This window comes from Perissodus microlepis, chromosome 3 (genome assembly GCF_051167445.1).
Source record: "Perissodus microlepis isolate ML-2025 ecotype Zambia chromosome 3, ASM5116744v1, whole genome shotgun sequence".
Classification (NCBI taxonomy): Eukaryota; Metazoa; Chordata; class Actinopteri; order Cichliformes; family Cichlidae; genus Perissodus; species Perissodus microlepis.
The window spans coordinates 19751706-19811011 of record NC_140463.1 but is presented as its reverse complement, the minus strand read 5'-3'; the positions used below and the strand labels follow the sequence as shown (position 1 = coordinate 19811011).

At 38.8% G+C, this 59306-nt stretch overlaps 9 protein-coding genes across 11 annotated transcripts in view; 4 read left to right on the top strand and 5 right to left on the bottom strand.

The window, feature by feature from the left end:
* Positions 1–5359: 5359 nt before the first annotated feature.
* Positions 5360–9667, top strand: LOC146390420 (H-2 class II histocompatibility antigen, I-E beta chain-like). 2 transcript variants are annotated; one of them, XM_084923469.1, is made up of 6 exons: positions 5360–5462; positions 5664–5936; positions 7783–7996; positions 8077–8144; positions 8239–8361; positions 8944–9667. In XM_084923469.1, the coding sequence occupies exons 1-6, from the start codon at positions 5408–5410 to the stop codon at positions 8964–8966; spliced, it is 756 nt and encodes a 251-aa protein (XP_084779595.1). In that variant the 5' UTR covers positions 5360–5407; the 3' UTR covers positions 8967–9667. The 2 variants fall into 2 exon arrangements, with proteins under 2 accessions (XP_084779595.1, XP_084779596.1); XM_084923470.1 differs by having other exon boundaries at positions 8239–8394.
* A 6389-nt stretch (positions 9668–16056) lies between these two features.
* Positions 16057–17040, top strand: LOC146390419 (histone H2B). Its single transcript, XM_084923503.1, has one exon. The coding sequence runs from the start codon at positions 16100–16102 to the stop codon at positions 16472–16474; it is 375 nt and encodes a 124-aa protein (XP_084779629.1). The 5' UTR covers positions 16057–16099; the 3' UTR covers positions 16475–17040.
* A 1921-nt stretch (positions 17041–18961) lies between these two features.
* LOC146390418 (uncharacterized) lies at positions 18962–21249 on the top strand. The gene has a single exon (XM_084923471.1). It carries the CDS (start codon positions 19029–19031, stop codon positions 19773–19775), a length of 747 nt encoding a protein of 248 aa, XP_084779597.1. The 5' UTR covers positions 18962–19028; the 3' UTR covers positions 19776–21249.
* Positions 21250–21730: 481 nt separating this feature from the next.
* LOC146390417 (histone H2A-like) lies at positions 21731–22223 on the bottom strand. Its single transcript, XM_084923500.1, has one exon. The coding sequence runs from the start codon at positions 22170–22172 to the stop codon at positions 21786–21788; it is 387 nt and encodes a 128-aa protein (XP_084779626.1). The 5' UTR covers positions 22173–22223; the 3' UTR covers positions 21731–21785.
* Positions 22224–22454: 231 nt separating this feature from the next.
* Positions 22455–22953, top strand: LOC146390416 (histone H3). Its single transcript, XM_084923493.1, has one exon. The coding sequence runs from the start codon at positions 22498–22500 to the stop codon at positions 22906–22908; it is 411 nt and encodes a 136-aa protein (XP_084779619.1). The 5' UTR covers positions 22455–22497; the 3' UTR covers positions 22909–22953.
* Positions 22954–26299: 3346 nt separating this feature from the next.
* LOC146390415 (histone H4-like) lies at positions 26300–28264 on the bottom strand. The gene is made up of 2 exons (XM_084921405.1): positions 28229–28264; positions 26300–26630 (listed from the first exon to the last, which is right to left on the bottom strand). Exons 1-2 carry the CDS (start codon positions 28262–28264, stop codon positions 26310–26312), a joined length of 357 nt encoding a protein of 118 aa, XP_084777531.1. The 3' UTR covers positions 26300–26309.
* A 13491-nt stretch (positions 28265–41755) lies between these two features.
* LOC146390414 (uncharacterized) lies at positions 41756–44358 on the bottom strand. The gene is made up of 2 exons (XM_084923497.1): positions 43905–44358; positions 41756–42323 (listed from the first exon to the last, which is right to left on the bottom strand). Exons 1-2 carry the CDS (start codon positions 44039–44041, stop codon positions 42056–42058), a joined length of 405 nt encoding a protein of 134 aa, XP_084779623.1. The 5' UTR covers positions 44042–44358; the 3' UTR covers positions 41756–42055.
* Positions 44359–51462: 7104 nt separating this feature from the next.
* LOC146390413 (polymeric immunoglobulin receptor-like) lies at positions 51463–55031 on the bottom strand. Its single transcript, XM_084923458.1, has 5 exons — positions 54805–55031; positions 54340–54675; positions 53547–53864; positions 52331–52596; positions 51463–51946 (listed from the first exon to the last, which is right to left on the bottom strand). Exons 1-5 carry the CDS (start codon positions 54842–54844, stop codon positions 51887–51889), a joined length of 1020 nt encoding a protein of 339 aa, XP_084779584.1. The 5' UTR covers positions 54845–55031; the 3' UTR covers positions 51463–51886.
* A 4021-nt stretch (positions 55032–59052) lies between these two features.
* Positions 59053–59306, bottom strand: part of LOC146390412 (uncharacterized) — a 5038-nt gene continuing 4784 nt past the window's right edge. For both annotated transcript variants that reach the window (XM_084923482.1, XM_084923483.1), the window contains one exon: positions 59053–59306. This exon is cut by the window's right edge and continues 1789 nt beyond it. The gene's annotated coding sequence lies outside the window, so the exon portion shown is untranslated.

Genomic DNA, 59306 nt, shown 5'->3' with positions numbered 1-59306 from the left:
TAAACCTTCTGAATCCTTCTGAATCATCTGCAACTGAAAATAGTTGTGGATTATTACCTTTGTAGTGTGACGTTGTTGTCCCTGGCTCTCTTTCTCTCTCTTTCCCTCCTGAGGGTGAGAGAAAGAAAAAAAAGGCTTGTGTCGTCCACTTCAAAGATCCGGCTCTAAGAGCTGTTTCGTTTGCAACCGACACATCACTAGAATAAGGCGATGTCGATTCATTAAATCCTGAATCGACTTTTAAACATAAACGTATTTTGCCAGAAACGCCAGATTCTCAGATTAAAGCTCACAAAACTATTTCAACAACCACCAAACAGCAAATGAGAGCAGGTACACGGATTCCACACAAAGACGTAAACACAGAGCGGATCCGACGCATCAGAATCAGCTTTGTCTTTCTCGGCTTTCTCACCCGACGGCCCGTAGACGGACACGCTGTCGGAGCTCTGTGTTCATGTCTTTTTGCGCTGATTCTGAGCTGCAGGTTTTGTCTCTCTCCAACCAAAATTCACCGAGCCAGCAGCAAAAGAAGCAGCAAACTACGCTTCACATTTGATAAATGTCGTCATGAATTCCCTCTGACTTTTGCTGTTTTGCTTCCACCACGATAAAAATCACACTTCCTACATAGGTCTCTCTCTCTCTCTCTGTACTTCAAGAACAGTTTCCCGTCTCAAATCTCTGTTTTCTGCATTATTTATTCACTTATTACCCACCAGTCTACCGTTGATTACAGCGCTGTCGGACGCTGTCTTTTTCTTTTCTTTTCTTTTTTTTTTTTCACTTAAATGACCTCGGACAAGAAAGCCTAATTTCTGCTGTTCAATACTGAAGAAATTTAAACTTTTTAAAATTATGCAAAATTACAGAGTATTGCAGAATATTTTTAAGGTTATCTTCTATAAAAAGCCAGGCCAGAAAAATCTCCTTCATGTTTTTCTGTGTTTTATTCTCAGTTACTTTGACACAAAAGCATCTGCTGTGATGTTCACAATTCTGATGAAGTCTCACATGTATCGGTACTGATAAATGATCAGAATTATAATATTTCTGACTGTCTGAGGCTAAATTGAATCGAATCAGGACTTTGAGAACCAGAATCGAATGGATTATAGAAATCAGTGATGATACCCAGCCCTAGTGAGGCCCGACAGAAGTGGATGTAGCTGTGGGTAATAAGAAAAGATGAAAAGAACTATTGATAACTTTTTTGTTATCAATAGTTTGTTTTGTTAAGGCCTGATCCGTCTGAAATTCATAGGCAGTGCTCTGACACGGAGCCATTAATCTTTGAACGCTGAAAAAGCACAGTGTATCCAGAAAACACATTATATGCTGCGATAAATGCACTGCCCAAGTGTCCCCTCTCCCCACTGCCTTTCAGCAGCATGCAACAACAGGTCGTCAGAGGAGGCTGATGTGATGATTAAGTTTAACATTGTCTACAATATTGCCAAAGCACTTTATGTACAAGATTGTTAGTTAATCATTTACAAATTAATATTGTCTGTATGGACTTCCCCCCCCAAAGAAAGTGCACATGTAAAACTGCGGTGTTAAGCGATGCGGTTGAAATATTTGAGTGCGCCTAACGTTTGTGCCGGTGCACCTAACTCGCACCGTTGATGTGAGCTTCTACTCAGGGTTTTTTCTTCCAGTTCAGAGCAGAAATGTTTTTGTTAAGATACTGGATGTTGTGTTTTTCTCCACAATTTTAATTATAAGCTAGATATATTTCTACTAATGAAATTAGTTTGCTATCACCAACAGGGATGAGTCAGCAAGTCAGTTGGGCTTGTGAATCATGATTCATGAGTCAGTAAAGTGATTCTCGAGTATTGAACGATTCGTTCATGATTTGCGCATCACTATCACTGACCTATGGACATCATGCCAGCTAAAAAGGATAAAAAGAGAATGCCGATAAGAGACCTCCAAAGCTCAGTTTGCAACTTCGAAGCCAGGTCAGTCTGAAGGCTAACCTTGAAGCTAATGATGGAAGCATGGCTGAAGCTAACCCAAGCTACCCCTTCGATTATGACATCTTAACTGCAAAAGTAACAGATGTGGTTAGTACGATTATAGAAGGGAAGATGGATGTTATCAACAGCAAACTTGATGCTATTCAGGCAACTCTTGATGGCAACACGAGACGCCTTGATGAAGCAGAGACCTGCATCTAATGCGGAGGATATACTAGCCGACATGGAAGTTAGGCTCACTCGTGCAGAAAGTAAGATTTGCATGCTCTCAAACCGGCTGGATGATCAAGAAGCTCGGAGTAGAAGATATAATCTCCATATATTTAGTGTCAAGGAAGGGGTGGAAGAGACGAATGCTATTACGTATTTTGAAACGTGGCTTCCCTCTCTTCTCAAAATGAAGAGAAAATGCACCTTAGAACACACATGCATCAACACTACATATGAGCGGGCGGAGGGAGGTTTGGAGTCTGTCTTATAAGTTAATTTATGAGGCTGATACTTTTACTGTTGCTACCACTCTACATGGTTTAAATAACCAGGTCCTGCAATGAGTGATTTAAAGTATGTCTCTCTGAATGTAAAAGGGATAAACAATGTTAAAGTAGTGTCTGATGCCTCTGTTTTTACCAGATTGAGTCAGTTTTAATAATACATGAGAAACCAGTGCTGCTCAATTTGCCATCATGTGTAGTAGCCTTTCAAAAACATTTCCATGCCTATGAGTTGACTAAGGACAAAGCAAGATTTAGTTGTCTTTAATGTTGACAACCTGATGATGATGAACTGAATATGATGAATATAAAAAATTACACTACAGAGAAATAGAAGTGAAATATTATTACACATTAGTGTGTTATTATTAAACTGCATTTGTAGTAAAAAAAAAAAAAAAAAAAGCTGTGTAAAGTGTAATCTTATTTCTCTGAACATTTCATTGTTCATTTCGACACCAAATTGAGAGGAATTAAAACTAAAAAGTTAAGACTGGCCATAGAGTAAATTTTACTCTAATTTTGAGTGGGACAAAATGTTATTTGAAACAGAGTTAAAATCAACTCTGCAAAACTGACACTCATTTTTTTACTGTGTAGAGTCACTTGACCACAGCATCACCTGTTAACAGGAAGAACTCTCACAGAGGTTTTTTGGATAGTTTATCACACCACCCTGCCACATCCCTTGGGATGAATAAAGTACTATCAATCAATCAATCAATCAATCAACCAATCAATCAATCAATCAATCCCTTTTTTCTCTAGCTAATGCAGTGCCAGGTATTAATGTGACCGAGGATTAAGCTGGTAGCAATATGTGGTCCAAAGTTTTTGGACTGTTCAAACTGAAACATATGACCCATTTGTTCAGATAAAGATAAACCAAATACAACAGGATTTGGCTTCTATAAAGTGTGATATTATTTTCTGTTTTGGATGATCAGTAAAGCAGAGATACTGGAACCAGCATGTTCATCATGTTTATTGTAACAGATGACAGTAAATGTTGGACTAAGTAAAGCTGGAAGATGTGATTCACCACCAGAGATGGGCAGTAACTGTAAACCGATTACTTTTTTCAAGTAACGAGTAAAGTAAGGGATTACTATTGCAAAAAAAGGTAATTAGATTACTGTTACTTTCCAGTAAGCACGCTGCGTTACTGCATTGCTAAACTGTGATTTTGGCAGTCCCTCGTCCCGTGTGCTTCATATTCCGGTTTGTCTGTTCTGTCTCATCACATAGATTCTGTTCAACTGTGTTCCCCAGGTGTGTGCCAAGCTAAAGCTTGTCTCACGACAATGATATTAGCGTGTGTGACGTTCGTGGTAACAGACTTGTGCAGATCAACAATGGATAATATATCGAGTGCGGGAGAGAGTACGACTGTGCCGCCTTAAAAGCATGGAAGTACTGACCTTACTTTGAGTTTGTTTCATAAAAAGTGACAAAAACATTAGTGTCCGGTATACACTGCGTGGGAAGAAAACTTCTTTCTACAGCGAAAAAAACCCATAAACTTCTGAGCAAGTACGCTGCCACGGGAATGTGAAATTCACAGAGAAACTAAACGCAAAAACGCAAAAAAATTTTTATTTTATATGCTGGAATATGCAGAATATAGGTTTAAATGTTAAACAAATTTCTTCAAGTCAAAGACTGTTGCATTTAATTTAATTTTTGCTTGATGCATAAAGTTAAAAGTTTAAAACTAATAAAGCAAGTTTTAAAAACAAACTTTTTCATTTGATTACATTTTATATGATGGATTATGCAGAAAAAAATAGAATTGGGCTGCTTTATTACCTATTCAGCTTGTGTGTCATGTTTTTAAAAAGTAACTAACTAAGCAATTAATTACTTTTGAAAATAAGTAATCAGTAAAGTAACAGGATTACTTTTTTGGAACCGTAAGTAATTAGTTACTGATTTTTTTTTTCAGGTAACTTGATCAACACTTTTCACCACACTTATTATATGTTGCAACGTAGTTGGACAGTCACATCATATTATGATAAAAATATAGAAAAAAAAAATCAGGAAGGGGGCAAACACTTTTTCACTTGTGATTTACCTTGAGGTCAGATCAAATTTCTAACTCTGTAACAGCGTGAGTCTGTGGACAGTAATGAAGCTTTTACACTGTCAGTCGGCTCCTCAGAATCATTTACTGTAGAATCACTGATTAAAGATCTGTATAACTGATTAATAATGTCTTGATACATACTTAGTCATCCAGGTAAGAAAATCTCAAAAAGTTGATTCTGTTCATCTGGATGTGACTTTTTCAGAGGGAGAAAGATTTCATCACTCATTCATGTAATTTATTCAGTCTCAGCTGACTGCAGGTTCATTAACAGCTTAATTGATGTCCACAGACTCATGCAGTTCCAGAGTTAGAGATGTGGTTCTGACCTCAGAGTAAATCACCATAATCAATCATGTAAATACTGTTGATGTGTTTATCACACTTAAAATTTCAGGTCTTCAAACAAATTCAAGCTTTACTTTGTCTAACATGTACTGTCATCAATAATGATACTGTATGTAGCGGAGATGGCAATAAAGTTTACTTTGACTAATGAACATGATGAATCTGCTGGTTCCAGTATATTTGCTTAACTATAGATAATATCACACTTTATAAAAGCCAAATCATTTTGTATTTAGTTTATCTTTATCTGAACAAATAAGTCACAGTGTTTCCATCTGAACAGCCTCAGTCCTCAGTCGGATTAATACCTAGGACTGCATTAGGTAGAGAAAAAAGGGGTGTGGCAGGGTGGGGTTATAAACTACAGATGAAACCTTTCTAAGAGAGTTCTTCCTATTAACAGGTGATGCTGTGATCAAGTGACTATGTCATCTGGCTTTTAAAGCAGCTCTCAGTCAGAGTGAGTCAGTTTGTTAAGAGCACTCAGGAACATGGCTTCATCTTTTCTCTGCTTCACCCTCCTCTTCATCAGCATCCGCACTGCAGGTATGATCAATGCACTGATCAACACACTCATACCAATTAATACATCCATCTTTGGTCTGTATATTGTTGATCAATACATGGTTCATTGACCAATAGACTCATCAATACAACATACAGTTTATACTTTATCATCTATTACACAGCAGGTATGATCAGTTCTCCATAGTCTGCACTTCACTGATGTTCTGTTTTGTTCTTCAGATGGATTTTTAGAGTATAGGGTGGATCGCTGTGAATTTAACACCACTGAGCTGAAGCACATCGAGTACATCTACTCTCGCTATTACAAGAAGATAGAGTACATCAGATTCAGCAGCAGTGTGGGGGAGTATGTTGGATTCACTGAGCATGGAATGAAGCTGGCAATGCTCTGGAACAATGATACTGCACGGCTGAATTCAATGAGACAAATGGTAGCGGCATATTGTTACCATAACATTGATATTCATGATCGGGCTGTTCTAGCTAAGTCAGGTGAGTGTGTAGTTGTGCAACATCATCAGGGCATCAAGTTCAGCCACACAGTGACCAACACTCTGAATCACTCAGTTTAATCCTTAAACTCCTGAAGGTTTAAATTTGTTTAGAAATTTGGAGTCTACTGGAGTTCTGTTTCTTTAAAATTCAAGAAACAAAGTTTTTTAACAATGAAAAAATTTTTATTAAATTATTTCAGGATTAATTAAAACTTTAATTAGAAGTTAAAAAGTAGAAGATGATTTAACAAATATTTGTGTAAATACAGCTTGCATTGAATGCTGGTGGCAAAACTTGAGCTTCTTCCAGTTTTTAGTGCCACAGTTAGGCTATGTTCACACTGCTGGTCTTAATGCTCAATTCCAATTTTTGGATCAAATCCGATTTTTTTGTCTGCTTGTTCACACTACAAATAAAATGCGACAGCAAACGCGCTCTAGTGTGAACCCTCAAAGCGGCCCGCATGTGCAAAAGAAGACGTCACACAAACAGTATTGTTTGACTGATGGCCTTTAATATAAAGACTTCGGACTTTACGTTTCCCAATTTTTGCTTTAAGTTATTTTGTTATTTACATAATAATGTAAATAACCTAATAATTATCCTTATTGCTGTTTTAGAGAGGAGCGGTGCTTCAAAGGATAGTTGCAGATTTCTGTCAGAATCTGCAGATTATACAGTATAAATAAAATGTTCACGTCTTCCCAACAGTTTCACTGGATGGCCAGGAAGCATTTGCAATGTCTTATCGGGCGCTTCTCCGGCGTCTGTCTTGTGTCAGTGACGTAAAAGACGGATTTAATGCGACTTGACCATTCAAACAGCAGTCGCTTTCTAAAACATCGGATATGTATCGGATTCAGTACCACATACGAAAGTGACCCAGATCGGATTTGAAAATATTGGATTTGTGCCGTTCACACTGTCATACCATGATCGGATATGGGTCGCATAGGGTCAAAAAAATCAGATTTGATGCTCTAGCGCCTGCAGTGTAAACGTAGCCTAACTCACACTGATACTGTTAGTGTTAATTAATAATTGCAATTTGAAAAAAAAAGTGTCATTTTTTACCAGGATGTCCTTCAGTACACTTATTAAACAAATATGTAGGACTGCTTTTTTCCATTTGTGCAACATCTCTAAAATTAGAAATATCCTGTCTCAGAGTGACGCTGAAAAACTAGTTCATCCGAGAGAGTGATATTACGCCAATTATGTCAAAATGAGTGATTTATGACCCCAATAAATTATTCATGAGCTTAGGATGTAATAAAGAAAGTAATAAAAATATGATATGAATAAAATTATGATATTAGAAATTATGAATTAGAAAGAGAAATCATATTTCTCCTGTATTGGCTTCCCTTCAGCGGCTTCCTGTTAAATCCAGAATTTAATTTAAAATCCTGCTCCTCAATAATGAGACCTCATCTTATCTTAATGACCTTACAGTGCCATATCATGCCATTAGGCACTTCGCTCTCACACTGCAGGCTTACTTGTCATTCCTAGAGTATTTAAAAGTAGAATGTGAGGGAGAGCCTTCAGTTTTCCCACCAAAACTCTTGCTCATAGGGGTCATATGATTGTTGCATTTTTTTTTCTTATTTCCTTGTATTAATGTAGGGTTTTTACCTTACAATAGGCAACTGTTGTGATTTGAAGCAATATAAAAAAATTGATTTGAAATTTGCAATTCTAATTTATTTAATTACAAATAACCAAAATTATGCCATTATCCTGACAGCTAACACATTTTCTATAGGTAGATTACAGATGATTCTGTCCCATTACACATAATATTGCCACAATGGAAATATAATGTCTGTGTGGTTTTTAGTTCAGCCCAGTGTCAGAATTAAGTCCAAGACTCCGCTTTCTGGTCACCATCCTGCCATGTTGGTCTGCAGCGTCTACGACTTCTTTCCCAGTGAGATCAAAGTGAGCTGGCTCAGAGACGGACAGGAAGTCACCTCTGATGTCACTTCCACTGGGGAGATGGCAAATGGTGATTGGTACTACCAGACTCACTCCTACCTGGAGTACACACCCAGGTCACTCCACATCAGATCCAGGTTCATTTCCAGATCCAGTTCTGTGAGTGGTTTGTGAATCAGTGGTCTTTGTGTTGAAGGTCTGGCGAGAACATCTCCTGTGTGGTGAAGCACGCCAGCCTGAAGGAACCTCTGATCACCGACTGGGGTAAATACCTGTCTGTATGTCCACAGAAATATGTATTTGACTGCTCACCTGTCTGTTTGACTGTTGGCCTCTGTCTGTCACCTGTCCGACTCAGAGCCGTCCTCGGACAAATCAACTCCTGAATCAACCACGCTGATTGCCATCGGAGCCTCTATACTGACCCTGGGTCTGATCTTACTTTTGGCTGGATGTTTTCTCTACAGGTGGAAAGCCCGAGGTTAGACCAGGACTCACACTCAAAGACCAGTTGGCAAGTGTTTATGTCAGCCTTTTTGTTAGCCTGTTTATGTTCTATATTCACTTTCAGCTAGTGAATTTAATTTCTCACAAGTTTAGACAAGTTTTAAGTCCATATTTAGGCCCCAGTCTAATTTCACTGATGCGTTCAAATGTGATAGATCCCAGCTATCCCTGAATAAGAGGTCTGGATTGGCTCTCCATCTAAAGGGCCTGAGTCTGAGCTTTTATTACAATTTTTTATTCTAATATTGCATTGGAAGCTAAATTACCAATTAACACAATCACATGTGTATTTTTGAACTCTATATTTTATCTGCTGTCCTCTGATTAGATATTAGTCCCTTATTTAGACAACCTCAGCTGCTTCAGGCCTCAGGCATCTCCCTCTCAGACTTAAAAGATTTCACACCAGTTCAGACCCATTTTTCAGAGCAGACAGAGTCCATGCATTTAAACTAGGGACTTCACTGAATCATTGTTGTTGATGTTTGATTGAGATCAGTTGTCCTCATGTGGATAAAGAGTTTCTTATTGACTCTGTCCTTATCTCTTTATCCAGATCATACTCTGTTTTTCAATTAATGAGGCAGGATCCTGATCCTAGTCCTGGCTCTTTCTGATGGAGTAAGAAGCAGCTGATTTGTGTGTTCAGCAGACTCATGATCTCTGGAATGGGCGACTCTGAACCTGATCCATGACCAAACTCATGTATAGATGTTTAATTAATGTCTTTGAACCACAATAAACATAACATTTCACCTGTGTGCTTACTTACATGCATCAACACATTGATGTCACTGTACACCAGTTTAAAACCCTTTAGTGTTCCGGTCAACCAATTGGTAGAGCACATTTTCAGGCCCTATATCTAACTGAGGCTTTCACTGAAATTGACCTACCTTATTGAGTCTTTTCTACCAATTGGTTTACATCTGTAATGCCAAAAAAATCCATCAGAAGGCACTGCAAATGGAAACTGTTGGCTCTTCTTATCCCTCTCCCAATAAAACTAAAGTAGGAAGATAAAATTTTTTGATATATGATAGTGTTGGAGGACTTACTAAACAGATGTCACTTGACAGCATTAAAAAAAGTGAAATTAAATGTTTAATAATTTTTTAAAAAAGTGGTCACACAAAAGGTTGATTTGTCCCTTTATGGTGCTAATGCTAACATAACCTAAATGTTATTAAAATTGATTATTTGCCATAAAATCAGACCACTAGACCCATTTTGTTTATCCATTGCTATTGATAAATCGCATTAAGTGTTAGCACAGCAAGAATATGCTGAAATAATTTCCTCAGTAAGTCATTTTTGTAACTTTCTGAGTTAATATTAATAAATATTGTAAAAATCAAGAATAACACGTGGACATCATAAATATCACAACTGATTACCTTTTACTCAAATTACAGTAGCTGGTAAATTAATATTACTAAGTTGTCAAAATTATAATTTCATGTTGAGCAAGTACTATATGGACACTAAACAATTATATGGCTCAAAATCACATGGTCCTGTGGCATGATACTGATGATACCATCCACCTTCAACCACAGTGTGTTTGAGGTCATGGTTTCAAGAGCTGGCACTCTCCACCAATATATTGCCAACAAACCAGATGAGTGGGGCTTTAAATTGGTCTGCCAAGCAAGTTCATCTGGCATCATCCACGACTTGCTGCTGTATCAAGGGGGGGTCTACATTCTTCAATGCTCTCCTGAGTGAAAAGGAACAGAAGCTACCTTTAAGGGGCCAAAGTTGTAAAAAAAACACTATGCAAACCCATAAAAGAACCGCAGCTCTTCACAAGTTTCAGCTTGGTCCAGAACTTGCGCACCTCATTGGGTGTCAGGTGCATTGGTACTGTATGACCAAACTGCACCTGTGGAGCTCCCCTGATGGCAGACAAAGACCTAATGAAGAAGGGCCATGAAGCCTGTTATTACAGGCTGATCAAGGTCTGATTGCAATGAAATGGTTTGACAAGAAATGTGTCAACCTCCTAAACATCATTAGATCACCATTCCATGCCCATCACTCATCCCTGTATATAATTAGCATATGGGAGGAATTAAACTTTCTAATATGCTATTACACCTGTACAAGACAAGTTATAAGTTACAAGTTAAGGAGATGGCATATTCCACTGTTCGGATACATCCTTGACTTGAATACCTGGTCTACAAGAGGGACTGTGCCCTACCGGACCAGAAACCGATGGCTCTCAAAAGGTTTCCACCTGGCTGTGTCTGAACCAAGTTAACAAGCCAGCATCTAGAGTTGGACAACCATGATCCAGCTCTCCAAGACCACAGAATAAATGCTACACCCTAAGACCCCAACGACCAAAACCACAAGCAGATGTGCTTGATTTGCACTATTCTATTTTAAACACAAAACTCATTTTGCACAGTAGCATTCAATCAGAAGTGGCCTGAATGTGAGTATTTTGTGCTGTCGCACATTTTTCACATTTGCAGATGAAAAAACTATGTATTTTGTTGTTTGATATAATACTTTCATTTGATGGAATGAAAACAACAGTGTTCACTGGCATGCTACTAGAAATAAACTTTATCCAATGGCCTGGATAGTTTTGTTATTAATTTGTTGTTTTTAGTAATTAATAATTTGGCACTTTATTTGATTTTTTTCAACTGTATTATCTAATGTACTTGTATTTGCATGACATTTCATACTTTTACCATAGAGGGACATCTCAACTGTTTGGTAGAAATCAATATTTTAAAAACTAAAGGGTCTATTGAAAAAAGAAATATTGATTGTGGTTATTAGTCACCCAATTCAATAAGAAATGGAAACAAAAACATTTTCCATTGCTTTTTTCTTGGTGAGGACCTCAAAGGGTTAAACACTGACCATGAAACCACTGTCCTGCTGCACGGAAAAGTGTTTTTCTAGATCACTTTTTGTTAATTTCTTAATGAACAAATAACTGTGCCAGAAATGGTTTTTTTTGTTTGTTTGTTTTTTGTTTGTTTTACTGAGAAATCAAAGTGGTTGAGTAAGGTAAACCTGCCCAGGATAGAAGTGATGTTATTCTCTTATTAAAAAAAAATATCTATATTTTTAATATTCATGATTCTCATTTATTTTGGTTAGTTACTGTAGCTGCCCACTTGGAATTACCACTCGTGACGCAGAGAGCTTCGACTGATGCAACTTTATTCTCTCCTCTTTAAACCACCGACAATATGGCACCGTGAAAACTATAAAGATGCACAAACAAATACCATCCATTCACTTCCGCTTATCCTTTTTCAGGGTCGCGGGGGGCGCTGGAGCCTATCCCAGCTGTCACAGGGCGAGAGGCGGGGTACACCCTGGACAGGTCGCCAGTCTGTCGCAGGGCCAACACACAGGGACAGACAACCATTCGCACTCACATTCACTCGCACATTCACACCTAGTGGCAATTTGGATTAACCAATTAACCTATCCCCACAAGCTGCATGTCTTTGGACGGTGGGAGGAAGCCGGAGTACCCGGAGAGAACCCATGCAAACACGGGGAGAACATGCAAACTCCACACAGAAAGACCCCGGCCTGATGGTGGAATTGAACTCAGGACCTTCTTGCTGTGCGGCAACAGTGCTAACCACCGTGCCACCGTGCTGCCCAAACAAATACCATTAAACATTTAAGTAGAAAGTGCAGAAATGTTCACATTTTACCATAGAAAATCATTTTGATTAACTCAAATAGTGACATTGACATAAATCAATAGTTTTTAAACTATTTATGTTACAGCATTTAATAAAATGAATTAACAACAACCTTTCTGTCTCTTAAATACATAAACAATCATTTGCAATCATTAACCAACCTCTTTCTGCTTCCAAGGGTGCTAATCATGCTGAATCAGCTAGCCAACCTCCTCCATGCACATCTCTTAGCCAGTCTTTCCACACCACAAACAAATGACATGCATATACAATAAAAAACGAATTCAACCACATTGAGTAAACTTTCAAAGTTATAGCATGTGACAGATAAATAAAACACATAGTTTTGCATGAGTACCCTCAAAAAACAAACGCTTTTACGCACTCTGAAGCAACGTGTTTGCCTCACCTCACCGAGAACTGAACAGGAAGTCTGACACAATAAAAGAGGAAGTGCTAAGGTACTCTTCAAAATAAAAGCACAAAGTAAAGTGGCTTTGCCGGCATTTACAGTTACATCACTGCTGACCCTCAAACCTAACATGAAAGAGCTGACCCAATGGTAGACCACTGCTGATAAATAAAACAGCCATTTGAACTCATAGTTACACCCAGCAATATTATCTATAACTGCAGGTCCCAGTCAACATTGTAAATTTTAACATTCTCATTCTGGTTTGGTCAATAAAAACAAAATGCAATGATTTGTATTCAGGCAACAAAAGCTTGGAAAAGTCACTGTTACTAAAGTGAATCAGCTGGAGGAGCATTTAGAGGTTAATTGGCAGTAAGTCAGTAACATGACTGACATACTGAGTAAAAAATGAGTATAAAAAGAGCACTTTGAAAAGATAGAGTTTCTCAGAATTAAAGACAGGCAGAAGTTCACCAATCCATCCAAATGTGCATCTACAAACTGTGGAGGCCAATGACTGAGACTTTGGAGGCCAGCAGGGGGGACCAGCTGCGGAGACTAGTAATGTGTCGGTCGCGAACGAAATGGCTCTTAGAGCCGGGTCTTTGACGTGAATGATGCGAGCCGGCTATTTATTGCGAGCCGTGTTTTTTTTTTTTCCTTCTCTCACCCTCTCGCACTTTTTTTACGCTTCACTCGGCACGTGAGCCTTGTGCTTGTGAGGGGGGAGGGCGGTAGTTACACTCGCAGTAGCACAGGAACAGAGCGGGAGGGAAAGAGAGAAAGAGAGCCAGGAACAACAACGTCACATTAGAAAGGTATAGTAATCATCCACAACTATTTTCAGTTGCAGATGATAAAGGATTCAGAAAGTTTATTCATGCAGGTCCATATGACAGAGAATATGCATCTTCTTTTTTTTTTTCATATTTTAATTTATATTTAATTGTGTTGTGGTTTGCAGTGTTTTGTGTTGTTTCACTTTAAATTTGTTTAAAAGGAAAAAGCTGAAAATTTAAATAGGTAAAAGTTGAAATGTGAATAGCTGGTTTTTGTATTATATGATTTCTTTATTACATTTTACGTACAAACTCTGAAGCACGTACAAACTCCGAAGCACGTACAAACTTCGAAGCACGTACAAACTCTAAAACACGTAAAAACTCAGAAGCACATAAAAACTCAAAACACGTACAAAACACAACAGATGTGCTCCAGGATGTTAGGGGCAGTGTTGAGCTTTTGTTACCTAGTGGCTACACAAGCCAGCAAGTACCAATGACCGGATTTGGTGTGTGGTAGTAACAGGTAAATGAACATTTTTTTTTTAATTATTTGAATATATATATATATATATATATATATATATATATATATATATATGAGTGCTTGTGTATAAATACACAAACAATACACATATGCTTTCAATTGTGTAATTTAAGTAATCTAGGGAGCTCTGTTTTGGAAGTTCAGTTAAAGCTAGAAATGTGTTTTGGAGTTTGTTCGTGTTTTGGAGTTTGTATGTGCTTTGTCTCTGGGGGCTACCGCATATATTTATATATAAACATATATAAATAAAACCCCTTTTTTTTTTTACATTAGTAATTCCTTTTGTGCATAATTTTATATTATTGTTAATAATAAATTAATTAAAGATACAAAACAACCTTAACAGCCGGTTCAGAGTCGAAAGAGTCGGCTCTTTTTAGTGAGCCGAGCCGAAAGAGCCGGTTCTCTAAAAAGAGCCGGAAATCCCATCACTAATTTTTATATACTGCAGAAAAAACAAAAAACAATCCTATAATGCAAATTTGTAAAGAAAACAGCATGTGCATCAAAATAAACTATTCCCAGCAGTGCAATTTGAGTTCTAAGCATACCAGAAACTATTCAGAAGAGCATAAAGTCAAACATGACTTTTAAAAACAGCAGTATAGGCTTATAAAGCCTACAGGTAAAAAACTACATTTTCCGCGAAAATTACGTCACTTCCGGTTTCAGGCAGGTAATGGCGGACATATGATAGTTCACGCTGACGTCTATTTTAATGTAGGAAGTGTTATGAACAGCTGATTAGATCGGCAAAGCCCGTTTCTGGAATATAATGTTTTTGTTTCTGCAAGCGCTTTTTATGCAATTTTTGCAAAGCTATATGTGGAAGGAAACCGTGACCTAGGACAAGCTGATGGCATAAGATGTAAGTACAACTCCTCCGGTTTCATATGCAAAAAAAATATTGTGCTAGCTTACGCGGTTCCGGTTCTACAGGGATTTAAAAATAGTTACGCAAAACGGAGCATGCCCGCTCCGACCGGCTTTAAAGGGTTAATGCCCTACCTGGCCCCCTGGCAAAACTTTGCTAGACCCGCCACTGCACAGCTACCAGCCGTCAGCTACTTAGAAAAGGATCCTGGTGTTATTTGTCTCTCAGAAACAGTTCATAACTTCCCTTCAACTCATTCATGTCACCTAAAATGTAAACCTGTTTCTCCATCACCTGTTCAGCTCTGATGATTCAGTGAGGACATCTCCTGGTTTCACTTTCATGTTTCCCTCTCATCACATATACAAACCAATACCATGACCAGCAGCTTTTACAGCTGTAGCAACTTTCTAGCTGAAGTAGTATGGGACAAATCGCGTTCCTTTTCACCTCAACTTTAAAGTTCGACCTCCTCGGCTGTAATTGGTCCAGCCCAGAGTCGATCATGACCATCAGGCCAATCCACCACCATTCATTTATACCGTTAAAAAAAAGAAAAGAAATAAAACCCTATCGGCCCATAAAAATAAAAAATCACGAGCGGCCCACCGGGCAAATGCCCAGTATGCCCGATGGCCAGGCCAGCCCTGCATCACAATATGAACCACATCAAATTACAAGGAAAAAATATTTTAACTGCTGGAACCAAATATTAATCTTTTTTTATACATAAACCATTTCGGTAACACTTACACACACTCGGCTACTAAATGAATGCGTTGTCACACCATAACTATTTCGTTGTTGTGAAAGTGTTGCCAGCATCAACTAATCTAACGGTCATCTACCAATCTAATTCAAGGGTCATGTCTGTGTTCTCCCACAGAAAATGATCCTACACGAACAACATGCTGCTTCAGACACTGATCCTCCCGGTGGAAGTGCACCTTCTTTTTCCTCCTTTTTAAGATTTTTAATGTTCGTTTAAATTCAAAATCCACAGTTAAAAAAATATATGAACACCAGATAACAAAAAAAGTGAATGGTTCAGTCTAATGTGTGCTGTAGTGAGACATTAAACTTCAGTAAAACTATGCAGTTATGAAACATAAGTTTAATCTGAGCCAAAGCGATTTGCTTAGTTGGAAATACATTTACTGCTCATTTAGAACAAATGACTGTCTCAGCAAACGAGGACACAATCACACAGTCCACTGTCTTTGTTAGATGCGCGCCTGTTTCAGCACAGTTCACAAACTCCCTCCAACACAACGTCCGGCTCACTGTGCGGCTCCACCAATGAGATCCGAGGGTCTGCGCAGTGGTATTAGCATACAGCCTGTATAAACAGCGCTGCTCTCAGTCACGGAGCTCATTCGTTGCTGCAGAGTGTCGAGGAGCGAAAATGCCTGAACCTGCCAAGTCAGCGCCCAAGAAGGGCTCCAAGAAAGCCGTGACTAAGACCGCCGGCAAGGGCGGCAAGAAGAAGAGAAAGACCAGGAAGGAGAGCTACGCCATCTACGTGTACAAGGTGCTGAAGCAGGTCCACCCTGACACCGGGATCTCGTCCAAAGCCATGAGCATCATGAACTCGTTTGTCAACGACATTTTCGAGCGTATCGCCGCTGAATCCTCCCGCCTGGCCCACTACAACAAACGCTCCACCATCACCTCCAGGGAGATCCAGACCGCAGTGCGCCTGCTTCTCCCCGGTGAGCTGGCCAAGCACGCCGTGTCTGAGGGCACCAAGGCCGTCACCAAGTACACGAGCTCCAAGTAAACTGATTAGCATCAGACGTCAACCCAACGGCTCTTTTTAGAGCCACACACTAAACTAACGAGCGTACTTCTTACTGTACAACATACAGTTACTATGTTGCCAACTCCTTGAATCGCGGATAGGGTTTTTCTTGTCACTGGATGGTATTAATCCGCTGCACTGACCGAGAGGACTGAAATGTATTCCTGCGTCTTATTGTAGAAAGAAACTCGCTACAAACACAGAATTAATTCGACTTTATATTTGACACTTGTGTTACAGTTCCAAGCGTACTTTTCCTTTTATTCCTGACATGCAAAGTTGTAGCTTTCTATTGCATGGTCTTGTGTCTGTATTAGTGATGGCCAAATGAAGCTTACTGAAGTTTGTATTGAAAAACTTTTCATTACTTGAAGCTTTTCAACAGTCCTCTGGTGGCCAAAAACAATGAAGAGCAGCTTGAATCCACAAAATAAAACCAACTGCTTCATAATGATTGCCCACTCTACAAAGTGGAATTCTGTCTGATATTGGGCCACCGCTGTGTTGCTTTGAACATGTATTTTTGGGGGTGGGAAAAAATGTTTGTTTCTTTAATAAATAATTTTGACCAGTAATCTTTCCTTGTTTAAACATGCACCATGGCGTGGTCTTTCTTTGCTTGTGACTTCTTGATGTCGGTAAATACAATAATTGAAAAATACCATGTTACACATAATATACATATAATAATGTACAACACATGGAGTATGTTTCTGCTGTGAGGTCCCGCCTCCATGTACTTATGCAGTTAATCGGGACAGGTATATTTATGAATAATATTATATTAGGGGAATTTTCCTATACATATTTTTGACCTTGGGGGTAGAATTGATTGTGAACTGGAAAGGAAAATGCTTATGAACTTGTAAATTAAAAACATGATACATTTAAGGTAACCCTTTTTCATTTTTATTTAAGAAGAAAATTTTTTCCACTGCGATGGGCGAACCTGTTTCTTTTGGTGGAGATAATTTCTCCTGCCTGAAGAAAAATCCCTTCACATGGCATAGAAGAGGCTGGAGTGCAGCGAAACTGGTAGAGATGCAGTTATACATTCTACCTGGGCCCCACAAACTATCAGCTAAAGAGAAGAAATAAATTAAATTGCTGCACATTTTGCAGACTAACAGTTTAAGATTATTAAAAAAAATAAGATATATCTTTTTATAACATTAAATGTAAAGAGTCAAATTTAAGTTTTTCTAAAGTTATTTAATGATATTTATATTATGAAAAGCAGATTTTTGACATTTTAAGTTTTTCCCGTTTTCAGATAAAATAAACACGCACAAAACAAAAGCAAACAGCCAGAACACAAAGCTGGAAAACCCACCCAATTGACCAAAATACTCCCACACAACAGAACCTCCTTTATTCCTCGCTGGCTCCAAATCTCTCAGTAGAAATATCAGTGGTTTGCTATCTGTCACAGAGAGGCCCTGCTGTGTCCTCCACGTTTTCTAGCTATGACCAAAGAGGAATTTCCATCAAAGCTATCTTCAATCTAACTCCCAATTTGATGGCTCCATAGCCACCTTTCCCTTTCTGCCTTTTTATAATGCAACTATTGTAGTAAGTGCTGTGCATAAGATGGAGTTGTACATGATGTCGGTAGGAATGATTTCCTGTGGTGTTCAGAGGTGAATTTTGGTTCTCAGTCTCTCACTAAACCCACTCCTGTGACTGCTCAGCACATGATGGAGTGGGTCGGAGGTATTGTTCAGCATTTTACTTATCATGGACAGAAAATTGTGGTTACACATTTTTCAGTAGGTGGAAGAATCACAGAATCTTCCAGAAAAAAGAGCAGATATACTGGGCATAACTAAAAATACTATACTAGATTAAACTGAGGTCGCTATCCAGGACATGAGATAAGCTTTTAGTCCCAGAGCTGGGAAATTCACCAACATGGGCAGAGCAGGTTAAAATAAATAATTACGACAATATAATTATATTACAATAACATTAAATTAAATAGATACAATGATAAAATAATGTTTGACTAGTAGCGGAAGAAAGAGTGATTAACAGTGAGATGGCTGGATGTTTCTTAGCAGGTATTGAGTATGAATAATGAAGCTTCTGATGTACAACAATGTGAGTGAAACTGTGCTTTGGTTAGAAGTGAGCAGTTGTCACACAAGTCTCGCTGCTCCGTGGGCCTCCAGCAGCATCGGTGTGTTTGCTGGGAGCTCGCAGCGTCACTTTGTCCCACAGCTGCGCTCACCAGATGCTGCTTTTAACTCGGAGTGCGTGAACAAACGTGTATCAGCTGGAAAAGGCTTTTTACGGAGCTCTGCTGCGGCTCCACCGGTATTAGCAGAGAAAAGAGTGCAAGAAGCCGCCGAGCAGCGCTGAGCTCCGCACCGAGTCACTGAGCTTTGGAAGCTCCACGAACCGAGAGCACGAGAGCCCGACACGAGGCCTGCGTGACGAGACACAAGCCCACTGTGGACGGCTCCACTGTCGACCTGCAGTGCTGCTCACACACTCACTTTGAGCTTTTTGATCCCGAGACACGAAACACAAAATGAAGCATTGCGAGGCACGCGCGAGAGCTGCGCGCGCTGCCTTCACTCTCCACGGTTCTCATGGTGCGTTTAAGTTCAGCGTGGCGCTTCCGACTTGCCATCACTGTACCGTGAATCTCGATCAGACGCGAAAGAGGAAAATGTCCGAGGAAGCTCCCGCACCTGCTGCCGTCCCGGCCAAGGCGGCCAAGAAGAAGAAGACAACGACTTCCAAGCCCAAGAAGGTCGGCCCCAGCGTGGGCGAGCTGATTGTGAAAGCCGTGGCCGCTTCCAAGGAGCGCAGCGGCGTGTCCGCAGCCGCGCTCAAGAAGGCTCTGGCTGCCGGAGGCTACGATGTGGACAAGAACAAGGCCCGTGTCAAGACCGCCATCAAGAGCCTGGTGGCGAAGGGCACTCTGGTGCAGACCAAGGGCACCGGGGCCTCCGGATCCTTCAAGATGAACAAGAAGGCTACTGAGAGCAAAGCCAAGAAGCCCGCAAAGAAAGCCGCTCCTAAAGCAAAGAAGCCCGCCGCGGCCAAAGCCAAGAAACCGGCAGCAGCTGCTAGGAAGTCGCCCAAGAAGGCAGCAGCCAAGAAGCCCGCAGCCGCTAAGAAGTCGCCCAAGAAGGTCAAGAAGCCAGCAGCGGCGGCCAAGAAAGCGCCCAAAAGCCCCAAGAAGGTGCTCAAGAAGGCTCCCGCACCAAAGAAGTCCCCAGCCAAGAAGGCCGCCAAGCCCAAAGTCAAGAAGGCAGCCAAGAAGAAGTGAGCTCACACCACTCTCACACTCAACAACGGCTCTTCTCAGAGCCACCACAGCAACACACAAGAGCTCCTTCCTCTCACCACTCGATCATTCATAATAATATCCTTATTATTAAAGCACAATTTCCCCTCATTTTACTCATTACTTTTATGACTTGTATTAGTATCGTGATACACATTAGTGCTGTCTTCACAAGTCTGCAACTCCAGAAAAGACAACAATACAAATATTAACAACAAAATATTTACAATCATACCTTCATAATACAAAACATTACACCAATTCTTTTACTGTGAAACATTATCATACAAGAAATAAACTGTTAAAAGTTAGCAACTACATTTTAAAATATTCTATTAAACAACACATAATACATTCATAGATGCATGTTATTATTCATGGATGAAATATTGAGTTCTATTTTTTAAAAGCCTACACTGGCTGTTGTACTGGAAGTACACTGTATATTTTAATGATACCTAGCTAATATAATCCACTTGAAATGCTCTAATCTACAACCTTACCTGACTAAATCTAGTCCAGTTGAATTGATATTGTGTGATTTCAAGGGGACACATTTTACTCCAAGCTGAGCCCATACTGTTATTTATTTTACCATGGAGTTCTGTAGCGTGAAGGATGAGGGGAATTAAATTATTTCAAATTATAGTCTTGAGTTTACTTCTTGACCTCACCGATCCTTTGGATATCCCAGCTGAACGAGAGTCCGGGGCTGCCCTGTGTCCCCCTCCACAGTAGTTTTCCACTAATTCTATTGTTCAGTCTGGGGGGGCTGTCCTCTAACCAGGTTAGTAACGGTGGCTTCCTGTTTATCTGGCTGAGGCAGCTTTTACTCATTTTATAACAGGCAGACCCCCACTGTCGATGCATTTTTCACACTATACAGTTACACACCAAAGTTTATCGCTGAACCAACTGATTTGGCACGTCAGAGGTCAGGGTTCAGCAACTTAATGTCATTCTTGAGAGCTTTAAGGTCGCATGAAATGCTTTGAGAACACAAATCCACTATTGTCTTTAAAACAGGAGTTGACAAAGTCATTCTAACAAAACCCACACTTAGGAATCATTTCCTGTTCCTCTGATCACCAGCTGCCCCCTATTATCCAAGCAAACCTAAACACATTCTATTCTTTGAATTGTTTTATTCTACTCACAACAGACACAAAAACCTAAGCGTAGATGTGACTTTGCAAAATGTCCCAAATTCAGCAGCAGTGCTGAACACTCTCCTTGTCATTGTTTTTTTCTAGTATAATGTGATCACTGTTTTTGTCCGTGTCACATGACCTGTAAATAGTGTCTCTGTATGTTTTTACTAACTTGTGTTAAACACCAACGTGCCAGAGGGTCTGCAGATGGAAATTAGCCCAAGGCTATAATCTGGCATATTTACATTTGTTAAAATGTTCATTTATATGTATTGCCCCTCTTTCTTAAAAAAATAAATAAAATAAAGACGTCGTAAGCATCTCCACTTGTCCCTCTCCACCTCACGTCGTTATGATTTCCTATTGTGTTTAACAAGGTTTGATCTTGCCACGTGTCATGAACTGCGTGTGAACCATGATGAGTGTCTACAGTCATATTTATGAAGTGAATAATTAGTGATTTCCAATTTATTCTAAATTAGTAAAATGAGCAATGAGGTTGAAGGCACGAGCCTTAACCACACAGCAGGAGAGACTGAGAGCTTTTTGCTTATGTTTTATATCAAGACCTGAGGTTTTCTTTATTCACAAGACAAGAATAGACTAAACGCACGCAGCTTTGGAGTTAATAAAAGTATATTTTGAAGGTGTATTTCAGTCCCTGACTATGTAAGATGACATGAATGAACATAGATTTTAAAATAAATCAAGATGCATAATCTACATTTCCCAGTACACAAGTTGTTACAAACACCATAACAGCAAGAAGGATATTTGCTCAGAGAGAAGTGTTTGGCTCTTAAAAGAGCCTTTGTTTTTGGTGAAGCCGAGCGCTTTGCGTTTACTTGGCCTTGGCGGGCTTCTCGGTCTTCTTGGGCAGCAGCACAGCCTGGATGTTGGGCAGCACACCACCCTGAGCGATGGTGACTCCCCCCAGGAGCTTGTTGAGCTCCTCGTCGTTGCGCACAGCTAGCTGCAGGTGACGTGGGATGATACGAGTCTTCTTGTTGTCGCGAGCTGCGTTGCCAGCCAGCTCCAGGATCTCAGCAGTCAGGTACTCGAGCACAGCTGCCAGGTAAACGGGGGCGCCGGCTCCCACACGCTCCGCATAGTTGCCTTTGCGCAGCAGTCTGTGGACACGACCCACGGGGAACTGAAGCCCGGCACGGGATGAGCGGGTCTTGGCCTTAGCTCTGGCTTTGCCTCCGGTTTTTCCACGCCCACTCATTTTGACAGGTTCTTTTCTTCGTAGTATCGGCACTCAAAGGAAATGTGGCCCGATCAGCTCAAAGCCTCGCTTATATTTCCGCAGAGCGCGGGCAGCTTCGTCACCCACCAATCGCAGAGAGGCTTGCGGCAGCGCACAACATCAATGCTCGTTTCTCCAATGAGCAGCACACACCGAGGCGGGGCGGTGCTCCACGTGGAGCCCATCACCAATCACGAGCCGCAGCGGTACCGCGTCACAGCCAGTCACACACTTTAAGAGCAGCGAGTCTCCTCTGTTTGCTACATTTTCTGCTCTTATCACAGGGAAAGAAAAGTGAAAAAGAATGGCAAGAACCAAGCAGACCGCTCGCAAGTCCACTGGCGGCAAAGCCCCCAGGAAGCAGCTCGCCACCAAGGCCGCTCGTAAGAGCGCCCCGGCCACCGGAGGCGTCAAGAAGCCTCACCGTTATAGGCCCGGTACCGTGGCTCTGCGAGAGATCCGCCGTTACCAGAAATCCACCGAGCTGCTGATCCGCAAGCTGCCCTTCCAGCGCCTGGTCCGCGAGATCGCTCAGGACTTCAAGACCGACCTGCGCTTCCAGAGCTCTGCTGTCATGGCTCTGCAGGAGGCCAGCGAGGCTTACCTGGTCGGACTCTTCGAGGACACCAACCTGTGCGCCATCCACGCCAAAAGGGTCACCATCATGCCCAAAGACATCCAGCTGGCTCGCCGCATCCGCGGAGAGAGAGCTTAAGCTGCACGCTGTCCTACAAACAACGGCTCTTTTCAGAGCCACCTCACTCACACCAAGAGCTCGCTCCTTTGTTGTTTTTATGATGTAAATATTATGCTCACACTTCAATCTTCATGCTGTGTCTATACCAGAAATTACAGTTGGCATCAACATGGAATTCACTGACTTCATTTACAGAATTACCTCATTCAATTTTAGCACGAATTGTTGTCCTTAAATGTATCCCTCCTTATTCACTTGTTATTTTCCAAAGCTCATCACATTCGAGTGATTTGTGATAAGCTATATGATAGACCCCGTGCTCTCAAGTACTTGGTGTAAACTATTGTTTAAATGTGCTGTGAAATACTACAGACATGACAGTAAGCCTAACATGAATCTGATTTTCTTTTTTCTTTCCCAAAAATATATTATTTTAAATTTTTACAGTTCTTCGAAGTAGCTTTAAGGATGGAAACACGTTAAAATGTTGGTGACACAATAATTTTATCCTAATGGTATTGACATATTCATAGGGTTCATTTTTCAGACAAAATATCATGTGGTAGTCATGACTTTGCAAATATTCCACCTTGTAGTGCAGTTTGCACAACTTGTTTTAAAAATGCACTCAGCCTACAAACATTACTGATGAGTCAAGATCTGCACAAACTGACAGAAACACTGAAGCAGCTCCACATTTTATTCTTATTGTCATGTATGTCCTATTTGTCAGGTGACAGAAGAACCAACACAAAGCTCAGAGAGTAATGGTGACACAAGATCACAGGTGAAGTTGGATGATGACTTGGTGGTTCATGACTGTATTTGAAGCACATGTGTGACTGCATGTATTTTGAACTGTTGCACAATATCCAACTACCAACCTCTGTATATTTTATTTTATTGTTTACTCTATTTAATTTGTAAAATATTTACACACACACACACACACATATATGCACACATGTAGATATACATATTTAGTATACACATTCAGTAATATGCATACACTCTTATATTGTACATATATTTATTCATATAATTCTCAGATTTAGCCATTCTTATATTTTGCTTGTTCTTATGTTATTGTATTTTTGCACACCTCTGTTGCTTGTGAAGCTCGCACACAAGAATTTCACTCACATGTACTGTACCAGTGTACCTGCACATGTGATGTGACAATAACAGTGATTTGATTTGAATGTCTCACTGTTATTTATCAGGTGACAGAGGCAGCTCTGCCATGTTGTAGCTCGGACAGAGGTGAAGAGGCGAGGTCACAGGTGACTGACTGATGATTTAGATTAACTAGTATTTATTATGATGACAATTGTCGGGCTGCTTTTAGTCATCCCAGTATCCTCGGCTGAGGCTGAAAAAAGCTTCAGTGCTCTCACAAAACTAAAAACATGGCTAAAGTCAACAATGACTCAAATGAGATTAAACAATGCTGCTGTATGTCCACCAGGAGACACTGGACAGTATAGATGTAAAACCAATATGCCAGCAGTTTTTCTCAGTTAACGAGAGGAGCAGGCACGTGTTTGGCTCCTTCACATAGTGGACATTGAGTTGTTGTGTGGGCACCAGTAGTCCATGTCTGTTGCTGTAACAGTAGTTCATGTTTGGAATAAAAAATCCCAGCTCACTGATTTGATAGGGGCAATAGTGCCTAAAATGTTGCATCATTTTGCTGAGAGATCTTTTACTTTGTGGTAATCTTAGATGAGTAGTTTTATGGACAAAAACCACCAGGTCATTCAGTGTTCCCTTAGTGCTAATGTGTAAGAGATGTTGGTGTACTATAACTGAACTAATGTTGTTAAGTCCTTAAAGTCATATTCTTTTATTGTCATGACTGTATTTGAAGCTTTTTTTTATTCTTGTATGATACTTGATTTATATGGAATATGGCTGAAGTAAACTAAAGTCTGAAATACTTAGACAGTCATTTGTTTAATAGTAATTTGACATTATATAATTCATATATAAAACTATGAATTGTAATTTTAAATGTGGTATGCTGCCCAACATCCAGGCCAAGAAGACTAAGAAAGCTAAATAAAATCCAGCCACTTTCCTCAACCAACTAACGGCTCTTGTAAGAGCCACTCACCTCTGAGAGTACACTTGCTTAAAGTAATGAAACTAAATCTTTAATCCATAGGTGTCAAACTCATGTTCACACTAGAACTGAAGTGGGACAGCCCTGTTAGTCTATCAGTATGTGCAACACATTTAGTTGTTTTACTACACGAATAAAAATCTGACTGACTTAAATTGTAAAGTTATTACCCAGACTTTTCTTTTTATAAACTTGCTGTAAAAACAGAAATCTGTGTAGTAAGAACATAAACATTGTCTCATTGTTTGTTCCTTAAAGTACTTGCACTAAAACTTAAAAAGACAGCTGAGTAGATTAAAGAGGTTCAGACTTATAATAATTATAAATCACTACAAACTCTCATTTAGGTCTAAGATTAATTTAGACTGACAGCAAACCACAGCTGTGAGCTACATGCAAACACACTTTGTGTGGTGTATTTTCTGTAATTCTGATCCACTCCTTCAATGGAGCTTTTTTAAATTTTATTTTATTTTTTTACCTGGAAGCACATCAACAACCTGGCAAAACTTCTTGTTTGCGATGTGGGTCATTTCATCACAGAGCATTAACAGTTGCCTTTGATACTTTGTTTGCAGTTTAAACAGACATGTTGCATTTCAAGTGCATAAAATCTGGGTACTAAAACATATCTTTGATAATGTTCCTTATATGAAGGTTGTGTCAGGATTGTGAGAGTGAGTAAGCCTTTCAGAAAGGAAGATCACACATCAAAATTGTTATATTGATATGACTGGTGAAGATGAAATTTCAGGCACACATCAGGAAGAGGTTTCAAAGGCTTCATCCACTCATATCCACCTTTTACTAGATCAAAGGTGGGTTGGTTATCTTTAAAAAAAACAAAAAAACACTACTAAAGCACTTCTGCTTCAAGCGGATTTCTAACAGGAAGAAATTTACAAATAAACTGATAAATCAGTGAAATCTATCGTTTTTCTTTTGTTTGGTCTATGACTGTTCAGTGAGTATTAATAAACCGTGGTATTGAATGGGTCTGTATCCTCTGAAGTTCAGTTTGTGGTCATGTCAGTTATTATGACGTTGTAAATACAAAAAGAAAATTACAAACACCTGAATTTTACAGCCTATATTAAAACGAAGAGTCAATGTAATATGTTAACACATAACACGCTACTTCGGCAGTTGGTGGGGAAATACTGGCAGCTATTTTCCTAATATTTTCAGGACTTCGTCCAAGCCATAAGAAAAATAACACCATCGCAAAACAAAGCTCTCAAAGTGAAGTGTGTGGCTCTTAAAAGAGCCGTTTGATGGATTAAGACGAACGAGTTTAACCGCCGAAGCCGTACAGAGTGCGGCCCTGCCTCTTCAGAGCGTACACCACGTCCATGGCGGTCACAGTCTTCCTCTTGGCGTGCTCAGTGTAGGTGACGGCGTCACGGATGACGTTCTCCAGGAACACCTTGAGCACACCGCGGGTCTCCTCGTAGATCAGACCGGAGATACGCTTCACTCCGCCACGGCGAGCCAAACGACGGATAGCGGGTTTGGTGATGCCCTGGATGTTATCACGGAGAACTTTATGGTGATGCTTGGCGCCTCCTTTACCGAGTCCTTTGCCACCCTTGCTTTTTTTTTTATTTTTAAAAGCCTTTATTTTCAAAATTCATGGCAAATTCACAAGCAACAACACATAAAAACTTTGCATCAAAATATTTGGCAATACACATAATAATTTACAATAGATACATTAATACAAAAGTTAAATTACACCCCCCCCCCCCCCCCCAAAAAAAAAAAAAAAAAAAAAAAAAACAAAAAAAAAAAAAACAAAAGTACTCAAACATTTTAACATTGATTATATCTTCAAAAGATCCCAAGGTAAAGGGCTATTCTTTTTTTGTCCTAAAGTTTTCCTCCTTCTCAGGTCTGTAAGAATATTTTTGCACACAGCCACACTATCTATCAATTTTTGCTCAATGACCACCTTGGCTCTGGTTTTCCAAATGTGGGTGTTAATGACACACATGATAAGCCAAAATAGGCGTCTTTTACTGTCGTACATTTTTTCTTTAAACAGACCATATTTTATAGCTTGTATGTTGTTATCAATTTCAAACCCCACTTTAGTCACCTGTTGTCTGATCTCTACTGTTCTATAACAGGATAATAGTAAATGTTCAAGGGTTTCATCTTCGGCACATCGTGACATAGGACATTAGAGAGTGATATTATACCCCTTATGTCAAACTGAGTGAGTTATGGCCCCAATACATTATTCATGAGCTCAGGAAGTAAAGGAAGTAATAAAGGAAGTAATAAAAATATGATATTCATAAAAATATGATATTCATAAAAAATATTCTAGTTCATAACTCATTGCTTTTTTTCCCCCTAAAAAACAACTAATTGATTATTTAGAAAGTTTCTTATATATCAAATAGCATTCTTTTATTTTTTAAAGCCATTAAAAAGTTTTTACTTTTTATGCTTAAAAAAACGCCATCTGGTTGTGGGTCAGCGTGTGTGTGGGTGTGTGCGCGTGCGCGTGCCCGACACTGTGTGTCTGGGCGCGCGGGGGCACGCCCGTGTCTCCGGACCGTGCTCTCTCTCTCGGGCTCCGTGCTTATGGGTGCTTATCGGTTTAAAAATGTATTAAACCATATTAAAATTGTTTAGTTAAACTTGTGCTTTTGTAACGTTCAGTATGGCCAGAAATACAGGTTGCATGCCTTGGGGGAAAACTTTATTTCGATTTATATGCATTTGTAGATTTAGAATAAAACTCATAGTCAGAAAAAAACTCTCGCGATCCCCGCAGCCCCCTCAACCTAATCCTTAGACACTTTAGCAGGGAAAACTCCTTAAAAAACCCTCCGCGTTTTCTCCAAAAACCCTAGAATAACTTGTTAGGTACCCCCTCTATTCCCAAAACCTTATATTCGATAACAGGGGAAATCCTGAAAAAATCCTTAGTCTTTTTTCTCAAATTCAGTGCCCCCGTCATGTTCAGCCGAACAAAGGCAAAACTCCTCTCAGCCGAACAAAGGCAAAACTCCTTTAAAAAAATCCTCCGCGTTTTCTCCAAAACCCTACAATAACTTGTTAGCTACCCTCTATTCCCAAAAACCTTATATTCAAAAACAGGGCAAAAATCCTTAGTCTTTTTTCTTCAAAACCATCCCTCTTACTAGCAACCTCTAAAATTCAACGCAGAGTATAAGTTCTACCTCGCTCTTAATCTCCGACCCGCAACTGCTTGCAGAGCACAATGTTTTCCTGCATGTTCGCTCCCCGCTCTGCTCCCGAATGCGTTGCTTTCCTCGTTTGAAAATTCCCCCCCGGAGACCAGCTCCGCCTGACTTTGCCCCGCTGCCAATCGCGAGGCTCCCTTCGCACCCCTGTTAGCCAATCCGATACAGGTCCGATTTTTATGATCTCCCGCTGAGGTTAAGACTGCCGCCGCGCTCCCACAAGACCTCTGACTTCTATCATATCAACAACTGGCGCCGCTCAGACTGCTTGCGAGCTCGCAACAGCCACGAACCAGGGATCAACATCAACTGGCGCCTCTTTCCCTATCTGCATATCATTCGGTAAGTGTTAATCTTCCCCGTCTAACTACATTTTCGCATTTTCTTTTTTACCATTCTGTCAAAAAAGATACCAACTCCATCTGCACTATCCTCCCCGATTGAAATTATTGAGTGTCCCGGACACCACATTTGAGTTAGTGCAGATATATCATTGTCACTTTTCAGTCTCATCTCTTGTAGACAGAGAATATCGTTGCAGCATCATAATTACGCTTTAATAAATAATCAACTTTCCTTTTTCTGTATCTTTCTGATTGTAACCCTCTAACATTCCATGTTATTATTTTAAGAATACTAATTTTTTTTATGTAGTAGGAGGTTATTCGGTAGAGAGAGGGAACGTTCAACATTACCTTGCGAAGGGCTGGATCGATCGTCTTTTCTCTTATCTCTGCTATAAGACGTCGTCGAGACACTTCTTTTCCTACCTCCTTTCGTTGTTTCGTTGACCAATTCCTCCATTGCGGGATGCTGTTTATTTAGAAAAATCCCTGTTTGTGGATCCACATCATCTCGTCTTGCTGGATCATCCGTAGGAGAAAGCTCCACAGGAGTCGAAATGTAGCTTTCTGATGAATTTTCTTCCTCGCTTTCCTTTCGCTCGTCATCGCTCTCACATTCCACATCAGAGGTTTGTGAGAAGGATTGGTCTCCCGGTTCTTCTCCACTTTTTACTGTTCTTTCTTCAAGTTGTCCTGAGAGCGTCAAATCCTCCTCTATGTTGTTGTTGTCTGTCTGCGGCTCTGTTACACCTGGTAGATTTGTTGTGGTACAATTACCGGGTTCTTGTCCTGAAACAACTTCAGGGAAAGCCAATGGATTTATTAAGGACACATTTCCATATGTGAGCCTTTCTTGTAGCGGGGTTGGATTTGAAGCTACTGGCAGCGCTGAGGTGGATGTTCGTGCGAAAAGCACTCGTGGAGGGCTGCTGGGAGACTTTAGTTATATTGGCAAAGGATTTGGGACATTTAAAGCCAACACCAGTAACCCAAAATCAGCATCCCCAAAAGTAAGTCTCCCACTCCTCCTGCTCATGGCAAAAGCAAAGCAAAGCAAAGCATCCCCTTTCTCTTGCCGGCATGGTAAATTGTTTGTCCACATTTATTCATCCTAACCTTGGTCCAGTCACACACATTCACACCAGATACATTCACACGAGATATTGCTGATAGTGGAGACTCCCGCAAAAATAATTAGATTCTCCACCCTCAGCAACATGAGCTCATTCATTTGTTTTATTTTGTTTTGTAGGAAAATAGTTCTTTATGCTCTTGGACTGGATTGGCTCGCGGCAATCCTTTTAGACAGGGACTTACAACCTGATCAGGTCCCCACAGGTAGCCTTTCCTCCACCCATTGTAATCTGGAAAGCTCACCTTATGTTTGTTCTCCCGGAAATTTTTGCAGCGCTGTTAATTCACTCACTTCCAGGCCTGCTTAGAACAAAAATTAGAAAAAGAGAGCTAATTATTAGCTCATCAAAGCACAAAACAAAATCACCTGACAGGTTTTCTAAGTGCACTGTTACAAAAATAATGGGCCCCTCTAATACATGTCCATGTTTAATAAAACTCCCTCTATTAAAATAAGAAAACAACCCAAACCTAACCGACAGAATCAACCCATCACTAAAACAACAACCTCAAACATCTTACACACAGAAAAGTTTTGCCACCGGTTCTTCAGGATCCTGACACTCTCAGGTCAACTGACATAATTTCACCCGTTCAATACACCAAAAATCTTGTCAAAAGCTGCACAGTTTTGCACACCCTTGATATTCTCATTGAACCCTTTCTACACACGTTATGACGATTTATCATCACTAAATTATAAATTATAAAGTAATCCTCTTCAGTCTCTGCTATATTTCCTCCATTTGACGCCTCTGACACACAGACACACAGGAAGCTTCTTTGTCACCACTCACTTCAGCTAATTTGCATACTGAGTCATATCTCAACAAGTTACCGTGACAGGAGAAAGGCATATTTAAATCTCACCACATTATTAAATTATTTTATTTTCTTCCTAGAGTAATTAGTTGTTTTGCTCAATCGCCACAAGAGCACTTCCAATTCACTATTTTAAAACTACTTTAAGCTTTTAATCACTTTTATTTTCACCAACGTCACTCTCTTTCCCGAGCTATTTCAACTTCAGGGTTTAAGTGTGTTCACACTAGTTTAACACTAATAAACAGACTCACATGCTCAACATGCTGTCTAATCCTCATGAGCTCTCTCGTGGTTAAAAGGTTAATGCATTTTCTGTTTGTGTGTGTGATTTTGTATATGTTTCTTTTTGCAGTGTCATTTCATTATTTGATTTGTGTTCTTAGCCAGGTTTAATCAATGTCTATGCATTAATCTTCATGAGCTTGTCCTTGTAAGGTTAATGCATTTTCTGCTTGTGTATGTGAATTTGCATATGTTTCTTTTTGCAGTGTTTCAGACTCCATCACAATTTTCCCACTTAAGCCGTTAGTTTTCTCTTTCCCAAGTTTGCTAACCCAACTTTTGATTTCCCACCTTAAATAACAGCATCCCTTGTCTTCAGCCAGGAGTTAGAGCTTGCTGGTGAGGTTTAGTAACACATGGCGCTGTGAACAATTCAACCAGAAACTTGCCTGAACATTTCCAGTGATGTTAACCTATAACTTTCTTCCGACCGCTGCATGTGGAAAATTGATCCAGGTCTTTGCACCTGAAAATAACAAAACTGAGACATTTTCATTATTATCATGAGTGCTTAAACGACCCATTTCTCTTTTTCCGGTCAGAAATACCAATTTATGTCATGTATGTAAGTGTAAGCGTGTCTTCATTGCGTATGTATTTTATAATCAGGTTTAATTCATGCATCTTTTCACTGAGCTCTGGATTCAAACTGTCTCACTTCTGATTCTTTCCAAAAATAATTTCACATGTAACAATTTGTGTGTGTGTTTTCTATTCATTAATGTAATTGTTAGTTAGTTTCTCTCTTTATTTTTACCTTTTTTTTGTTTACCTCTTTGTTGTGATCTGGTGGACAGCGTTTGTGAACAGCAGTTTTCAGATCTTGCCACAGATGCTCGATTGGATTTAGATCTGGACTTTGACTGGGCCTTTCTAACACATGGATGTGTTTTGTTTTAAACCATTCCATTGTTGCCCTGGCTTTATGTTTAGGGTCATTGTTCATTCAAAGCTGTGAATAAATTTAGACTGAATTGACTCTTGAATCTCTCCAACACATTTTTATTTGTATTTGAATAGTATTTGAATATATATATGTATGTATGTATGTACTCTCATAGTCTGAGAAATTCTGTAAATCACACGATGAATGAAATTAAGATGCTCCTAATCTATAATGAGAAAAAATTGTTAACAGTTTTATTCATTAAAAAACTGAAAAAATGACAGTTTATAAAATCTATACATGATTAATAAGCTGAAGCTGAACAACCCCAACAACATGATGTCCAGCCTGATGTAAGATAGTATATCCATAACATGGTTATTCCCTGAAATCATGTTGTCCATTCATTTAACCATTTAGTGTTAATAATGGACCTCAGCCTATGACCCTAAACATTTAAAGTATGAATTAATAATGTAAATGTAAAACAAGCCTAAAGTTCAAACAGACATATGACACAGGTCTGAAGTATGCATTCTACATGTATGGATTTCTATGATATCAAATATTAATATCAGAGATACTGATAAAATGTTGTAACACATTCCTACTTTCGCACTGCAAGTATTCCCAGTCCCAGTAGACCAACAAGAACACCAATGGCGAAACTGGTGGCCATAACATTTCCCAGATTGGGCTCTCTTAGCATCTCATCAGTGTTGTATCGTCCTCCATTTCTCTGAACCAGCATGTGTATCTTCCTCTGCAACTCTAAGACCTGAGTGAGATCCCCATCATTGTTATTTAAAACATGATATCCTCCATGACACTGATGAATGATAGAACGGAGAGATGGATTTTCACGGATTATTTCTTCAATGGAGCGCTCCTGAGCTTCCAGAATGTCTCCATGGGTGAACAAGAGCAAAGAGAAACGTGCTAGGTGTTCTCCAAATATCTGCCGAATGGTTCTCATTATTCTTCTATCATTTTCCATGAATCTGTTTGGATCGATCACAACCAAGAACACGTGTAGACCCGGAGCAGCAAATGTGATGCAGTTGGTGATGTTCCTCTTCACCTCATCTTGATCTTGATTGGGATGGAGCAGGCCTGGAGTATCAACTAAAGCCAGTGTTTGTCCATAAAACTATTCTTCTCTCCTCAGAGTCACTGGTGCCGCTACAGCAGGAAGTCTCATAGTTTCAAAAGCTCTTTTCCTTAAGATGGTGTTTCCTGCTGCACTCTTCCCAACTCTCGTTTTCCCAACAAGCGCCATCCTGAGCTCAGGTTCATCTGTCACAGAACATCACAGAGACATTATTCATGTCTGGTCCCATTAAAAAACGTATTTCATAACACTGACACTGTGCCCTCTGATTGTAAATTGGATATTAAGAAGATATAGATTTATCCTTCACCAAGAAGAAAATGTAATATATCTACACTCCTGTATGCTAGACGTAGTAATAAAAGATAAATTGAGGGAATTAAATATAAGAACAACATTTAAAAAAAAAAAGTAAAACAGGGTTAGGTTCATATTAAAATCAGATTTATCACAGGGAAATGCGTCTGAACATTAAATGAATATGAAAGATGTAAAATATACTTACTGGCCATGTCTCTCAACAATGAATAAGTTGAATAGTCGTTACTTATTTGATGCTGCAGAATAATTCTCTTCCCTTATCGGCTGTTTTGTTTCCTCTTTTTCAACACATCAAGGTCAGAGAGAGATCACATTTATTTGCTGTTGAAAAAGGTGGTGCAGCAGCATGACGTAGTTTCTGGTTGAATGTTTACAGCCTGACTGAAAGCAGGAAGTATTCCAGTAGGCCTAGAACACCAGGAAGGAATTATTTGTAGAGCTCAAGCTCACGGTGACTCCATCAAAGTGACTTCACGACAAAGATTTTGCTTATTACAGAAATCACTCAAAGATATGTAGGAAATATTTAGGAAAATCTGTTAAAAGTCTTTAACTCTGTGTGTTTTGTCTTTTCTTTTGGCAAATTAATCAGTTAGACAGTAAAAACCCCTCCTTACATAATCCACATGGCATTATACCACAACAAGACAATTACTAAGGTCTGTATTTGCCTACATTTCATTTTTAATTTTTGTATTTTTTTATTTTAATTATTAATTATATTTTATTTTTTTTATTTTTATCACCTTTATTTTGTATGGATTTTGCAGAACTTATGTCATTGTACTGGTGTCTTTCTTTTCCAGGAAACTGTAAAATTATGATTATTTTTTAAACAAAACAAAACTGCCAACCTGAAGAGTCACTTTCATCATATTCAACCAATATTTGCAAGGTTTATGAAGTTGCAGTGGAATTTCCCTACTGGGCATAACTTTAGATGCAAAAATTAACAACAAGGAAAACTTACTTTTGAGTTGATGTTTGTGACAATAATTTAAACCAAAAAAAAATAAAAACCTTCACTTTATGTTTATTTCTGATGTTTGAAGGAAACATCTCTGTACGGCCCTGGAATCCAATCTCTTTCTACATGTTACTCTCAAATTTTAAAGCAGAACCTCTTTCTCATAGGGGGTCTGTGTAACCTTCACTATATGTACTTTGATTTGCTCTTAAAATCTTTTACTTTTTAAAAAATGAGCTATGTTAAGAAATAAAGAACATTAAAATGGCATTTTTTTGTGCTGCTTCTCTGTTTATATTAGATTATTAGATTATTTTCCAGGCCCTTAGCTATAACTTCAGTATACCTCAATATTTTGTATAATTTGTTCATATGTTTTTTTAAATGAAGGAAAAAGAAAAAAAAAAATTCAAATAAAAAGAAAATACACACTAATATAAAGGAGCTGTGGACACAAAAAAGCCAGTAAAGACCAGTGTGTGTATTGCTGTTTTGTCCTCTTCTTTCATTATGTACACTGTGGTTTCATTTCTTTAATGGTTCATATTCAAATACTATCCTGACTGTGTCACGATGGGGATGACGCGCGCGGATTATTATTAATAAATGTTGCCCGTGTAGCCTCAAGACCCAAACACTTCGAAGGCTGGCGATTGGTTGGAAGAGGCAGTTACTTTAGTGAGACCCGGTGCGCTGATCTCGGCTTCAGAACCAGTGTTACGAGTGATCCGTGGACGGAACCGGGATGAAAGAATGAACAAAGCTGGATAACACTTACGGCACTGAGACGAACAGCGGCTGAAGGTGTGAAGGTGTTGGAGCTCCTGACATGAGGGAAACGATGTCTGAGAGGAGAACAGGTTGGTGGGTGGGATATAAACCCAGTCCTTGTGCTCACATGACCACTACCTGACAGACTGGTTCTCTGCCAAAAGCTTTTGTTTTTTAATTAGCCAGTTTCACTTTCTTTATCCATTCACCCATTCAGTTCACTTATATGTTTGCTTTTGTTTTCAAAGATCAGATCATGTTCACTTTGTATTTTGCTTATTTTGTTCTGTGATGTTTGATTCAATGTCTTAAGATAAGTAAAACAGATTCTTATCAGGTAAAAAAACACAAACTACGGACTATTAAATAAAAATTTCGTTCTCTGTAGAAATACTTTTTTTTTGTCTTTGCAGATCATAAAAATTAACCAAACATTGCAAACATTTACAAATATCTTCCTTTATTGAATGGTCTTTTCTCGTTTACTTCCATCTTGACCAGTGTCTGATCTAGAGGTGAATGTACTGTCTTTATGTATTTTAAACTTGTGTTTCAGAGTTAGCTTTCAGAAGTAGTCTATGGTGTCAAAATTCAGATTTACTATTCACCTTTTTTAGATGAAAACTAATTTGATTATAAACCATTTGTTTTAAGTATGCTGTGATAAATAAATATGGACTCATCGTGCCTATAGAGTTAGACAGCATCACATTTTCTGCTCCTGTAGCTCAAATTAAATAAATCAAAAGAAGAAAAAAACTATCAAAAACATTTGCAAATCTAAAAGTACCTACTACTAAATAAGTGATGCCAAACTCACTAAAAAACAGAAACAACAGGATAAATGAAGTGAAACCAAAGTAAACACAGAGACACATTGGCTGATGTAAGCTCGCTCCATTCTTAACAGGAAGCCAGGTGGGACAGTTGGGTTTGTTAATGCAACATAAAGAGTTAAACCACACTTAGCTGAGTATAAAAAATTATGAAACCAGAGAGTGAAGGACAGGTATTTTATTTGGTGGTGAAATCGGATAAAGATTTGAGTTAGTGGACATTATCAAGTGAAACTAAAACCAAACTAGCTGATTATAAACTTACCGTAAGTAATAACAGTGACACGCGAAACTCATTTAACCAGTCTAACAACGTAGGTGTGTCACCCAAAGTCACGAGTATGACTATAGTCAAATTATAGTTGTCCAAGAGAAAAACAAGGCAATGAGCTGCAAAGTGAAACACATTCATGGTAGACATTTGGCAAGCTTTAAATTGGTTTCATTATAGAGAATGAATACAACAAATAAGAAGAAGTAACTTTACATGTAGTTGTTCAGTCTTGTCAGTTTGTATATTTCAACTCAGTGGTCGCATTTACCTATTTTACATCCATTTTGCATTTTTTGTGCAAACACTTAAGGTGAGGCTTGGTTTCAAAAATTGTTTTGTTTTGACTGAGAACACCTTTTGCCATTTTTAAATCTGAGTAAACTTTTATTACTGAGACAGGTAGCAGTGTCTGGTTCAGGAGGAAGTACAATAAGATGCTAGAATCATTTTTTTGTCTAAAGTTGATGCTATAGAGGCAAAACTGCACCAAGTTGTTTTAGAGCAACATTTATATATTTGATTTTAAGAGCAAGTCTTGCTTATTTTTAAAATGTCAGAACACACTGAGCATATATTAAAACAGTTATAGTATCATAATCCCTGCGTCTTGAGTTTCACTGTGGGTTTGTGATTCCTTTTGTTATGAGAATAATTTGTGTTTAGATTGTGCTCAAAACTGAGTACACTGAACACAGGACAAGACAAAATACAACAGGAAACATGAGACACATGCTGAGACGCAGGGACTGTGTACGAATAGAAATGAGAACATATGACTGGGGAGAAAGAAAGAGAACATAGAAAACGGACACAGCCGATAAACGAACATAAAGAGAAGGATGACTAGAGGTGACACATGGAACACATTGACCAGAGAGAGAGACACAACTGGGAAACAGATGAATAAACATTAAGACAGAACTTAACATGACTACATGTGAAAAAAATGGTAGGCAAGGAAACACAAGCATGGAAAGTACTAAATCAAATGATATAAATTAACCCAGAAGACACAAACACTGGGTCACAGACCAAGGAACATGACACAGAAGAGTTTTTATTGAGCTATTTTAATGAATTCGAAGCGCATATGCCGCTCTCTCTGCTGATCTGAGTAAATGGAACTCACCATCCAGCCTCTTTTTCTCACTTTCTCTCATCTGTGTAACAGGTATTATATGTTGAGATGACTATATATTATTGTTATGGCCCTGAGCCTTGGGAGTGAGAAATGCCTTTTTATTTTAAGTGTGCTAGGACTCGTGGCTGATTGGTTAGATCAGAATCAGAATTTTTCACTGGAAAGCTGGACAGGTATGTTTATACAAAATATTAGATTAGGCCAATTGTCCTATATATATTTTTGACCGAGGGGTAGGATTGATTGTGAACTGGAAAGGGAAAATGCTTAGGGGGCTGAGTACGGCTGGGTATCGTCACTGATTTGTAGAATCATTTTGATTCGATACAGGATCCGGTTCAATTCGATTGGAATCTGGAAAGTTTTGCCTCAGACAGTCAGAAATATTAGTATATATCCATATTTTTGTATCTATTAAAATAAAGCTGACACTTGTGAGACTTAATCAGAGATCTAAACAGAGAGATAAGAAACCTGCAGCTGCAGAAGCTAGCGGAAAAAAAAAAGGTAAACACAGCGCGGACCCGCCGACACATCAAAATCTGATTCTTACGCGTCGGGTCCGCGCTATGTGTTTACATTTGTATGCAGAATCCGTAAACCTGCTCCCATTTACTGTTTTAGCTGTTTGGTGTTTGACGAAATTTTGTGAGGTTTAACCTGAGATGCTGGCGTTTCAGGCAAAATAACGTTTTATTTACAAATCGACTCAGGATTTTAATTAATCAATATCACTTTATTCAATTTAGAATCGATTGTAATCAGAAAATCGATAATCAAAACCCACCCCTAATCATGAACTTGCAAAGTAAAAACATGATCTATGTAAGGTAGCCCTTTTGTTATTTTTATTTAAAAAGAGGATTAGTTTTACTGTGCGCTGGCCGAGTCTGTTTCTTTTCCTAGAAATAATTCCTCCTGCCCTAGAGAAAATCCTCTTGCATGGAACAGAAGAGGCTGGGGTGCAGAAACTGCACTGCAAGTTGGTAGATATGCGGGTATATGGTCTTCCTGGGTCCTGGAGACTATCACCTAAAAACAATAAACAAAATGATTTTCTAAAATGTGCAGCAATGTAATTTACGTATAGTGTCAAATAAATTTTTTTAGTCTTTATTAGCTTTAATTCACATGGAAGTGTTTCTAAAGTCATATACTGTAATGATATTTACATTATGAAAAGATGATTTTGGACATTTCAAGTTTTTCACTTCTGCAGATAAAATAAATTGAGCAAAATCAACTCAAAATATTCCCACACGCCAGAACGTCTCTTCCTCGCTGGCTCCATATCTGTCAGTGGAATGATCACCTGTTTGCTATCTGTCACCATCAACACACTCCACAAATCCCGTGAATGATTCACTTCCTTATATCCATTTGAATCAGGTACCGAAGCAGTTATGTGCGTAATGAAGCTTCGGACGTCACTGGTCACGTGACTTTTGCCAAACGAAGCAAGCCTCGACACAGTGCTTCTGAGCCAGTGTGTTGTTTTTTTCGACACACACTCCGGAGCGTCAGCTTCAAGCGGGCCATCACTAGCTAAACCTGTTCGCAGTGTTGCACTTTCTTTGTTAAACCTGGTATACATCTGAACTTAGTTTTATTAGAGTCTTGTGTTGCTGGCTTGCTATAGGTAACCCTTAGTTTTTATTTTCTGACAATAGCTTACCTTAGTTAACCCTTAGCTTTTACTCTTGACTGTTTTTTTTTCTGTTTCTTTTGTCTTTATCAATTGGTTGCCCAGTGGTCTGTTGAACAGCCCAGTCGATTTTCTGTTTAAAGTTTGCAATAAAACCTTTTATTTTACTCAGTTTTCGTGTGGGGGCTTGTGTATGTTACTCTCCTCCTGTCGCCTAGCAGAGGGGGTCGTAGCATTATTCATAATATATAGGCAGCACAGTGGGGCAGCACTGTTGCCTCACAGCAAGAAGGTCCTGAGTTCAATTCCACCATCAGGTCAGGGTTTTTCTGTGCATGTTTAAGTCATGTGTTTGCATGGGTTTTCTCTGGGTACTCCAACTTCCTCCCACAGTCCAAATACATGCAGTTAGTGGGGATAGGTTAATTGGGAACACTAAATTGCTCATAGGTGTGAATGTGAGCACAAATGGTTGTCTCTGTCTTTGTGTTAGCCCTGTGACAGACTGGTGAACTGTCCAGGGTGTACCTTGCCTCTTGCCCTAAGACAGCTGGGATATGCTGAAAAGGATAAGCGGAAGCGAATGGATGGATGGACACTTTGGATTAGGGATGGACCAATCTGATATATAGTATCGGTCTGATCCTGACCTGAATTGCTGGGTCAGATATTGGGGAGAAATTAAAAAAAATGTAATCTGATCCTTTAACCCTTTGTGGTCCACACCAAGAAAAAAGCAATGGAAAAATTTTTTGTTTGCATTTCTTATTGATTTGTGTGAGTAATTACCACAATCAATATTTTTAAAAATATTAATCTCTATCAAAGGGTTGAGATGTCACTTAATTTCATTTAGTATGAAATTTCATGCAAATACAAGTACATTAGATAATACAGTTGAAAAAATCAAATAAAGGGCCAAATTATAATTAAATTAATAACAAAAACTATCCAGGGCATTGGGTACAGTTTATTTCTAGCAGCATGCCAGTAAACATGTTTGTTCACTGGCATGCTGTTTTCATTCCATCAAAGGAAAGTAATATATGAAACAACAAAATAATAGTTTTCTAATCTGCAAATGTGAAAAATGTGCTACATCACAAAATACTCACATCCAGGCCACTTCTGATTTAATGCTACAGTGCAAAATCATTTTTGTTTTTTTAAAAAAATAAAACAAAAACAGTACAAATCAAGCACATCTGCTTGTGGTTTTGGTCGTTGGGGTCTTACGGTGTGTTCACACCGAACGCGATAGAGGCGGCCAGAGCGTCAGGTTTACATGTAAAGTCAATGGAAAGGCACGATGACCCGCGATTGCGGCTCCCGCGAAAATTCGGAAGCAGATTTGCGTTGCGAAAACGCCAAAACGCCTGAAACTCGCGTCAGTCTAGCGCGTTTGGAGCATTTGACTCGCGAAAAAAGCCACGCGCGTGAGTTTTTGTGTTGCATTTTGTGCATACGCGCGTTACGCGTCTACCACTCGAGTTGGAAAAATCTGAACTCCAGCGTCAAATTGCGCCGCGACAACCAATCAGGAGCCTGGTGACGTGGCTGTAACCTAGGTCAAAGGGGCAGATCCAGCCAAAGCCTTCATTTCTTCATGAAGGCTTCATTCTTCAATGAAGGGAAGGGAAGGCTAATCAACGCCGTAGCAAACAACCCGGAGCTGTACGACACCAGCTGCTTTCTGTACCGAGACAGGAATATAAAGGACCGAGCTTGGAGGAAGATATGTGAAGAGATCGGGCAACCTGGTAAGTTCATTCATTTCTCTTTTGAAAGTTTTCGCTGACCCGGGGAAGCCGCACAAAAGCTAGCAAGCCACCGCTATTTTCCCACTGAAGTACAAATACCGTTCTGCTTTTATGCATGTTGTCATATAGGAATATATTTTGTTTATTAATAAACAGCACACAGTGGTCCCGCTCATCCGCCACTGCTTCGCTTTTTCGCTGATTTTCTTTTTCTTTTTTTTTTTGCACCGTACAGCATTGCATTCTGCAGCCTGATTGACAAATCTCCTCCGTGTCGTGTCTCCTGCGCTTGCCAAATTTATCACGTTTGGTTTTGATAACCATCACGTCCAATAGAAAAAACAGCACAAAAATACCCATAACTATGACCTTCATTCGGAAATAGACACCTGCACCGCGAGGGAAAAAGGCGCACGAAAGTGGCAGGCAGATGAAGACAAACCGCGGCATAATAATACTTTTACGTTTTGCAATCTACAAAGGTTTGCACTTTGAGAATCGATTGTGAGAACTGTGACCAATGTTCATGTGTGTGGGGAAAACAGTGTATAAAGTGCGTGACCAGGGGCTAGTTATTCTGAGAACCCCTGCTGCAATAAATGAGGGACCACTGTATATACTTTCTCTGATTATATTCAACATGTTAACATTTAATGCTGTATTGATAGAGCCAACTGATTCTGCAGCAGAGCAGTTGCTTCTCCTGGCTCCCCAATGCCTGAGCTCCTGCTGCTGCACCCACAGGTATGTACAGCAAGCACTGATACCTTTTTACTCTGTGGGATTGCCTTGTAATCACCTTTACTAAATATCTACAACCAATCTGATTATATCCTGCTTTTGTTTTGTTTTTTTCAATGTTGAAATTAAAATCTAGCTGCAGCCTTCTCATTTCTTTGTGTTTTGTGCTGTTTTACAGGCCCACAGAGGAGGACGGCTCCGAGGCAGATGAGGGACGGGTCCCAGGACGGTCCATCGGCGGAGGAGCTGGCCATCCTGGTATCCCTGAAGAGTCCACACCAGTCTCCAATGGAGCATTTCCTCCTCAGCCTTGTTCCTGCTCTGGAGAGCAGCTGGGTCCTTTTTATTCCTGTCTGTCTGTAAATACTTATATTTTATATATTTATGTTTAATGTTTTTCAGTTTGAGAATTTTAATATTTCAAATAAATTTTTATAATGACTAATGTCTCAGTTCTACTACACAGCAAATGTTGGCACACGACTTGACACATGTAGAATTTATTTCATATTATACTAATGACAAAATATACTAATACAGTGGGATGCAAAAGTTTGGGCAACCTTGTTAATAGACATTATTTTCCTGTATAAATCATTGGTTGTTACAATAAAAAATGTCAGTTAAATATATCATACAGGAGACACACACAGTGATACTTGAGAAGTGAAAATAAGTTTACTGGATTTACAAAAAAGTGTGCAATAATTGTTTAAACAAAATCAAGCAGGTGCATAAATTTGGGCACCACAAAAAAAGAAATGGAATAAATATTTAGTGTATATCAATGTGTGTGTCTCCTATATGATATATGGGGTGCCTTTGTCTGGACGTGCTTCCCATCCAGAGCTCCACAGCAGAGAGGAAAGTTCCAGCGCTCCTGGAATCCCTCTGTGATGGACCGCCAGTCTCCAGGTGAAGGCACAGCCATGAAGTCGTCCACTAGACAGTCCCAGATGGCCGTCGCTACCTGGGGGGTGATCTGGCTCACCGTGGACACACCGACTCTAACTGAACGCTTGGTCGTGAAGGAGTCCCCGGTGACAAGGAACCTGGACAAAATTGTTCAAAATTAGTATTATGTGTACTGCAGTTACAAAATACATTATTCAAATTCCAAAATACTTTTGTGATGTCAGATTTAAATCACAAAATTTAAATCTTACATAAAACATTTTGTAATTATAAGGATAATTACAAAATGTATATTAGATAATATCTAAAACAGTTGTGTTTTGTTTTAACTTTAACATATCATAATTTGATTGGTAGCAACTTTTGCCACTACAGTGAGCCAATCACTCATAATTCCTAAACATGTCAATCAGGTAGGAATGAAGTAAGACATTAATAGAAATAAAGAGTTGTATGTTGACATGTAGCCCTTTCCTTGCTTAAATCATTAATATTTTTGAAAAATTAACCTGTGATAAGACAGCTTATCAAGATAGAATATGCTAGATAGAACCATATAACTAAAGATGAACCAAACTGTTCAGTTTTATCTAACTCAGTTTTAAGAAAGGCTGGTGACCCCTGTTATAGAGTCTGACAGCTGCAGGGATTATATACAAATATTCAACTATCCCAGAATTAAACCAGGTCTAAATAAAAAGGAGTGAGTATCACTACAAAGGTTAACTCAGTGGTCCTAATGCTACAGTTTGATATCAGCAAACACCGAGCGCATACATTGATGTGACACCACAGCCATGCTATCATTGCTAACACTGATAACAGCATAAATCGAATTAAATCGGGACTTGATGAGAGCTTCTGAGTATCACTAGAAATATTATAAACAGTCGTCTCCGTACCACAGTTTGCTATCAGTAAACACCTCAGACGCCTGTCGAAGGTTAAGCCTTTCCTTTCTAAACCCAATTTGGAAACTCTTATTAATGCTTTTATCACCTCACGTCTGGACTATTGTAATTCCCTTTTAATAGGGGTCGGGTCGGGCACCTTGTCACGCCTGCAGTTAGTGCAAAATGCGGCGGCGCGATTTTTAACCGGTAGTAGGAAATTCGATCACATCACTCCGGTTCTGGCTTCCTTGCATTGGCTTCCCATTGAATTTAGGGTTCGTTTTAAAGTCCTTTTATTGGTTTTTAAATCTTTAAATGGTCTGGCTCCTGTCTACTTATCTGATTTGCTGAAGCCACATGTTTCTCCTCGCTCGCTCCGTTCAGCTGAGCAGCTGCTGCTGTCGGTCCCTAAGTCGCGGCTGAAATGCAGAGGAGACCGTGCCTTTTCAATTGCGGCTCCGATGCTCTGGAATAACCTTCCCCTCCAAATTAGACAAGCGTCATCAGTGCAGGTCTTTAAGTCCAGATTGAAAACCTATTTTTATTCCCTGGCTTTTAACTCTGTAGGAAACTGACACCTTCTTATTTATTTTATTGTATGTAATGATTTTATGGTATTTTTAATTTGGTAGTTGTTCAGCACTTTGGTCTGCCTGGTGTGTTCTTAAAGTGCTATACAAATAAACGATGATGATGATGATGATGAAACATCGAGAGCATTCACTGTTAGCATAGCACATCCATGTTAGCAGTGTATAAATGGATGGTTTAGCATATTAGCACAGGTATCAATAAAAGACTACCGTATTAAATACTTTTACTAACCTCAGGCAGATGGACAGGCGCTCTGCAGGTGGGATTGAGCGCCTGTAATTGGTGTCTAGGCGGGCGATGCTGGGACTGACGAGGGAAAGCAGGTCCTCAAACTGGCCGACGGTGATATCGCTGGAATCGGCCGTCATCCAGGCGCAGCTCCTGGAGCAAATGGTGAAACTCACCAAACTGCTCACGCCTCTGGAGGACCTGATGGACCCAGGTACGGCGAGGACGTCTTTTACGCCGCTGCTCTGCTCTCCTCAGTACATAGAGAAGGGAGACTCTCTCTTCAAGCGCTAGCTCGACAGCTGCCATCTTGCAAAGATACCGGTCTGGCACAACTTCCTCCCACATTCCTCCCACATTTCCGGTTCACACGCGCTATGGATTTTTCTTGGACACGCGTTGAGACGCGAATGTGCGCGCGTCAAATTAGGGGCGTTTGGGGCGTTTTGTTCGCGTCCATCGCGTTCAGTGTGAACACACTGTTAGGGTGTAGCATTTATTCTGTGGTCTTGGAGAGCTGGATCATGGTTGTCCAACTCTAGATGCTGGCTTGTTAACTTGGTTCAGACACAGCCAGGTGGAAACCTTTTAAGAACCATCGGTTTCTGGTCCGGTAGGGCACAGTCCCTCTTGTAGACCAGTTATTCAAGTCAAGGATTTATCTGAACAGTGGAATGTGCTATCTCCGTAACTTATAACTTGTCTTGTACAGGTGTAATATCATATCAGAAAGCTTAATTCCTCCCTTATGCTAATTACAGGGAATGCAGAATTATTAGGCAAGTTGTATTTTTGAGGAATAATTTTATTATTGAACAACAACCATGTTCTCAATGAACCCAAAAAACGCATTAATATCAAAGCTGAATGTTTTTGGAAGTAGTTTTTAGTTTGTTTTTAGTTTTAGCTATTTTAGGGGGATATCTGTGTGTGCAGGTGACTATTACTGTGCATAATTATTAGGCAACTTAACAAAAAACAAATATATACCCATTTCAATTATTTATTTTTACCAGTGACACCAATATAACATCTCCACATTCACAAATATACATGTCTGACATTCAAAAACAAAACAAAAACAAATCAGCGACCAATATAGCCACCTTTCTTTGCAAGGACACTCAAAAGCCTGCCATCCATGGATTCTGTCAGTGTTTTGATCTGTTCACCATCAACATTGCGTGCAGCAGCAACCACAGCCTCCCAGACACTGTTCAGAGAGGTGTACTGTTTTCCCTCCTTGTAAATCTCACATTTGATGATGGACCACAGGTTCTCAATGGGGTCCAGATCAGGTGAACAAGGTGGCCATGTCATTAGTTTTTCTTCTTTTATACCCTTTCTTGCCAGCCACGCTGTGGAGTACTTGGACGCGTGTGATGGAGCATTGTCCTGCATGAAAATCATGTTTTTCTTGAAGGATGCAGACTTCTTCCTGTACCACTGCTTGAAGAAGGTGTCTTCCAGAAACTGGCAGTAGGACTGGGAGTTGAGCTTGACTCCATCCTCAACCCGAAAAGGCCCCACAAGCTCATCTTTGATGATACCAGCCCAAACCAGTACTCCACCTCCACCTTGCTAGCGTCTGAGTCGGACTGGAGCTCTCTGCCCTTTACCAATCCAGCCACGGGCCCATCCATCTGGCCCATCAAGACTCACTCTCATTTCATCAGTCCATAAAACCTTAGAAAAATCAGTCTTGAGATATTTCTTGGCCCAGTCTTGACGTTTCAGCTTGTGTGTCTTGTTCAGTGGTGGTCGTCTTTCAGCCTTTCTTACCTTGGCCATGTCTCTGAGTATTGCACACCTTGTGCTTTTGGGCACTCCAGTGATGTTGCAGCTCTGAAATATGGCCAAACTGGTGACAAGTGGCATGTTGGCAGCTGCACGCTTGACTTTTCTCAGTTCATGGGCAGTTATTTTGCGCCTTGGTTTTTCCACACGCTTCTTGCGACCCTGTTGACTGTTTTGAATGAAACGCTTGATTGTTCGATGATCACGCTTCAGAAGCTTTGCAATTTTGAGACTGCTGCATCCCTCTGCAAGATATCTCACTATTTTTGACTTTTCTGAGCCTGTCAAGTCCTTCTTTTGACCCATTTTGCCAAAGGAAAGGAAGTTGCCTAATAATTATGCACACCTGATATAGGGTGTTGATGTCATTAGACCACACCCCTTCTCATTACAGAGATGCACATCACCTAATATGCTTAATTGGTAGTAGGCTTTCGAGCCTATACAGCTTGGAGTAAGACAACATGCATGAAGAGGATGATGTGGACAAAATACTCATTTGCCTAATAATTCTGCACTCCCTGTATATACAGGGATGAGTGATGGGCATTGATCTTTGCATTGGACTCTTTGCTCCTCCGTTTCACCGATGAAAGACGCATGAACCCACAGCCGTTGTTTAGAAGGTTGACACATTTAGTGTCAAACCATTTTATTGCAATCAGACCTTGATCAGCCTGTAATAACAGGCTTCATGGCCCTTCTTCATCAGGTCTTTGTCTGCCATCAGGGGAGCTCCACCGGTGCAGTTTGGTCATACAGTACCAATGCACCTGACACCCAAGGAGGTGTGCAAGTTCTGGACCAAGCTGAAACTTGTGAAGAGCTGCGGTTCTTTTATGGGGTTGCATAGTGTTTTTTTTTACAACTTTGGCCACTTAGAGGTAGCTTGGGTTCCTTTTCACTCAGGAGAGCATTGAAGAATGTAGACCCCAATTGATACAGCAGCAAGTCGTGGATGATACCAGATGAACTTGCTTGGCAGAACAATTTAAAGCCCCACTCATCTGGTTTGTTGGCAATATACTGGTGGAGAGTGCCAGCCCCGTTGGCTTCATATAAAACCATGACCTCAAACACACTGTGGTTGAAGGTGGATGGTATCATCAGTATCATGCCACAGGACCATGTGATTTTGAGCCATGTAATTGTTTAGCGTACATATAGTACTTGTTAAACATGAAATTAAAATTTTTGACAACTTAGTAATATTAATTTACCAGCCACTGTAATTTGGTCAAAAGGTAATCAGTTGTGATATTTGTGATTTCCACGTGTTATTCTTGATTTTTACAATATTTACTAATATTAACTCAGAAAGTTCCATTCACAGTGCCTTCTGGTGGATATTTTTGGCATTACAGATGTAAACCAATTGGTAGAAAAGACTAAATAATATAGGTCGATAACCAATTGGTTCACAAAAGCACCTCACAAAATGTAACCCAGGAGGTGACATTAGTATGTCGGAGAAGTATGCGTCACATGATAGAGCGGCTGTGGTGTGCGAGACCTGTCGGCGGTCTGGAGTTACATCACACTGAAAGCATCTGGAGCCTTGCTAAGTGCTGCCAAACCGGCATTTCATCTCTGAGCAAGCTATCCCAGAGAAGTACAGCAAATGTGTAAGTTCATTTCTGAATGTTTGTAAAGTATTCCTATGTTAAGCTTAACAACTGATATATAACCGACGTTGTGTGTAATAGAAGCGATAGTATCAAAAACATGAATTCAATAATTACAAGAATTACAAAACTGAAATCCTTGCAGCTGGAAAAAAATGTCACCTGTTGAAAACGGGGTGAAGCTCACCAGACAGAATTGTCACATGATATTAAACAAAAGTTGTCAGCTGAGCTCTTTTAAATGGAGAATCATGAAGTATTTCATTTTAATTGGTAGATTCAAGGTGCTTTTCATATTTTTGGTCACAGGAGCCTTTTTTGATACAAGCTTAAATGCTTCTGAAGCTTTATTTGGCCATCACCACTCCTCACAAGAATATAGGGCACGTTATTCATTCAGAGCCTGCAGGCCTAAATAAACAGTTCCAATATTGTGACTTACATTTCTCTGTAAAATGCTTCACATGTACAAGCAGCAATCAACTGTGAATCAGATCAAGCCTCGAACTGAGAGACCATCAGCATGGCTGACCTGGTTGTAACTGATCCAACATCGCTGGTACAGTCCGTGACTTCTCCCTTGTAGGCGGGCTGTTAAATAACATGTCTACATCTTAAGAACAATACGTTTGAATTGATCTTATCTTATAATGAGTTTTACCCGCCTGAGAACTGAGTATTTTTTTTTTATTTTGTTCTCATTTTTACAAACAAATTAATCTTTTATTTTTATATGTTGTCTTATTGAACTAGGAATAATCTTTTTTGATATTTAGTCATTAACCATTAAATGACTTTATTAGTTGTAATCTTGCTCACTGATGTCATATATTTGTTGTTTTATTATAACCTGAGCCGAATAACGGAAACATAGTGAGCATTAGCGGAAAATATTCTGAGTTGTTACTAAAATTAATTTTACCTGTTACTACATCTGTGTCAAGTCAGTGTCTGTTTTCACACACTGAGTGACTGATGAGACTCTTGTGTGTCTGATATGTATTAATGTTAAACATTAACTGTGTATCTTTATAATATATACTGTGTGTATGATGGATTTGTACGTTTTCTCCTCACATGTTGATGAGTCATTATGCAGAGACATGAAAACCTGCAGATCCTGCAGTTTGGGGGAAATCAAATCCAACAATGACACACTCGTAATCATGTAAGATAAGATAAGATAAGATAAGATAAGATAAAACTTTATTAATCCCTCGGGTGGGTTCCTCTGGGAAATTCGGTTCCAAATAAGCACAGCACCGACAGAAGTTATAGAGTTACAGAATATTATATATATATATATATATATATATATATATATATATATATATATATATATATATACACACACATATATAAATACAAAGACATATATAGATAAAAATATACAAAGGGGATAAATAGAATAAATAGGAATAAAATAAAAATAAAAATACAAGTGGATTGCACATTTCAAGTATGGAGTCTATTGCACCGTTGACTATTAACAAAAAGTGACTATTAACAAAAATGTTCAAGTGTCAGTAAACGTGTCATAAATGTTTCCTGTGTTTTCTCTTTTGAGAGTGCTTCATTGATGGTTTTTTTTCACCTGAAAACCTAAAAACAATAAATGTATAAGCAATAAAGTGCACAAAATGCCCGATGCAGCAAATATTATGGGACTATAGATGAAAGTTGCCTTATGGCTGACTCTGGCATATTTACATATGATACATTTACATGATATATTTATTTATATTTATTTTTTCTTTGAAAATAAATAAATTAAAATTTCAAATCATACAATTTAAAAGTTATATTAAAATTGATATTTAATTATTTTATGAAGAAGAAGAAGATTTAATAAACAAAATAAATAAACAATTTGACAATTGATGGTTCATGTAAGTGGACAGCTAATGTTATCATACACAGGTCTGTTTTTGATGTTGTTCTTTTAAATGTTTCATGGATATACAAGAGCCCACCTTTTGTTTTATGGTTGATACATTTGGTCAGGTGCAACTCATCAACAATCAGTGAATCATTTAAAATGAATAAACTGTCATTTTTATTTTTTTTTTTCAGTAAGTAGCCTTTGAGCTACAGTGTGGTCCAAAGCTTGTGCCAGTTTGTAATTGCAGATAAATACACCCTTCTTTTTGGGCAAGTCATTTTCAAACAGGAAGCTCCGAAAGCCCTTTGGGGCTTAACAGGATAATAACATTATACCTAATGATAATGAGAGCAGAGATTTCACTTTAAACACTCTCAGAGACGTTTTGACATAAAAACAGAGTTACAGATAAAATACTTACTGCTGCTGTCTGCTCTTCTTTAAACTCACATTCTGCACACACCAACATCCACGGACAGATTACAGATACACTGACTGAGCATGAGAGAGACACAGTGCTCAATTTATATTACCAAGCAGAACAAACAGAAACAATTTGTAACATCTTTGTGGTTTTGCATGAACAACCACAAAGTTGTTCCGACATCAGTCGTTCATGTCAACCAGCAGCTTCTTCCTCCTCTGAGTCATTCACACTGCTGCAGACAAGTCACTTCGTTCAGAGCCTGAAAATAAGATCATGTCTGTAACAGAGCAGGAAAAAGTGAGCTTATAGCGCCACCATCTGGACAGACAGGCTCATTTCAGCTCTAACTGTAGCTGAGTGTTGATGTTCAAACTGCAGCATTTCTGTGAGATTCTTTGAATGTTACTTTGTACATTTGGTGAAGCTGTTGCTGCTGTGATGCTCCTCCTCTATAACACTCATAAGTCAGTATATTACTGTGATATATACACTGTTTGTAACTGTTCTATTTATTTCCTGTATTTAAATCTGTTCACACAGATGATTCCTGTGATGAGAAGCTGTTATCAAATGATTTATATATTCTATGAACTTTTCTGTGAGAGAACATGATTCAAACTAAACGAAATAAAACACTTTGTAACTCTGTAAACACAAATGTGACTCTATTATTTCCTACAGTGCTAAAGTTGAATCAATCTTTATTTATATGCAGAAAGAGTTTGTCCTGAATCTGACATGTTGTTATTAAAATCGAGAAGTTCGTAAACATTTAACGGATGATTTAATCAAAAGAAGCAGTCCCCTCTGGCGAACACACATTCACCTATAATGATGTATATACATAAACTTGTTTCTCTTATCGAGGCCGGTGTCTGACTGTAATGCATCCAGTCAGCTGAGCAGGAAAACGTCATGCTTCATTCATGAGGTCAAAGGTCAGTCAGTACAGCTAGAAGAAGGAAAATCTACAGTCTGACCTGATTCACTCATTACAGTGTATGCAAAACAAAGACAATCACAACAACATAAGTCTTTTATATGAAACTTAGATTATTTCACATGAATTGTTTTTGTTTCATAGAAATTACCAAATAAACAGAACCTGGAACAAAAATTAGAGTCACTTTGTGCTTAGTTTCATATTTAGTTCTGGGCTGTGACTGCCTGCAGTACTCCACCTGAATGCCTCCTTTGAATACACACTTCTCAGTCTGTTTCCTTATGCTGAGGAACACCATGTTGTGTTGTGAATGACGTGTGCAGAGGGATCCAGCGGTAATTACAGTGTTTGTGATAAGCATTCAGAGGGTTTGGAGTGAGTCTGCCTTGATGTGCAACTGAGCTCCTCTTACAGAGAATAAATGTGCTGATGCTGAGTGACTGCTGTACTGCTATGTATGGGAGCATCATGCACCTGCTCCCATACACTGCACATCTAAACAAGTAAGTGTTTATTTGTTTATTCTGGTTTTCTTTGTTATGGATTCTAAGCAAACTGTGAATTGTCTCACCCACAACCTCCTCCAACAACCAAGTTTTTTTTCCACAACTGCTGAAGCCACAACACTTTGGCCCTCCCGTATCGGTCTGCTGCTTCAGACCAACCAAAGCCTTCTTCTTTAGTTTGACAACCTCCCTCACCACCACAATAAAGAACAGGACAAAGCTCCTCTGAGGGTGGTGGTGAGGATGAGGAGAGGTAAAGTTTCTTAAGCTTTAATCAGGCTGAACTTCCTTTTTTTGGCCAGCTTGTGAACCATTTTATTGCATGTTAGAAAAAAGCTTTTGGTTTTCTGTTTCTGTCAATAAAACATATTTCTACTGATCTCTTCTTCAGATGTTTATAATGCAGCATAATAAGCATGTTCTCAGTGTTACAAAGCTAAGATTGCATATTGAAGCTTTTTTGCTACCATGCTAAATATATGTGAAATGCTAACTAGGTCAGTAAAAATGGAAAACATAATGGACTCTTCCTGATCTCCAGTAATTAAAAATCTTAGTACACTTACAGACTTTGCATTATTTTTAAATGTGGTACATGAATGTTTCATTCAGTCAGATTTATGGATAAAGAAAGAAGTCAAGAATACATAGAAAGTAACTGGAAAAAATAAGCTCAGTTCATATATATTTATATGTGTGTGAAACAAATTATATAAGATCTTAAACTTGCCCAAAGAGAAAAAAAAGCATCAGAACATTAGCATTTTCAGACTTGTGCTTTTTACAAAGCAGAGTAGACGTGATCCTAGTCCTTACTGCCTTTATGTTGGGAGGGTGGACCCCAGTTCTCATATGTGCCAGACAACTGAAAATAAAACATCAACAATATAAAAGCTGAGGTTTCAAAAACATTATGCATTATCAGTTTCATGCTATTAAAAATGAGAAGTACAGCAGTTTTGCTTCAGAGCAAAATACTGACAGGACTAAATGTGATTTCACATATTTAGATATGGTGAACTGATGTTTGTCTGGGAAGTAAAAGACATGCAAATACAGAAGAACCAACCTAATAACAATAACAATAAGAAGTACTAGAACAAAAAGAGAACATGTTTCTGTAACTTGGCCTGTTATTAAGTGAAAAAATATTTATTTTTCACTACACTTCATTAAGAACATCACAGTGATTAAACTGTGGTCACTGAAACCTGTATAAACAGAAAGTAAACAAGTGACAAAAACTCACCTCCATGTTTTTGTTGCCTGCATTTTCTCTGATGTTCAGTGCAGTGTTCCTCCTTGTCTTATAAATGTAGAGGAGCAGGATGAAAACAGCCATCAGTAAAACACCAATCAGAGACACACACACAACCAGACCCAAAGAGGAGTGAGGACAATCTGATGAAGACGTAGAAATTTTTGGAGTGAAACTCTGACTCTGTGCTGTTGTTGTTGGTGGTGTTTGTGTTGTTTTAGTTGTTGCTTGTGGTGTCGAAGTATGTGGATTTGAACCTGTGAACAATACACAAATTAAAAATAAGAGTAGTGATACTTGAAAATAAAAACATTTGCCAAATACAAAATGCATCATTAACATTATAATGAAATCTTTAAAGCAGATTAGAAAGTCATGGTCAGCCTCTCACTCAATCTCAGTATCAATCCACATCACCTGATGAACTCAGACTCTTCAAAACATTAATTTGGAAACTTTTAGTGCACACTGAAAAAGTGAGGTTGGATGTCGGTGTGACAGATGGTTGTTTGGCACATGATTATATTGTTTTCCATAAAAAAATATTACATTCTGCAGTGTCTTGTACATTAACTGTAAAATTAGCAATCAACCATAGCTTGACTATCACAAATAAAATTCTGTTCAGAATATAACACCATCATGCTTTTAGGCTAGAACTGATAACGGTCTGATTTTTTGAAATTCAGTTTGATTCATAATTTTCTCAAGCCACATTTGAGACACAGGTTTTGTCTGTCATTTGAACACAATGTCATCACCAACACAACTTTAACTGCAACTTGACTTTAACACTCAAATACATTTGGCCTCAGCTAGTGGCTATGATTTTATATGTATGTGAACAGACATTTTTGAAGAAACAGAGAAAATTTATAAGAACAACTCCCTCCAACAAAAGATTTAACATGGAGATTGTTATGCACTTTTGCCAAATGTTCATTCATACAATTATGAGTCACAAATCTTCTGCTCAGGTTTTACTGCAGGATACAGGCATCTCATTAGAACTTAAATAAATTAAGGTGTTATTCAAAATAACAAAAGAAAAGATAATAAAAAAAGACACTGAAAAGAGACAACAGCCCCGACCTTGACAGTGAGTAACAGGAGTCCTCAGTTTTTATGTTATTTTACCCTACTGAATGACAAAGCATGCTATTGTTTTTTTTTTTTTTAATCACATATTTCTTACCATCCTACTTACCAATGACAACAAGACTGGTACTGTAGTATGAATCTGGAGACAGAGGGTTTCCATAACCACACCTGTACCCTCCTGTGTCTGACTTGGTCAGCTGTGTGATGGTCACATACAGTCCAAACAGAGATCCTGCTGTGTATTCAATTCTGTATCTGCCACTCACAGATTTGTCATTGCTTGTGTCAATGAGGATCTCCCCTTCATTCTTACACTGATTCTTACAAAAGAACTTCCTCTGTCCATACACAGTATTGGAACATCCCAATGTGACTGCTTCTCCCTCAGTTTCTGTGCGAGTAAAACCAGAGTTTTTATCCAGATCTGTGAAGCAGAAGAACATGAATTAGTCTGTACTTCCTGTAAGCTGTTGTGTCACATTTCCTGTAGCATGTAAGCATGATTGATGATATTCTGATTTTTATATAAAATCAGTGAAAATCTCAGAAACACTCACCTGACCCTGGGCAGGATCAGTGACTACTGTACAATAACATTAGCATATTTAAAGAAGCCATTCAAAATGTTACATTCACATAATGAAGATTTGGAAGTACAGAGGGCTGACATGTCATCTGCTATATTTAAATTTTCCCATAATATCAAATGTTTAGCCACTGTTCAACTTTTGGCAAACAGAGCAAACTTCTTGCTTCTATTGTTCTTGATCAGAGATGTTAACTTGGGAGGGTTTTGCTGTTAAAACCAAGACACATCTGATAATGTGATGCTTGTAGGTGCAAGTACTTAGGGTAAAACACATGGACAGAAACACACACATACTTTAGTATAAACTCACCATTTGAAACTCTGACCTCAAAGTCAAAGTATGAATCCGGAGCAGAAGATTTTCCCAAACCACACCTGTACATTCCTGAGTCAGACTTGATCATGTGTGTGAAGGTCACAGACACAATTCCTTTTCCTGGAGATCCATCTTTATAATTAATGCTGTATCTCCCACTCTGAGCTGTACTTCCATCTGTTTTAATGAGGATATTTTCTGTTCGCTCACATTTTTCCTTACAGAAGAACTTTGTGCTTCCAGGTAAAGTTAAGTGGCAGTTAAGTGTAGCATTTCGTCCTTCAGCTGCAGACCAAATACTGGCCTTTGCCTTGACGAGCACAGCTGGATCTGTCAGATAAGAATAATAATAGTAAGATGAAGATCAAATGCGAATATGTGCATTTTATAAAGTTCCCTTAAAAAATAAAAATGAATAAAGAGCAGCATGAAAGAAACAATGAGGTAATCAGACCTCACCTGACAAGAAAACAAAGAAGAGAACATGGAGGATTTTCATTTTCGTTTTGATCCTGATGCAGAAAAGTTGTTAAACTTCAGAAGAACAGCGCCTGACACTTCACTCCGTCTGTGTCTGTCAGATTATAAGACAACTGTTTAGTCACTTGTTCCCTTTTTTTTACTTCCTTATATTTGTTCAGTTACACACAAAACATTCTAATGAGGATAGTGATGCTATGATACAGTGTACATGTGTACAAACATCAACATCATTAATCTACCTGTATGCAGTTTGTTCATCATGAAACATCTTTGATGCTGTGATTGTGAATGAACAAATTTCAGATTAAATTTGACTTTGTGACCTTAAAATACTGCTGATGCAGCTTTATGATGAAAGGGGAACAGAAAGCAGATAAAAAAACTTTCATGCTTCTGGTAAATTAATTTTATTTGAGAGCTTTCCAGAGTTTCACTATAACTTATAAAACTCCTCGTTTCATTTTGGGTTTTTTTGTTTGTTTATTTGTAACTGAAGTTATTCTTACTGAGTCCTAATCAATCTGAGGTTACAAATATCAGTGCAATATCACAGTTAGATTAGGAATATGCAGGTTCCATAAAACAACTTCCTAATCCTTGTTCAATTTGAGCAACTTGTTTACTTTGTAACTAAAACTGGAGGAGTTTCTGAATTTTGAATAATGCTTCTTGTTGAATATGGAGTTGAGGAGGTGCTTCACAATTGACTTTGACACAGCTGTTCTCTGTCTGACTGTCAGAATGACCCAAAGTACAACTTCCCCATAACCTTTAATTTCTGAAAAATCCAGAGAGAGTGAAGAAACAGCAGGTCTCTGTCCAAATAATGGGACACAAGCTGAACTCATAGCACAGCTGAAAGTGTCCAAGCAGCCATTTGTATCGACTGGAGTGACATTCAAAATCTTTGAAACACTAAAATCAAGTAGCTTTATTAAGTGTGGTTTCAGCTTTACTGAGTCATTGGACCGTGGTTCTCTGCAAGTGATCTGTGAGATAAGCATATCATTTTGAGGAAGTCAGTTTATTTAAAGAACATTTTATGCTACCACAAAGATACTGCACTTTTATGCACAACTAAACTACCCAAAATATCCACTCAGCTATTAGACTGCTGTATGTGACAAGTTTACTCTTTGTAACATCAAAACAACACTTAAAGAAAATGGATACATATGAATTACATGTCATGCCATTGCACATGTCATCAATTTACTTTAGTGTAATCCATTTTTACATACTGATATTAGGTCTACTCAACCAAGGCACTGTCATTATAGTGTTACATTTTTAACATGTTCAACCCCCCAAATATGTTTAGTCCTAGTCTGATGTTAGGTTGCTTTTACACTGCTAGAATTGAAGCTTCTAGATCACAGATTAAAAAGTCTTACTGGACTTTAAGTGGCAAATCAACATCTAGCTTCTGGCCAACCAACCATATATGATGGTGCTTGACAAGCAGCAGAACTCTGAAGTTGTGATAGATGTGGCAATGCCAGCAGAGGGAAACTTGACGAAGAAGGAGGATGAGCAAATAGAAGAGTACCAGGGACTGAAGGAACAACTGGAGCAAATGTGGATGGTACAGTCCAGAGGGATCCCGGTGGTAATAGGACCATTGGGAGCTGTAACCTCAAAACTGGAAGAGTGAAAGCAGCAGATTCCAGTCACAACATCAGAGGTCTCTGTCCAGAAGCACAGTCCTACGAACAGTTATGATACTACTCAGAGCCCTTAAACTCCTAGGCCTCTGGTAGAAGAACACATATAAATCTGTGAAAGTCCACAGGTAAAACTATTAGTCTGAGTATTTTAACATGCATTTATGGAGCTTCATCAAAACACAATTACAAAATTGTATTAAACTATTGCTGTATTTTATCGCCCAAACATTATGTCCTAACAAGCCTACTATTTTTCTCCACTAAGGTTACTTTCTCATGTTATCCCAAAAAGGAAAACGGAATACGGATATGTGGTAATGACCAAAGAAGCCTAGACTATAAAGGCGCAATATATATACCAGCACATTAGATTACATAATACACACTCACAGTTCTTCCCCTGCAGAATAGCAAGTTAGAGCATTATGAATATATTCAATGAAAATCTTTCGCAAGAAACAGCAACTTGGCATTAAATGATTCCCAGCATTGCGTTGTTACTTTAATATGCAACTACAACTAGTAGACCAATATTTCTGTTTCCACCGTTTTCTGGTACCAGTTGTCGAAATAGATTACATCCCGTCAATGTTGTCAATAAATGCATGAAAGAAGTACCTGGAGACAGACCAGTATAATGATCTGTACTAGATGAATGTATAGTTATAAAAGTCCTCATACTGTCATCACCTCACGGTGTGAATATGTTTTACACATCATGTTTGTCTTGAGCTATAACAAGACTTTGAGGAACATTAGAAATTAATTCCATTGTCAAATCAACGTTTCAGCTTCACTCAAAAGCTGAGACCATCAAACAGCCACAGACGCTTCTACAACAACAACAATAATAATAATAATAATAATAGTAATAATAATAATAAGGGATCAGATTGTTTCTTTGCATGCCTTACTTTCCTCGTGCTCTGCAGCCAGTTGTAATTGTCTCCAACAACCACTAGAGGGGGCCACATGACTTTCTGTGTTGCTTGTTGCAATGACTCTCTCTTGTACTTTTACATATAAATCTATTACATTTAAGCCCTTGTCACGCAAGTTCACACAACATTGAATAAGCCTTTTAGCATCAGGTAAATGTCTTTGTAGTTTGCATAAGAAGATTTTTACATCCTGAGAATCTGCAATTTTGAAGTACTTCGGGTTGGGAAGCTAACTTCTGGTTAGCCCCAGTGTGTACCTAACTAGCAGATTGCTGGGCCAGATATGAAAAGCTACATCTAATTACAGAATTTTGATTATCCTTACATTACATAAATGGCTCCTACAGTAATATTTAGTTGTGGTGCTCAAGTATGAAAAATAAAAATAATAAAAACAGAAACGTCTGCCTCAGCTGACATGGCTGCTGCTAAGGAAACATCTTCCGAAGCTTCAGTCACTGATGACTTTACCACAGGCTTCCACACTCAACCCTTGAGAGGAATGTATCTGCAGAGGTCTGCACTGACTCTAGTTTGCGTGTGTTCATCCTCATCTAGTTATAAGCAGTGTGTGTGATTTGGTGGTTGTGCTTATTTAGGGTCACAAAAACCCTAGGGCCGGCCCTGACTCTTAGTGGTGTTTAGTTGTCAGCATTTACCTGCAGCTTTGTTCATTCTTTCCCGACTTTGCAGTTTCTCTGATCGACTGTCCCTCCTGATGAGCTGTCCAACATGTACATGCACTTGGTCTGTCTCGCAGAGAGAGAGAGAGAGAGAGAGAGAGAGAGAGAGAGCTCTTTCTCATTTTCCAGCTTTATAATGACTTCTCATCACTCCTGTCAGTTCATCACATGGAAGCCAACGGCACACCAGTTTTTTTTTTTTGAAATACTTTCAGGATGTTCAGGAAGAGATTCCTATGTAATGTAGTGCAGACTGTGTTTAAGAAATGCACATGTGACACTTTATAATCAGTTTTTACAACAATCAGGATTCAGGTTAAGTAATGAGGTTTAAAATCGGGTTATTTATAATCAAATTATGTTCAGTGATAAATAAGTGAATTTACTTCAGCAGTTTTATGATTTATAAAATAGTATGTGATGAACCCATGATTATAACCATATACAGTGTATTCAGTGGACTTAGTGAAAGGTGAGAAAACAAAGCCACTCTGAGATGTGTCTGTTTAAAGAGAGCATCTGCTGCTTCCTTCAATCAGTTTGGAGCAAGAATGAAAGAAGTGCTGCTGAAAAATGTCTGTTCACTTCGGATCTGAAGTTAAGTGATTCTTAATGCTTGAGACAAAATGCAGATGTAAATCAGACATGATAGACATCAGATGTGTGTTTTTCTTTTTTATGTTTATCAAAATTGTGAATTTGGAGAAACCACTGAGACCTGTAACACTTGGAGCTTTAAACTACACACAGTGTTGTGTGTTGGTGGGAAGGTTGTAATCTGGGATGGTTCAGAAGAGCTCAGCTATCATCTTCATAAGATACACACACAAACATATTTTAGATGATATGAACATAAAAATATTGGTGAAAAACATCTAATGCACTAATGATTGTTTTTAAAAAACAAACTGCAAAAAACTTAATGTGTTTAAATGTTTATTGAATAAAGCAGAAGCATGAATATACAAAATTAGCATGAAGCTGTATGCTTAACATCCTTTCATTTTTTCTCTTCAACATTAATAAATTCCTTCTTTGTTCCCAAATTTAAAAGAAGTCAGTTAATATTATTTACTATACAAAACTGTTTTAAAATACAATTTTGTTGCAAATCTTTTGATTTTTTTCTTTGTTCTAATTAAATAATTTTTGTCGGCATCTATGCAGGAAAAACCACCAATGTCTTA

Coding starts and splice junctions, on each gene's coding strand:
- LOC146390420 (XM_084923469.1), top strand. CDS start 5,408: ATGGCTTCATCTTTTCTCTGCTTCACCCTCCTCTTCATCAGCATCCGC. Junction 5,463..5,663: donor CATCAGCATCCGCACTGCAG/GTATGATCAATG, acceptor TTTGTTCTTCAG/ATGGATTTTTAGAGTATAGG. Junction 8,362..8,943: donor CTACAGGTGGAAAGCCCGAG/GTTAGACCAGGA, acceptor CTCTTTATCCAG/ATCATACTCTGTTTTTCAAT.
- LOC146390419 (XM_084923503.1), top strand. CDS start 16,100: ATGCCTGAACCTGCCAAGTCAGCGCCCAAGAAGGGCTCCAAGAAAGCC.
- LOC146390414 (XM_084923497.1), bottom strand. CDS start 44,041: ATGACGGCCGATTCCAGCGATATCACCGTCGGCCAGTTTGAGGACCTG. Junction 42,324..43,904: donor CGCCTGTCCATCTGCCTGAG/GTTAGTAAAAGT, acceptor AATTTTGTCCAG/GTTCCTTGTCACCGGGGACT.
- LOC146390417 (XM_084923500.1), bottom strand. CDS start 22,172: ATGAGTGGGCGTGGAAAAACCGGAGGCAAAGCCAGAGCTAAGGCCAAG.
- LOC146390415 (XM_084921405.1), bottom strand. CDS start 28,264: ATGCAGGAAAACATTGTGCTCTGCAAGCAGTTGCGG. Junction 26,631..28,228: donor TGCTCTGCAAGCAGTTGCGG/GTCGGAGATTAA, acceptor TTGAAAATAAAG/GCTTTTAAAAATAAAAAAAA.
- LOC146390418 (XM_084923471.1), top strand. CDS start 19,029: ATGAAGCATTGCGAGGCACGCGCGAGAGCTGCGCGCGCTGCCTTCACT.
- LOC146390416 (XM_084923493.1), top strand. CDS start 22,498: ATGGCAAGAACCAAGCAGACCGCTCGCAAGTCCACTGGCGGCAAAGCC.
- LOC146390413 (XM_084923458.1), bottom strand. CDS start 54,844: ATGAAAATCCTCCATGTTCTCTTCTTTGTTTTCTTGTCAG. Junction 54,676..54,804: donor CTTCTTTGTTTTCTTGTCAG/GTGAGGTCTGAT, acceptor CTTATCTGACAG/ATCCAGCTGTGCTCGTCAAG. Junction 51,947..52,330: donor CAGGCAACAAAAACATGGAG/GTGAGTTTTTGT, acceptor TTTTATTTTCAG/TTGTCTGGCACATATGAGAA.